Raw genomic sequence first — 60,214 nt, 5'->3', positions numbered from 1 at the left:
GCCCACACCTGTAAGGCCCGGTTTTAAGATGCTAAAACTGCTTAAGCCCACTAACTGCAGAAAAGCTATATGGGCCGAACTGCTTAATGCTATTCAGCCCATATACCTAGATAATATTAATCAGTAATATAATAGATTAAATTGGGCTTTAATGATGGGCTTTACAGATATTAATTGATTGGATCAATTCTATCCCTGCATGTGATGTATGTATGATGTGCAACGTTCATGAACCATAAGTACTTGGCCCATGCTGATACGATAATGGCTCTTGCGCACACCATGGCTGAATTCACATCATTGCCATGGTGTCCTTAAGATCATTGGATGATCCTCCCTTCATGGTGGGCCCCACACCTCCCCTAAAGAGGATCCGTGCGGAACCTAGCCGTTTAGGGCCAACCAAAATTTGGCTTTATGAAAGTCAGTGGGAGCCACTTTGGTTTGGCCTAAATTAAACTAGGGCGTACTAACTTTTGTTCCCTCCTAAAATATGAGTGCATGTGATAGGGAGATTCATATGATGAACTCTCTAAAGGCCTTCCATCATTAGCATGAAGATGGATCCTTTAGTAATAAGGAAACGCATCATAAAATTGGTCTATCCATTTGTTGTTGGATCTGTTGGAATGTTTCATAAGATGATGGGGGTGCATAAACCGATGTGGGAGAGGCCTATCCTAAAATGGAAGACTCTCTCACGGTACCTTGGCGTTCACGAATATGATAGGTAAGCACTCACTGGACAGAAAAGTTTAACCTAAAATGGCAATGAACTTTCCATGCACCCTATGTGATTTCCCACATTTCCAGAGACATAATTCGTAGTCTCCGTCACTAAGATAGGAGGGAAATCTCGGAGATGAATAAATGGAAATAGAACATAGATTAAAAGTCATATCTACGTAAATAACATGAATCAAATTAGGTTGTGGACTAATGTTTGCCTTTTATCAGAAATGGAAAACGGACAATTCGCTAAGTTGTTGGACGACAACAAACTTAAGGGCCCAAACTATGCTGACTGGTACCGTAATCTTATGCTGGTCCTGACCTCTGAAAAATTAGACAAAGTAGCTAAGAATCCTGCCCCGGAGCGTCCGGGTGATAGGGCTTCTGAGGCCCGAAGGAGGGACTACCAGGAATGGGAAGAGAAGAATTCCCTAGCCCGCTGCTACATCATTGCCTCCTTGGATAATCCGATACAGAGGCAGTTCGATCAGATTGAATTGTCGAATGACATATTGGATAGTCTAAGGACAATGTATGAGGAGCAGAATCATTCTACTCGTCAGAAGGTCCTGAAACAGTTCATGACCGTGCAGATGTCCAAGAACCAGCAGGCTCATGACCATTGTCTTCGGATGATGGGTTACATTAATGAACTTGAGACTCTTGGATCCGGGCTTGACCATGTCACGAAAGTAGACGCCATCCTGAATTCTCTGTTGCCTTCCTTCAATCAGTTCATCATGAACTATAACATGAACAAGCAGAATGTCAGCATTTAGGCTCTTGTTGAAACTAGCAAGTCAGGCAAGAAAAAGAGGAAGGCTAAGAAAAAGCCCTACAAGAAGGCCACCAAGTCCAAGAAGCAGAAGAAGGACAGAGCATCAGATGCTTGTCACTTCTACAAATAGACCGGCCACTGGAAGAGGAATTGTCCTCAATACCTGGAATCCAAGAAAGGTAGTCTCGAATCCTGTGTCATAAAAACCAATTTTTTGGTAACTTCTACTTCCTGGTGTATTGACTCTGGGGCTTCGACTCATGCGTGTAACTCACTGCAGGGGTTCAGGATAAGTAGAAGACTGAGTGACGAAGAACTCTTTACTTGGGGACTTCTGCAAGTGTTGCAGCTACAACTATAGGAACTGTAGAGTTAATTTTCAGAGAAGAAACTATTGTACTAAAAGATTGTCTTTATGTACAGAATTTGAGAAGAAATTTGATTTCTGTTTCAAAACTGTGTGTGGATGGATATTCTGTTCTTCTTAGTAATACGATTACTATCAAAAGAAATAACAAATTCCTCGCATACGGAGAACTTAAGAATGGTCTCTATGTTCTTCACCCTTCTCTGGAAACTAACATAGCTGAAACTACGTCGGATAACATCCCCAAGAAAATAACATGTGATACAGTTAATCCCACGTGCCTGTGGCATTACCGACTTGGCCATATTAATATAGATCATATCACAAGGTTGGTAAAGGATGGTCCTTTGGATTTTCTAACTATAGAAGATCTTCCCACTTGTGAACCTTGCCTCTAGGGTAAGATGATGAAACGGCCATTTAACGGTAAGCCTGAAAGATGTACAGGCACGCTTGACCTTATACATACTGATGTATGTGGTCTCATGAGTGTTAGGACACGTAACCAGCATGTTTATTTTATAACATTCATCGATGACTACTCTCGGTATGGTTACGTGTACCTAATGAGACACAAGTCTGAATCATTTGAAAAATTCAAAGAGTTCAGACAAGAGGTCAATAAACAGTTAGGGAGAGAAACTAAGACCCTTCGATCGGATCGAGGTGGCGAGTATCTCTCTGACGAATTCAGAGACTACTTAAAGATCAACGGGATAGTATCACAACTAGCTCCTCATGCTACGCCATAACTAAACGGTGTGTCAGAGAGGAGGAACCGGAATTTATTGGATATGGTCCGATCACTTCTCGTACACTCAGAGTTGCCCACATCTTTTTGGGGTTTCACATTGGAGACTGCGATATACGTGCTAAACCGGGTTCCAACCAAATCAGTTCCAAAAACTTCCTATGAGCTTTGGACTGGTAAGAAACCAAGTGTGAGACACTCGAAGATTTGGGGTTGCCTAGCACATGTTAAAAGAACGAGTGCGGACAAATTGGAATCCAAGACCAGCTGTTGCCTTTCGTAGTCTACCCCAAGGGCTCCGTGGGTTACCTATTCTATGACCCAGGAGAATAGAAAGTGTTCTGTAGCCGAAATGCCCATTTCTTGGAAGATTATTACATCCTGAACAATCATCGTCAGGAAATTGTTCTTGATGAGGAGAGCTCAGGGGTAGTGGGAGGTGTTCCACAAGTTCCAAGTAATGACCAACCTATAAAATCTACCCGGGTTTCTAGGCCTCTAGTTCGTTTCGGCTATGACCAGGATAGTTACCTGGTGAAAGCTACGACTAGTGAGGAGCATCCCGTGACTTATACGGAAGCTATGTTAGACATAGATTCCTTGAAGTGGGTAAATTTCATAAAAGCTAAGATGGACTCAATGGAGACCAATGGAGTCTGTACTCTGGTAGATCCGCCCCCTGGGGTAAAAGCAATTGGTTGCAAATGGATCTATAAGAGGAAGAAGGGCCTCGATGGTAAGATTGAGACCTACAAGGCTCATCTTGTGGCGAAAGGGTACACTCAGAAAGAAATAATCGATTATGAGGAAACCTTTTCACCAGTGGCCATGCTTAAATCCATTACGATCCTGCTAGCTGTAGCAGCATACCATGATTACGAGATTTGGCAAATGGATGTCAAAACTACGTTCCTGAATGGAGATCTTAATGAAGATATCTACATGCAGCAACCACAAGGTTTCATAGCTACAGGTCAATAACACATGGTATGTAAGTTAAATAGATCTATATATGGACTTAAGCAAACTTCTAGGAGTTGGAACATTTGGTTTGACTCTACTATCAAAAGGTTTGGCTTTGAGAAAAATCTGGATGAGCCCTGTGTTTACAGGAAATCCAGTGATGATAAGATTACATTTCTGGTTCTGTATGTAGACGACATTCTACTCATTAGGAATGATGTAGAAATGTTGACTACGGTGAAAGTGTGGCTTTCGCAGCAATTCTCCATGAAAGATCTTGGAGAAGCCTCCTATATATTGGGTCTTCGACTCTATAAAGATAGATTGAAAATGATAATAGGATTATCCCAATCTGCTTACATTGACAAAATAGTCAGAAGATACAGCATGGAGAACTCCAAGAAAGGAAATGTTCCTTTCAGGCATGGGGTCACTCTCTCCAAGGGCATGTCTCCCAAGACTCCCGAGGAAATTGAGGGCATGAAGGACGTTCCCTATGCCTTAGTCGTAGGGAGCATCATGTATGCCATGTTGTGCACTTGTCCTGACATCGCTCAGGCAATTAGTGTAGTAAGCAGATTCCAGGCCAACCTAGGGCAGGAACATTGGACTGTTATAAAGGACAAAAGAGTTTTGTCTAGCATTTGATGGTAGATCACTATAGATCCAGGGGTATACTGATACCGACTACCAGTCAGATCCAAATGGTAGAATGTCTACATCTGGTTATATCTTCACGATAGGATCGTGTGCTGTTTTGCTGAAAGTCAGCAAACAAAGGTCCTAAGTAGTAAGAATAAAAGTCCACAACCCAAGCCGAACACATTGCCGTAAGTGAGGCTGCCTTATGAATGAAGGTGTTCATTCTGGAATTTGGAATTCAGCACATCACCCATTCCACTGTTGTGTGACAACAGTGGATCTACGGGAGATTGATGTTAAAAGGTAGCATCAGCGGAGAATGTGGCAGACCCATTGACTATACCACTGACACAGAAAGTGTTTGAGAAACACGTGGAAAGTATGGGACTCCGGCTTATACCAGATTGGACCTAAGTGCAAGTGGGAGCTGTTAGACAGTGTATGCCCTTAGCTCCAATCATAATGATGTACATTATGACATTTATTGTAAATGAATAAAGTACATATTTGATTCATGTTATTATGGTGTGTTTCTGTGTAATACCCTTAAATTGGACACATATGAGACTCGTGTTAGTTTAGAATCTTCACATCCGTTGGATAGATCTGGGGAGATTTATCATGCCAAGGCTGACACTAATGTGCTGCCAAGTTAGTTGAAGTGGCTTGTCTCAGCTGCCAGGGTGAGACCTGAGGTACATAAAGTGTGGGTTTTCTTGAAACCCTAAACCGGACCAGAATTCCAGTATTGCCCTAGACCTTGGAGATAGATGGGCAAAACTGGAATGTTACACCTGACCCCTACACTCGATTATGATACTGCACTAGGTGTCGGATTGGGCTATCTTTGATATGCCAACAGTGAGATCCTTAGAGGGGGTAAAAAATTGGGTATGTTGGGACAGTCCGAGAATTCATCTGAGTGGGTGATCATAGAGACAGGATCAGCCCCTTTATCGGACAAAGGTAATGATCGGGGATGCACTCTCTCTGATGGAAACCAAAGCTACCGGCAACCAATTTCAATCGTTGAAATTTGTTTTGCAAAATATATTTATATAGAGATATACATATATATTATGGTTTCAAAATGTTTGCAAAAGGTTTTAATTCCTGGGATCCATGTGAGTAGAGAGTGCAACACTGTTCCTTGCAACCGAGAAAGGTCCTCTCTTGTCGGGCAATGTTTGATCATTATGGACTGAGAGGTTAAGTGTAAGACCATTGAGGGTAATACCTGATGGGCTAATCTTGCATCTGCCCACAGTCCTTGGGTTTTTATAAGGTGTCTTGACCTAGGGACCACTTAGTGTAAGTGTTGGGCCCATTAAGAGCCCATGGTGATGGGCTCAGGGATTCACTATTTCCTACAGTGAATTCAGCCAGGCCTTGTAACAGATGCTGGGCTGAACCCATGTGGCTGATGTGTAGATCAATGTTTGGGTCCCACGCCATACAAGGATACCCAACTAGGCAGCAGTTTGGAGGCTGAATGAGCACATGGACTTAATGGGCCTAAAGCCCAAATCGAATTGGTTTAATTAGACTAATTAAAGAGGGGTTGTTCTGGGATTTGGATCAACAGATAGGATAGGGAGTTATCTCTATCCACTCAGAGAGTCCATATCCAAATAATGATTTGGATTAGGAAACTCCTAATTAGATTAGGAGGGTTGATTTTAATTTGCAGATAAGATAAGAGTTTATCCTTATCTCTTAAAGAGAGTCCAGATCCAAACCCTAGTACAAACAATCAGATTGCAGATTCAAGGGAGAAGATAGCTCCAGTCAGACTGACGCTATCTTCTACTCTTGCCTCCTTCTATTGCTGCCGCCATAGCTAGTTCGATCTCTACCTGTAGAAGCAATCAAGAAGCATTCTTGATATCAGTTTTTGGTGAAAAACTGATCTAAAGTCGTGCTCACTCACCCTCCATCGAATTCTTACTGAAGAACCACCTATTGATTCTGCTCCACCCTACGCTGTGTCATCTTCAGTGGGAGCAGTCTTTAGCGTTTTCCTTGGGCGTGAACACCTTCGTTGGGAGTTACTGTTACTCCGTATCAGGTACATCCCTCTCCCACCTTTTGGTTTCAAATCTGGTCCGGTTTAGGTTCAAGATTGATTCTTGAAAATGCAATTTTTTAAAATGGAATGTGTCTCATATGGGAAAGAGAAATTTTTGAAATTTCGCCCTATCTACCTGCAGTGTTCGGCTATCCATATGATGGATCTCTCATCCCTTCAATTTTTATCCTCTCATACAAGACTTATCTCTAATACCTTAGATATGGGGTATTTTAGTATAGTGAAATTTCCCAAAGCCAACCACATTTATTCTTACTTTTATAGATAGTATAGATTTTAAAGAGAAGGCAAGAGAAAAGTCTTTTGTAAGAGAGGATTAAAATAAGAAGTAAAATGATATGATCCCCACTTTATCTGAGAGAATTAGGCTTAATTTGGAAGGAGTATAAATACAAATATGTACAATAAAATATTATAAAATAATACAAAATTAAAGGTTTTGCACTATATATTTGTATTTCTACTCCTTCCAAACTGAACCTTAGGCTGTGTTTGGTAGCAATGCAAATAAATTTGTACTGATGCAAAACCATGGCAGTGCAAATTATTTTAGTGTAAATTCTGACATATTTTTGTTTCAAATTTTAGCTTATTTTGTTTGACTGCGGTATAAATGAAGTAAATTAACACGTGAAGCAGAATAAAGTAAAATCCAAAACAAAATTAAACAAGAATTTGCATTTTTTAACATTTGCAGTCTCATGCATTTGTATTAGTGCAAATAAATTTGCACTGCAACCAAACACACCCTTAAGGTTGGAGGAAAGTGGTGTAAATTTTGCACGAGTTTTTTATATGAAAATTTTGCACAGCCATACAATTGGATAAAAATGCAAATTTTGAAACAAATAAGAGTAGGGATGGAAACTTTCCCCATCCCCCTAACAGGTACCCAATTTAGTGGGGCGGGGACGGATGGGGATTAATAGGGATCCCCGATGGAGTTGGGGATGGGGAAATTCTTTATTTATTTTACATAAATTTATTTTTTTTAAGTAATATTAACTAAAAAGTTTCAGGGATTCAAATTCCCACGAGGAACCCGTCCCCACCAGGAACTAGGGATGGAAGATAGCTTTTATCCCCCAATGTGGACTGGGGTCGGGGACGGAAAATATGATCCCCGCGCCCAAACCCATCCCATTCCTACGTAAGAGTACATATCATGGTTATAGGCAAACCCTTAAACTCAGCCTCTTAATTAGGTTTATTGTGTGGTTATTCAGATACTCTCATACTCTCAATGTCTGGCGTTGTAGCATCGTATATTGATAGCAGATAACTTGGGGCTCCGGTGGCAGTGGGCGAGCCAACGCATTCGCGAACCTATGCTTATGTTCGATGGGCACCCTGCCCTCATGCAAGCCGGTAAAAAGAACCTGTGTGCCCTACCTTAGGAGGGAGACCGAGCCTACCACCATCGCCCTTACCCGAGTCGGCTGTGGAAACAGTGTTGACTCGGCAGGGCACGCTGAAACGAAGCGACGCTGGCTCCATACCGGGAACAGGGAAGCAAGCCTTGGAACTTCGAGTTCTAGCGAGGAAGACCAGAGTGATAACTGAGTATTTCCCTCTTATTAAACGCAATTATGTTTCCAGATTTTTACCTCCCTTTCCCTCTCTGTCGCACTCCCTCCTCTTCCCGCTCCCTCCCAGCCCCTCTCAATCTCTTGACGGTTTCTCTGTTTTTTACAGCTTCTCTAACACTTGCTTTTGTATGTTTCCAGACTCAAAACAGGCATAGGGTGTTCGGCAATTGAGTTGAGATCAGCCCGTGATGGTAATATAATCATCCAAAGCTCTGGAGACAAAGGCCCACAACTAGAATCCCCCTCCATTCTGGTTCACTTTGCTAGTACTGATCCCTTTCTAAGTACCAACAGCCTCTGAATTCCCAAATTTCGACAGGAAAGGGAGCTCCATCTGCCATATAGCAGTCAGTTGCATCACAAAGAGGCAGATGTAGTTCATTTGGAGCTTTTGGGCCACCATCCATCTGGGAAGCTTCCTGGTTTGTCCAGGCAACCTATCCAGAAAGCCATTTTAATTTAAGTACAAATATAAGACACCTGCATTGGAAATGAAGGAATTGTTTCCTGCAAAGATAACAACCTTTGGGGTAGTTAGAGAGTGATGGAACAAAGTTATTGATAAAATTCCAAGTCCGATAATAGAAAGAGAACGTACTCCCCAAATGCGAAGGCATCCAGAGGCTTGCTCAATTAACATATCAAATGTACCTTACCAATCAAATCTTATATGACATCATGCAATAGTTTTAGAATTATGCTGATTTAAGCCCAAAAGTTAAAAAAAATATATAAAAATTAAAAAAAAAAAAAAAACGATAACCTGCATTGCTTTCCTCAATCTAGATCGTATCTTACACCTTGGATAGAGGCCACATGTTTTGATAACGATGGGCCTATAAGAACCCGCTAAACAATTCGATTAAAAAGACGGGCATCTGTTCAAGAGACATTCCAAAATCAACAAATTTTTGTTCTGGAAAAACTAGAAGCTAGATACAAAACATGAAAAATGATTTCAGTACCTATAGCTGTCTATAATGCTCATTATCCATTTTTATCAGTAAATTACAATGCAATTTTCATGGTCTCAGTTTCTAATTTGTCTGTTTCTGTATATGTTGTTTTAAACAGAGACATCAATGCACACAATTTGTAACATAACCATCAAGACTTAGTCTCTCCCTCCCTTTGCCATAGACTGCTCTGAGAGATACCTGCAGAAGGGAAGAAGACAACACTAGTCAGTATTCCAGTTCTCAGACTCTAAGAGAACCCATCAAGGTCAAAGGCTCTAAGAGAAATAGCTAAAGTTGCAGATCCTATTTGTAACACGGTAGGACTTCATCAGTTTCTGGTTCTGATTTTTACCAATTCCTGTTTTATTTTAATTTTTTTACCAAAATAACTGCATGAACTAGATTTTTACAGTTCATGCAGTTATTTAGCCTTGCTTAGAAAATTCCCCAAGCGCAGCAACATTCTGTATTGCATTATCCTAAACTCCTACTCATTTGGACGGAAAAACTTCAGCTGTTGGGAAAAAACAGTCTGGGCTGTTTTCCAACTTCCTGCACATTACATGTTACTTAACTCAGAGGTCATTGCTGGTGTTTTTGACTAAAAGGATATTGACTGCAAATTTTCTTTTAATCACACTAATTGCAGCTTTACATCTCCAGTTTGGTCATATTTCTTCAAGCTGTTCAAGGTGGACAGGTTCTCTATGTCAGATCCGGCTTAAATCTTTACTGGTTGGCCAAGAATCCAAGGTGGTATTAAAATGAAGATTTTATTCTGGGAGATCTGGAAGGAAAGAAACAGAAGAATCTTCGAGGAGAAAAAGGAAAGTATGGAGGAGGTGGTGGCTGTCATAAGTTCGACAGTTATTGGTTGTGTGCTTCTGCTTCCAGAGTTTCAAGGGCTGAAGAAAGAAGACATTGGTGCTGATTTCTGGACTCCTCTGAATTCATAAAAGGAGTGCTGATGTCTGTTTTGTTTTGTCTTTTGTGGTCTTGCATCGTCTCAATTGTATTCTGGAGGGGGCGACACCTTATCACCTAGTTATGTTGTACTTTTTTCTATTTAGCAATATTTTTTCTTTATTTATCTTCAAATAAAATGATAGTGTGTCATGTGGGCTCCCAAAATAACCCATGTTTTTTTCCAAAAAAAGTCAGCTTTTTCCATGTGGCCAATGCTGATCAATCAGATTCAAGCATGCTATATGCATTACAAAGACCTAAAAGAAGGAATGAAAAAGAGGATAATTGTTTTCTGAGAGAAGGTAGTATTTTTTTTTTTTTTGCTTCAAAATAATATTATAGCTGAAGAACTCAGACTGTTGATTAAAAGGAAATGTGGTTGGGTATATAATACATGACTTAAAATTTGATAGATAAGTGGTGACCTTCATCATATGTGCTAAAAACAAGCTGAGAATATCAACTCAGAGAACTGTATTTTATTGGAACAGTAGCATGTTATTGCCCTGGAAGTAACATTTTTCAGCATTCCATTGGTTATAACCGATTAGGGGTTTTCTGGATGACACATCCTGAGCAGATCATATGGGAAGAATGCAGTAGTCCAAAGGAGATCTACAAGCTCGCTGGCTGATCATCTCATGTGGCAGCACTCAGCCCTATAGTCCACTTCCATGTGACAAGAAGGGGTTTCCTATTATCACCATCTATAATTTCAAAACAAAATTATTTAGAAAAAAGTTCAATCATCATTCACATGTGGCTGTTATAGGGCCTGCATGACAAACAGAAAATGAGAACTGGCCAGTTAACATTCCAAGTGGCTAAAAGAGGAGATATACCACAAGAATTCATGCTGCCACCTCTGGACATTTTTTCTGGTATCATCTCATCTTTCTACCCACCCGGCCACCCCTCCAAAAAAAAGAAATAAATAAATAAAAGAATAGAAGAGGACGGAAAAGTCCTTACCTTGCCGTGTAAAAGCCTGCAGAATACCAAGCACTAAGAACTACACTAAGATCTGTCTCGGAGTTCATAGGTTGTACCACTGCACCATCTAATGAACTTGGACCTTCTTTCTTCTCTTTCTCTGTTTTCAAAAATAAAATAAAGGGAGGTTACATTGATGATGAAAGAATACTAAATCTATCCTTGTAGAATAGTGCAATGTTGCACCAGGATAGCATGGAATAAGACCACAGGGTATTTAACATCTGACAGAAAATTAGAGATCACACTTTAATATCCCATAAAGAAACATAAATTATTCATGTAATACAGAATTGATAAAGTTACAGGAAGAGAAATGAAAACTTTTTATGTTCCAACTTCCAAGGGACAAAAGATCAACACCCTTGCTCTTCACTGTCTTGCCAATAAGCTAGCAAGGGAGGTGTGTGTAGACCTTCAATATTAGGGCTCCCCTATCCTCATAAAGGATCCATTCTCGTATGGTTCATAGATTTTGCTGCCAATACAGACCCTTTTTTCCAACACCCATGTCCTTCTCAACTCACCTCCTCAACTCCTACACCATCACCAACCACAATCCCTCCCCCTCTCAGCCATCCTTACTACCACCTCTCCCATTCTCCTCCAACCAATAAGTCCTCCACTTTTTCCCCTCAGCTTCAACTGAAGCCCTGTTTCTGGAATTTGACTGCCATATCTTCCCATGAACTGGAGATTATAGGATCTTCTCACCCTCATGCAGATTGGATGGGCAGCATAATTTTCTTGCTACCAGATCTTGGATATACTATTGAGTTTAGTTTTCAAAGAATGTTAGTTGAGGAGGATTATTCTTGGTCAAGGTCAAGGATGGTCTGCAGAGTGGTGAAGGACCTTGAGAGAATTATCCATGCCGGAGGGAGGGAAAGACTATTTCCAGCACTTTCAACATCTCATTTCAGTAGATGCCTGGATTGGCTAATGAAGTGGCTTTTCCTTGCCTTTGTGCCTGTTGTCTTGTGTGCATTCAGCTTTGTTTAGGTGGTTTAATTATTTGTACTTTTTCCTGTTTGCTTTCCAATCACTTTTCTATTGGGAGACTCTTCACTATTTCTTTGTCTATGAACAAGAACGTGGAATGTTTTACATGTTTTATTAAACAATATACCACCAAGGCAAAACATTATTGTAGAGATGTAGAACATTAATGTGGTCCCCACTACTGTTTGTCTATTTATGTTACTTATGTTACTTAGTGGTAGTTGGTAGTTATTTTATGTTCTCTATTATTTCATAGCTTATGTAAGCAGTAGGGGTAATTCTGGTTTTTTACCCTATTTAAACTATTAATATAAATAGCTGAATAGGGCGACAATCTAAGTCATGACCCACACTCTTTTTTACTTTCTTCACTTCGTCTTCTCCTTCTTTTCTCCTCTTTCTTCTTCTTCTCTCATTCTCAAACTTTCTTTCTTGTTTATTGTACATTACAACTAGGACTGATTGCAGTCCTACTAGACAACTTGGTATCAGAGCCAACCTAGGGCTCCTCATGTGAGTCTAATCAGTCCGACTACATGAGAACTTCCTAGGGTAAGAAGTTTCAGCAGAGATAAGTCAATCGGCTGATTCTTGGAGATTGCTGGCAGAGTGCAGCAGATGCCCAAGGGATCATAGAGCCTTGGAGGGTGTCCAGTGATCAGGAAGAATCAGAAGGGAAGAAACTTCAAGATTAGGGTTCAGACTGTGGTTTGGAGGTGGCGGCCAGACTTTTCCGAGTGAGTTTGTGTTTGTTCTTGAGGTCAACCTCAATCAAAACCTTTTTTGAATAATCTGGAAGGTGCAGCTGGGAGTTTTCTATTTTTTTCTCCTGATTTTTTAGGGCTTTCTCTTGACCTACGCCCAGTTCTCAGTTTAAAACCCTAAGTTTATGACTGTTGCTAATTCTTGGGTAATAGTTAGACCTGTTACAGTATTTCAAATTGAGTAATATTGTTTTCTAGAAAACTATTAGACCTGTTCCAATATTTCTGGGTGGTTGCCGAACCTATTTCATCCTTCTAGGTCGACTGTTAGCAAGTTCTGGGTGCAATTACACCTGTTTCAGCACTAAAAAGGGGTTTTTTTGATCAATCTCTTGAAAGGGCTGGCAGGAATGGAGTTTAAGAATCAAGGGGAAAGTGTTTGGGGGGCTGGTGGTTCTGGTAACATGACTGAGAACACATTTAAGAATTCAGATTACCACTGTCAAATTTGATGGATCAAATTACTTGGAATGGGCTCAGTCAGCCATGATGGCTATTGGGGGTAGAGGAAAACTGAACTATTTGTTGGGGGATGTGAAGGAACCAACTAAGAAGGACCCAACCTATGCCAAATGGGTTCAAGAGAACTATTTGATTATGGCTTGGCTGTGCAACTCCATGCAGCCTCAGATCAGCCGAAACTACTTGTGGGCAAAACTGCTAAGGAGATTTGGGATATCATGAAAGAAACATACTCCCAACCACTTAATGTTGCTAGGGCCTATGAACTGAAATGTGAAGTGAACAACCTTAAGCAAGAGATAAGCCAGTCTTAATTTACTTCTCCACTTTGAAATCCTTGTGGCATGAAATTGACCACCTAGAGACAATTGAGTGGGAAAGTCAGAGGGATGCCCAAACTTACAGAAAACAAGTTGAAACCAATAGGGTATTTGAATTCCTAGTTGGTCTGAATTCTGATATTGTGAGACAACTCCTTACCAGAGAAAGTGTGACCTTGTCACAAGCCTACTCTTTAGTGCACAGTGAAGAAAGTAGGAGAAAGGTTATGCTGCAGCATCAGTCATTGGAATCAGCCTTAGCAACAGTGAAACCAAAGTTTGGGGGTGATAAGGAGAGGGATATGAAAAAGAAAGATGAGAGAGATCTAGTAATGTGAACATTGCAAGAAACTAAAGCATACTAAAGACACCTATTGGCAGTTACATCCACATCTAGTTCCAGCAAAGCTCAAAAACAAAAGGGTAAATGCCAATGTGGTTGTTACTACTGATGGTGCACCCTCATCTAGCACAAGAGTCACATCCCTAGACACCTTAGCTGTTGTCCAGGCTGCTCTAACTCAGTTGGAGAGTGAAGTTGGGAATTCAGCACCATTATCTCAGCCACTAGTCACAATATCTGCTACTCCCACTTCAGCATTTGCTCATTCAGGTATACGGGCTTCAGCATATCATGCCTCAGCCCCAGGTAACATTGAACCTTGTTGGATGATAGATTCAAGTGCATCCGACCACATGACTGGATAGTGTCTATTGTTGATGGCTCCCTTGTTCCCATTTCTGGCAAGGGAGACATTAAATTGTCTAATGCCATTTCTTTGTCCAATTTTACATGTTCCTAAACTTAGTATTAATTTGCTTTCAAAATTAGTAGCATCACTAAAACCCAAAATTGTTTTTTTTTTTATAATTGAAAGAAATTTATTAATCAGCAATGGAAAGTAATACAATGTCCCCAAGGAGAGGCACGAGCTGCAACATCTCCAAGCTACTTAAGTACTGATTTCCAAAATAATAACAACTTACAAAGTAGCACAAAAAAGATCTTCCCTGGAAACCCCCTGTTTGGCTAAAGAATCAGCCATAGTATTGGCAAACCTGCTAACACATTTTACCTCAACTCTCATATTGCTAGTTAACCACTTTACTTTTTTTATGAGATCTTTGTAGCCACAAATGGTAGTATATGGGTTTAGAAGCCACCTTGTTACCAGTTACCACCTGAGAATCCCCTTCAACTAGGAGATGTTCCACACCAAGCTGGTTAGCGATCTGAATTCCTTGTACTGCGGCTAGTATTTCTACCTTTATAGAGTCCCCCACTCCCACCGGTCCTGAGAATAAGGAAATTATGTTGCTACCCTTATTCCTCAAGACACCCCCTATACCTGAAGGCCCAGGGTTACCTTGGCTGCTTCCATCAAAATTCAACTTGATGACACCTTCTAGAGGCGGAACCCATTATGACAAACTTCTATTCTTTTTTGTCAAAGTATTAGCTATTACAAACCAATTCCTCCACAAGTCATCAAAGGAGAAATCATCAAATATATCCAAGGTTTTCAGCCAATGAATTGCTCTTGTTAGGATGCAATCATTCACTTCATCTAATCTTCTTTCCTTCTCTAAGAAGACTCTTGCATTCCTTTCCTCCCAAAGAGTCCATAAAGTGGCTGCCCTGACACATTTCCACATGAACTTGCCTCTTCTAGTGTGCCATACAAAACAAGATGGGTTTAATAACGAACTCAAATCAGATGGCAGAGACCACCTACCTCCAAATAAACAAAGGCTCCAACTCCATAAAGTTGTAGCAAAGGAGCATGATATCAGCAAATGGAAACAGTCATCATTCTTGGCCTTACACAAAGAACACCAATTCAAGGAGAGACAAAGAGAGGGTCTCTTTTTCTGCAAGTTTTCCAAGGTATTGCTTTTCCCATAGTAGACTTCCCAACAGAATACAGCAACTTTTGGGGGAATAGGTCGCACCCAGACTTCTTTGAAGGGGAACCCTTGGGAATTGGGGTTAGAACTGAGGGATTTTAGAAAGGAAGAACAAGTAAATGTACCTTTTGGAAGAGGAGTCCAAACTCTTTGATTAGAAGATGTGGGGTCCAAACAAACGGACTATAGTAAATGAATTAGCTCAATAACACAAGTCGATTCACCGTCCCTTAACCCTCTACGAAAACCGAACCAGTTTAAAGATGAGAATTAACGGATTCGAGAGAAAATTTGCAATTGGCTCATTTTTATGAAGGGAGAGGGAATAGAGCAAGGCGAATCGATCTTTGAGGGGTTGAGTACCCACCCAAATATCCTCCTAGAACCGAATAGCATCACCCGAACAAGCATCATACCTGATAAAACAGAAGAAGCGAGGGAGAATACCATGTATAGCCTTCCAAGGTGTTGTAAGGGTAGATCAACGAGATATCCTGGCATCCCAACCATTTCCTAAGAAGCCATGAATGCTTGCCACCACCTCATGCCATAATCTCTCTCTCTCTCTCTGGGCCATCTCCATAACCACTTCCCTAGGAGGGCTACATTCTTCAGCACTATGTTCCCTATCCCTAGACCCCCTTCTTCCTTTGGTTTATTAACTATCTCCCATCAAACCAGATGATCCTTTTTCACCTCTCCTGGTTCCCAAAGTCCCTCATTCTCTTCTCCAGTTTCTTAGCCTCCCTTGGAGGAATCCTAAACACTGAAAGGAAGTAGGTTGGAAGGTTGGCAAGCGTGGCCCTAATCAAAGTCACCCTACCCCCTATTGAGATGTCATTCTTTTTCCAAGCCGTCAAGCATTTATCAAATTTCTCCACAATAGGGGCCCAGAAACTACTTTCTTTAGGGTTAGCTCCTAAGGGTAGCCCTAAGTAGGTCAAAGGCCAAGAAGAGGTATTGTAACCTAAGCACTCTACAATGAATTCAATCTCCCTATCCTCCAAATTTACTCCAGCCACACAACTTTTACCAAAGTTTACCCTCAAGTTGGAGGCAATCTCAAAGGTTCTTATTAAATTCTTAAGGTACTCCACCTTGCTTAACTCATTCCCTTCGCAGAAAATAACAATATCATCAGCAAACTGAAGGTGAGTTACTGGAATGCCTCTCCGGCCCTTTATTTGGCCCTCCTCATCTGCTTTGGAGATCAATCTACTGAAAACATCAGCAACAAGTGTAAAGAGGAAAGGGGAAAATGGATCACCTTATCTTAAACCTCTACTGGCTGGAAAGAAGTCCTTAACCACTCCATTCACCAAGACTGAATAATGACATGACTTTAAACATCCTCTTATCCAATTACACCATTCATTCCCAAATCCACGTCTTCTTGACACCTCCAACAAGAAACTCCAATCCACTAAATCATAAGCCTTTTCCAAATCCAATTTGCAAACAAAGCCTTTTCTGCCCAATCTCCTCATCTCTTCCACACTCTCATTTGCAATGAAGATCTGATCTATAATTTGTCTATCCTGTACAAAGGATCCTTGTGCTTGGCTAATGAGGGAAGGGAGAACTGTTTTGATCCTCCTAGAGAGCACTTTTGCCAAAATCTTATAGATGCTCGTCACCAAGCTGATTGGCCGAAAATCTTTGGGATGTTTGGCATCAGTCTTTTTAGGAACTAAAGCTAGAAAGGTGGCATTGATTCTAGGACTCACAATATGTTTATCCTCAAATTCTCTAATGGCTCCAATTAAGTCTTCTTTGACTATGTCCCAACAGTCCTGATAAAATGCCATTGTAAATCCGTCTGGGCCCGATGCCTTAGCTCTGTCCATAGAGAAGACAGCTTGTTTAATTTCCTCTTCCTCAATCATTCTTTCTAGCCATCCCCTATCTGTCTGGTTCAAAGTTGGCCAATCTCCTCCCCCACTGTTAACCGATTCTCCAAGGGTCTTTGGAAGATTGATTTGAAGTGATCCACAATCCTACTAGCAATCTCCTCTTGAGAGGTTATCTCCACACCATCAATTTCAAGCTTTAGTATCAAATTTTTCCTTCTTCTCCCATTAGCCATAGCATGAAAGAATTTGGTATTCCCATCCCCTTCCTTGATCCACTTATGTATAGATTTTTGTCTCCACGATATCTCCTCCATCAACAAAACCTCCTCTAACTCCTTTTTTAATTTCCCTCTCAGTTCTCTGTCTTGCACATCCATTACCCCTTGGGATTCTTTTGCATCTAAGTCCTCAATCAAAATCATTAATCTAGCTTTTATTTTTCCTCTCAACCTTTTTAATTTTTTGTGGAATCTAACCCCATTCCATTTCACTTCCCTCATCTCTTCACTCCACCATTCCTTAGCCTTAGACAAAAAATCCGGATGTGTTAACCACATATTCTCAAATCTGAATGGTATAGGTCCCTCAACAAAACCTCCTCTAACTCCTTTTTTAATTTCCCTCTCAGTTCTCTATCTTGCACATCCATCACCCCTTGGGATTCTTTTGCATCTAAGTCCTCAATCAAAATCATTAATCTAGCTTTTACCTCCTCCACTCTTCCAAATTGATCCCTATTCCATTCTTTTATTTTTCCTCTCAACCTTTTTAATTGTTTATGGAATCTAACCCCATTCCATTTCACTTCCCTCATCTCTTCACTCCACCATTCCTTAACCATAGACAAAAAATCCAGATGTGTTAACCACATATTCTCAAATCTGAATGGTCTACCAAGAGGTTCTTGTCCTACTTCTATGGGGCAATGATCAGAGGTTATCCTAGGTAGAACCTTAGCCACCAAACCTTAGTTGGCCCATAAACATTTGTTAGCACCCAAATGAAGCCATCTTCCACCATCCTGAATTTTAGGGATACAGTGAAGTTTCCTATTAACTCCTCTATTGGTTCTACGAAGTCCTCCCTCCACAAAGTTACTATTCCCCCCGAAGCTCCCTACGACGGAGCTAAACACCATCTTACCCCTCTTACTTTCCAAATCTCTCTGACCCACCACCTATCCAGTTCAGCTACCTTTGTCTCCCGTAACATCACAACATCAAGTCTTTCTCTCCTAAGTAACTCCTTAATCGATCTCCTTTTCCTAGCACTGCCCAAACCCCTCACATTCCAATTGATTATCTTCATTAACCTTCATGAATTTAAAGATAGTATTTTCCTTCATTTATAAACCTTTTTCCTTTCCACTCTACCACTGAATTCGATATCCCCTTCAATGTCCATTATTAGTCTCTCTACTTGAGACTTTTTCTTCTTTTTCCTACCCACTGACTTCCTAGACAGCCCTTTATTTCCTATTTCCTGCCCCAATCTATTGGGGCTTGCATGTGATTCAGGGTTTTTTGGAATCACCTCTATCATTTCCTCTTTCTGTTTATATTCCTCCAACAGGGTACTAATCTTCTCCCAAATCAGTTCTAGTTCCTCATGTTTCCTCTCTACCAACCAAACTCCCTTCTCAGTTCGAATTCCAATATTAACATTTGTCACTTCCTTGCTGCCACTTGGTTGGTCTGGTTGAGATTCCAAGATATCTGTTGCAGGCACAGAACCCATATTAGTATCTAAAACCAAATGGACAGGCTTACTTGAAGGTAACAGAGGTGGTTGCACATGGACCAAATGTTGGGTATCAATTCTTGGAGTCAGGACCAGATCCATTCCCTTTTCCTGACTCAGTCGTGGAAGTGGACTAGGTTCACCCAATACTTTTACACCACCTACAATCAAAGATGCCTCACTAGTTTTTCCCTCTACGTGAATCCTTAGGTAAGGCTCCATATCTGATTCATGTCTCTGGCCCGATGTCCTAACTAGGTTGTGCAAATGGAGTAGACCCGTTTATTGGCGGGGATGTAATCTACCGGACCTCTTTAAGTGTTTCGAACTCCATCTGTTTTTTGTATGGAAGACCCGGGCTAGAAGATATCTGTTCGTCGTTGTTAAGACTCAACCTTCTTTGCCTTTTGACATTGCCAGAGTCTTGCAAGTCCATTTCCTCCTCTAGAAATAGGAGTTCAGTGTTTATACTACCCTCCTCCAAGATATCTTTTGGTTTTTGGAGGTCAATACTTCCCAGACTGATGGTTTCTCCAGATTTTGAATCCGAATCAGACAACTCTTCATCATTTGTCAACCTGTCCAATACTGAGTCAAATAACTCACTGCTCTTCACATACCTCGGGTTATGGCGCTCCTGCTCAAATCGAATCATCTTCTTCGAAGGTATACATTGTAAGCTGGAGACCTTTGCTGAGCTATTCGAGCGAAAGGAAGAGGAAGACGATGGTAGACCTTGTTTACTGTCTACTTGAGGTGCTTCCCCTGTCACGTGCTCCTTTAAGTCGTCAGCACCAACTTGAAACCTGGGTCAGTTGATTTTAGCCCACTTAACTTTTCGGGCCTACTGGGCCCAGGATAAAAAGCTGAAATTGGATTTGGGCCTGCTGGGTGGGCACCATACGGTTTAACAAGACCCCCGCCTGACCCGATGATTCACCTCCCTCATTCTGTACTGCACCCAAATCTTTCCCCTCATTTGAACCATTCAACATATTTTGCTTAGCGCCACAAGCAATTACCTGAGCAAAGGTAACGTTGGTTGTCACACCATTGCCTTGTTTAACACATCAGTCTTTTGGGTTGCATAAAAGTTATGTTTTCATTCTAGTGAAAATTCCTTCTCTTTTTTCCAACCAACTTCAAGCTGCCACGTAGCTTCAATTCCTCCACCTTTTCATCTTCCTCCTGCCTTGCTTCTCTCCAAAGGGTAGCTTCAATGGAGGACACTAACCACACTGGTAAGAACAAATCATCCACAGCTACAGTGACATTTTTTCTTGATCGATATGTTTTTCAGGATCTGGAGACAAGGAAGGTGATTGAGATTGGTCGTGAGACGAATGGAATCTACCTGCTTGGAGAGAGCTCACATGGGGAAAATAGTGAAGTTGGGAGGTCTTTTGTTTCTCAGTCTGTTAGTCAGGTTATGCTTTGGCATGATCGATTAGGTCATTTATCTTTTAGGTCTTTGAAGAGTTTGTTTCCTAGTTTGTTTGAGTCGGTCCAGATGTCTAATTTGAAATGTGAAAGTTGTGAGCTTGCAAAGCATTGTAGAACAACATATCCTTTGAGTAATAAAAGAAGTAGCATTCCTTTTGAAATTGTGCATACTGATGTTTGGGGACCTTATCACATCACTGCTATGGAGGGATACAAATATTTCTTGTTGTTTGTTGATGACTATAACCTGGATCTTTCATCAAATGGTTTTGACCCAATTTGGGGTCAAAATCAAAATTTTCAGACCCGATAATGTGAAAGAGTATTTTGCAAAACCATTGGCCTCATATTTCCTTGACCATGGAATTATCCATCAGAGAACATATTCCCATACACCTCAGCAAAATGGGGTTGCTAAAAGGAAGAATAGACACATATTGGAGGTGGCTAGAAGCATTATACTTAACTCCAATGTGCCTATACGTTTTAGGGGAGATGCTATTCATACAACTGTATATCTCATCAACCGAGTTCCTTCACAGGTTCTAGACATGAAAGTTCCATTCACCCTTTTATATCCTGATAAAGAATTGTTTACTATTCCCCTTAAAACCTTTGGATGTACTTGCTTTGTTCAGATTCTTGGACCTCATCATTCCAAATTTCATCCTAAAGCCTCAAAATGCATTTTCTTTGGTTATGCACAAACTCAAAAGGGATATTGTTGCTACAAACCTACTTCTGAGAGGTGGTTTGTTTCTATGGATGTTACTTTCTTTGAGGATGTAACCTATTATCCTATGGTTTCTTCTTAGGGGGAGAGTAGTGAGGTGAGGGCTCATTCATCAAAAATTCCATTACCTGTCCCAATCACTGAAAGGGAGTGTAGTGAGGAGAGTTGTCAGAAGTGCCAGGATTTGAGAGTATATCACAGGCGGTGGAGACAGGTCGATTTCGGTCATCAATAGTCTAGGCTAGCTCCAATTCCTTCTATGTATCCAGATCCAGGTACCACAGTTCCTTTATCTTCCATTGCAGATGAGATACCTTCCATTGTTGAGCCTTCACCTCCATTGGATGATCTTGACCTTCCCATTGCAGTCTGTAAAGGGAAACGTCGTTGTACCTCATCTACAACTCATTGTATTTCCCCGCTCTTGTCTTATGATCATTTGTCTCCATCCTACAAGTCTTTTTTGGCATCCATTGCCGCTATTCCCATTCCCAGAACAATGCAGGAAGCCTTGTCAATACCTAAGTGGAAGGATGCAATGAAGGTAAAAATGAATGCCCTTCTAAAGAACAATACATGGGAGTTATTTGATCAACCTAAAGGGAAGAAACCGGTTGGGTGTAGATGGGTGTTTATAGTGAAGCATAATGTTGATGATTCCATTGAAAGGGGGAGCCCACCATATGATCTTGGCCCTACCACACCTCCATATGATCTTGGCCCCTTTGGTTGGCCAGTTAGGCATGGAGGTAAATAAGCTTGGCACATTCAAAGGGGGCGCCCACCTACACCCAAACAGAGAAGTAAATCATACCCAAATAACTTTAACAAACTGACAAGAAATTAGTAAATGTATCCAAACCCACCAACAGATTTACAAAGAACACACCAGTGAGGAGACAAGCAAGTATTGGGTCTTTTCCTTTGGAGTAGATCCCCTGTATTAACTCTTTCCAGAAAGGCTCCCCAACAAAAACTCCCAACCTTTGGAGGTATAGGTCGACACCACATTTCTTTAACAAGGAAAGATAATCCAACAGGGGGAGAGGGTAACAATGCTTTGAAGAAAGTGGATTCCTCCTTAACACTTCTTGCTGTATATGTGGATGATATTGTGGTGACAGGGAGTGATATCCATGAGATTGACTCTCTTAAGCAACTCCTTCACCAAGAATTTGATGTCAAAGACTTGGGAGAGCTACGGTATTTCTTGGGTATTGAGGTAGCACGGTCTAAACATGGGATTTTTGTTTCCCAAAGGAAGTATGTTCATGATCTGTTGCAAGAAACTGGGAACCTAGGTGTTAAGCCTGCTAACACACCTATTGAACAAAAATCACAAGATCAGGGCAGAAGGTGGATTGTCTCTTGAAGATAAAGTTATGTTCCAACGGTTGGTTGGAAAACTTCTTTGTCTCACACAACCAGACATCTCTTATGCAGTCAATGTTGTTAGCCAGTATATGCATTCTCCTAGAACCACTCACCTACTTGTAGTTGAGAGGATATTGGCATATTTGAAGAGATGTCCAGGCAGAGATATACTCTTCAAAGATAATGGTCACATGAAAATAGAAATTTACACACATGCCGATTGGGCGGATATGTTGATGATAGGAGGTCTACCTCTAGGTATTGTGCCTTTGTAGGAGGAAATCTTGTTTCTTGGAGGAGTAAGAAACAAAATGTTGTTACTCGCTCCAGTGCTGAAGCTGAATATAGGTCCATGGCGAATGGTATGGCTGAAGTGTAATGGTTGAAATCCCTATTTGAGGAGCTAGGTATTTCTCATGAAAAGCCCCTAATGTTGTACTACAATAATCAGGCTGCTATTAACAGTGCTCCTAATCTAGTACAACATGACAGAATTAAGTAAATTGAAGTGGATCGACACTTTATCAGAGAGAGTTGCTTCCCAAGAAGTGTGTCTTCCATATATCACCTCCAACATGCAACTTGCAAATCTCTTCACTAAGGCAGTTTCAAAGAAAAAGTTAGAGGCAGATCTATGCAAGTTGGGAATGACTAATATCTATTCCCAACTTGAGAGGGAGTGTAGAGATGTAGAACATTAATGTGGTCCCCACTATTGTTTGTCAATTTATGCTACTTATGTTACTTAGTGGTAGTTAGTAGTTATTTTCTGTTTTCTATTATTTCTTAACTTATGTAAACAGTAGGGGCAATTTTGGTTATTTACCTTATTTAAACTATTAATATAAATAGCTGAGTGGGGCAACAATCCAAGTCATGACCCACACTCTTTTTGACTTTCTTCTCTTCGTCTTTTCCTTCTCTTCTCCTCTTACTTCTTCTTCTCTCATTCTCAAACTTTCTTTCTTGTTTATTGTACATTACAACTAGGACTGATTGTAGTCCTACTAGACAACCAAGCAAGTTCTCATTCAAAATTATAAAATTAAAAAATTAAACATCATGGATATAAGCCCACATCCAAAAAAATTATGATTACATATTAAACAGTCTTGAAATGTAGGGATGTAAGTTGGGTGGACTCAGGTTGAGCGCTAGTTAAAATTTGAAGAGGCCCAGCCCAACAGAGCCTGATGCACCCTTAATAAAGGTGCAATAATTAAAGCATGCAAAGTAGTGCATCTGTGGTTCATCTTGTTAAACTAACTGAATAGGTTTAAATCATACAATAATGGACATCTTTGATCAATCACTAGGTCATGCAAAGCATGGTTCAATACAAATATTAAGATTTAAGACAAAACAAAAAGAATCAAATATGATATTGCAAAAACACCAAGACTAATTGCAGCATAGACCACATTAACCAAAGGCATTAACCAAATAGCATCATGAACCAAAGGCAGCATAGACTAATTGCAGGAAACCCAAGGTACTAACAAGATAGACCACATTAACCAAAAGCATTATATGCAGCCTACATATACCAACCATGGACCATCAGGACTAAGGTGTCAATGTGCCATGTAGTGAAACTACAAAACAAATATTAGAAGTCCATATGCATAACCAAGAAGAATATATCTACATATTATAAATTTGCTAAGAATGCACCTGCCCACCTTCGGATGCGTTGTATGTGCTAGGATATTTCATCTTCATGGAAGATATTGCTCTTTCTGCAGCTGTCATTGCGGTTTTAACGACACCAATATCTTCAAGGGGGGATAGTTTTTTAGGGCCCAATGCACATGTGGCAGCACTAACATCAGCAGTGAATTTATTTTCACATGTTTCAGCTGAGGTACAAGTAGATGAAGGGCATGAAGCTGCCAAGCAATGACAAACATATGGACAACAAGATGAGAACCCTTGGTAGGATGCCTGGCATGCTGAGACTGGTTCTTGAGAAGTAGAAAAACAGTTAAACCACTGCCCACAGGGGCCGGATCCTTCACATGGATTTTGGTAATTCCAATAACCCAGTTGATGAAGTTTCTGTAGCACCTGTTGTCTCTGCCCCTCCAGCTCATAGTACTGGTTAAGCAAATGGGTATATTCAGATGCACCTTGTGAGTTTAGATTTCCCTCAGGAGTCGCATGGATGTTGGATTGCAGAACAGGTGAGCTTGCATGGTGATTTTTTTGGCTTGCAGGAAAATCATTAGCTTCTCCAACACCTATTGAACTGCTTGATGTGACATTGTTGTTATCATCCACCTCCAATTGCCTTTTCATAAAAGACAGCAAAAGGGCACAAAACTTAGTATTATGGTATAACTAAAATACAAAGACAGGAGAACTGGAAAAAAAAAAGTATCTGAAATTAAACCAACTATGAAAATTGAGTGAAAACAACCATAACAGAGAGGCTCTGGTTTTTTTTTTATCAGTAATAAGAAACTTTATTAATGATGTGAAACTTTAATTACAACAAGAGGGGGGAGGAGGTAAAATGTCTTAACTCCCCACCAATAGAGTACGATGGAGTAAAGTTAAAAATTAGCCCAAAATATAGATTCCCTATTCACCCCTTTCTTGGCTAACCCATCCGCAACTGAGTTAGCAGTCCTTTTCACCCAGCTGTATTGCATTACCATATCCCTACTCAGCCATTTGAATTTTTTCCTCTCATTGTTATACCTCCGTAAACCACTGTCTTCTTCTTTTAGCCATCTAATCACCACCTCCGAGTCACCTTCAAGAACCAAACATCTGATGTTCAAATCTTTCGCTCTTTGGATACCTTCCAGGGCAGCAAGAATCTCAGCCCTAAGAGAGCCTCCTTCTCCAATTGGGCCTGAGAACATGGCAAAAATAACCCCATCCTCATTCCCGAACACTCCCCCAATCCCAGAAGGCCTTGGATTCCTCAAGCAACTACCATCAAAATTCAGTTTTATGAACCCAGAGGAGGGAGGGGTCCAAGAAAGGCTATGAGTCCTCTTACATAGGGCAGAGGAAGCTATCTCTTTCCAATTTCTTACCAAATCAGCCACAGAATAACCTTAGAACAACTCCATAGTTTTCAGCCAGTGGACTACCCTTACAAGAATTATATTTAATAAATTTTCCAGGGTTCTTTCCTTATCTGAAAAGATTTGGGAGTTTCTTTCTTCCAATAAGGACCAACACACTGCTGCCCTAATGCTTCTCCACATAATCTTCCCTTTTTTCTTAAGCCATCTGAAAAAAGAAGAAGAGAACAAGCTTTGGACACTCCCAGGGGGGGTCCAAATACACCCAAAGAGGGATAAAGCTCACTCCCAAACTGTTTTAGCAACTGAGCAAGTAATCATGAGGTGATAAGCAGTTCCCCCATCAACTGTACTGTCTATACAGAGAGTACATCTATTAGGAAGTAAACAAGAATTGGGTCTCTTTCTTCTGAAGTAGGTCATTTGTGTTAATTCTTTCCAGGAAAGTTTCCCAACAAAAACTACTAACCCGAGGAGGAATGGGCTTACTCCAAATTTCTTTAATCGGAAAGGACAACCCAATAGGAACAGAAGGTTGAGCTAATGTCTCAAAAAATGAAGCACAGGAGAAAGTACCTGAGGAGGAAGGGGTTCAAAATCTGGTGTCCTCCTTATTAGTGTCCAAGAAGGCATTTTCAATGATGGCTAGCAGAGACATTATGCATCCCAAGTCTGTATCCCTAATTGCCCTTCTTAGGCCTAGGTTCCACCCAAAACCAAAAGAAGAAACAGAAGGACTTAAGAAGGACGAGATGGGTTTATGTTTCAAATCTGACAAAGCATACAAAGAAGGAAATTGGTCCATCAGTGGTGAGTCCCCAACCCAATGGTGTTCCCAAAATTTTATTTTATTACCAGAGTTAAGACCATACTTGATCCAATGGGAGAAAACTAGAAGCAAATCATGAATGGCTTTCCAAGGAGAGGGCATTTGTATCCCTTGCCATAATTCCAGGTTCCCAACCATTGTCTTCCAGCCCATGTATGCTAGCCACAATCTTTGTCCACAACCTATCTCTTTCCAATGGAAACCTCCATAACCACTTCCCCAACAATGCCATATTCCTTTTCTTGATATTCCCAATCCCAAGGCCTCCTAGATTTTTGCATCTGGTTACCACCTCCCAACGCACCCTATGGTCCTTCTTTTCCTCTCCTGGCTCCCACAAGAAATCCCTCATTAATTTTTCCAAAATGTTAGAAACCTTTGTGGGGATCTTAAATACTGACAGGAAGTAAACATGTAGGTTAGCAAGGGTAGACCTAATCAAAGTGACTCTCCCCCCTAAGGAAAGATAATTCTTCCTCCAAGAAGCAAGCCTTTTTTTCAAATCTCTCCAATACCAGGTTCCAAAAGCATTCCTTCTTAGGATTATCTTCTAAAGAGAGGCCTAAGTAAGTCAAAGGCCAGTTCGAGATCACACAACCTAATACACCTGCATATTCACTTAGCTCCCTCTCCTTCAAATTCACACCCACCATACTTCTCTTGTCAAAGTTCACCTTGAGGGTAGACATCCGCTCAAAGAGTTGTATTGCCAATTTTAAATTCCGGATCCAATTTATGTCTCCACCTTCCCAAAACAAGATTGTGTCATCTGCAAATTACAGATGTGTAAGTGGTACCTTCTCCCTTCCCACTCTCCATCCTTTTATTAAATTCCTCAAGTCCGCTCTATGGATCAATCTCCCAAGGACATCTACAATCAAAGTAAAAAGAAAAGGGGATAGTGGGTCTCTTTGTCTTATTCCTCTCGATGCAGGGAAGAAGTCCACCACAGTTCCATTCACCAAGATAGAATATCAGCAACTCCTAATACAGCCCCAAATCCATTTACACCAAGTATCTACAAATCCAAAGCCTTTCAACACTTCCAACAAAAAAGACCAATCAACCATGTCATAAGCCTTCTCCAGGTCCAATTTGCAAACCACTCCCTTCTTCTTGGACTTCCTAAAGCTCTCCAGACTCTCATTTGTAATCAAAATTTGATCGGTGATCTGTCTATCATTCACAAAAGCTCCTTGGTTGGGTGCAATAATGGTAGGAAGAACTTTCTTTAACCTTAGAGACAACACTTCTGCAATTAATTTATACAAAGTGTTCACCAAACTAATAGGTCTAAAGTCCCTTAGTTGTGATGCCTCTCTCTTCTTTGGTACCAAAGCAATGAATGTGGAGTTCAACCCCGGATTAAGTACTCCCCTTCTGTGGAACTCCTCAAAAACTGACCCAAGATCCTTCTCCACAATATCCCAACAATCCTAATAAAAAGCCATTGTGAAACCGTCTGGACTGCAGCTTTTGTCCTATCCATAGAAAAGGATGCTTCCTTAATCTCCTCCATCTCAAATTTCTTTTCTAACCACTCTATGTTTTCTGCACTTAGAATCAGCCATTCCAAACCCTCCAACCAAATCCTTTCATTTAAGGGTCTTCTAAAAATAGATTTTGAATGATTTACAAAGGCCTCTGCTATTTCTACCGGGTGGGATATGCCTGCTCCTCCTACTTCCAATTTTGAGATGAAGTTCTTCTTTCTCCTACCATTTGCCATTGAATGGAAATATTTGGTGTTTCTATCCCCCTCCTTTAACCATTTACACCTAGATTTTTGTCATGTCATCAGTAAATACTAGTTCAACTTAAGCCTAACATACGTCAATTTCTCTAAAAACTAATCATCCTTAAGTTATAGTAGAAATTTGATGAAATAAAAACTGTAAGAAAAGAGGAAGAAAAGAAGAAGTTTTTGGGAGAAGAGAGAAGAAGAGAAAGAATGAAGAAAGGAAGAGAAAGTAATCAGATCTGGCTGCCCTCTTCCATTAGTATTTATACTTAAAATAAAAACAGTGTACAATGACTGATATGCCCTTATAGGGCGGCTGATACCAAAAAAATCTCAATAAAAACATTAAAAACTCTACTCTAAAAGCTTCCAAATAGTGTGCTGTGGTCCCCACTCACTAACTAAACAAATAATAACTAAAATCAATTAACAAAAACCACGAAATCCTCAACAGTCACTAAAACATATCAAAGGAGGAACCAATGGTTGCACCTAGATTTTGAAGCTGATGGGTTTCTATTTTAATTTTTAAAACCAGCAGTTATTTTCATTCTATTTTTTAAGTTTACAATTAGTAGTTTCCTGTTTTGTTAAGGAAACTAATAATTTAAGTCAAAAACTATTCTGCCAAGTCTCTATTCTTAGGAGTTTTGGGTCTGATTAGGAATCAGCTGCCATTTTAGTAATTGTCAAATTTCTTTTTCAGTCAAAGCTTTAAGGAGTTTTATATATACATGTGAATCTGTCCGGAACAGTTGAATTGAATGAGTTAATTTTTGTTTCTATAATAGCCACTCTTTTTTCCTCTTGAAACCAGTGTTAGAGAAACATGTGGTTTTCTTCTTTTCTCTTATTTCCCTACAGTTAATTGCTACTAAAGAAAACCAGCAACCATTCTCTGGATTCTTCCCTAGATTTAAAGCTACTTGGCTAGATTTTTGAAGCAAGACTAGCCACCAACCTTGCTTTCCACCAAACCAGTCCTACACTAACCACCCAATGAACAGCCACTACAATCAAAGTTCATAAGAGATTCACTACGGAGCTCCATTCAAAAGTAGAAATAATTACAGCTGGATCATATCATGCTATTTGATACCATTCTGACTTAGGAATTGACAAAGATACTCCAACTCCTTAATCCTTGGAAATATTACTTACAGAAATCAAATTAATCACCTCTTTATGGGGCAGCCACTTTGCACCTCTAAGGGTCCCAACCAGGGGTGAGAAAGCAGGATTCTTCATTCAGGAATCACCAATTGAGCACTACATAAACTTTAAAAAGCTTATGGAGGACTACTTTATCAGGATAGGGGCACCTCCAAGGCTCCTATCACCGCCCCCCAACATATATGAAGGGTGTCTTCCAAACTTTGGGGACAGGGGACATGGCTCAAAAATTCCTTAAATAGCATAATCCATTATCCCTGTCCCCCTCCCCTGCCTCTATCCCAAGTCCCAGCATTTCTTTCCTCAAAAACTCCTTAAATAGCATAATCCATAATGCATGTTTACTTTACATCCATTCCCAGATGGGTACAGTTGCCTTTCAATTTCTAGTTTTCTACATTGTAGCCAGTATCTAAAATCACACAACCCATTGTCCAAACCGACTTGACAAAGATTTTATTCTCATAAACAAACATGACATGTATATGCACCACTTCCACCAATATCAATTCTCATCTCAAATGCTAAAGAGGCATCCATGCCTAAAGAACTCCACATTCAATCCACATAACCCTAGAAATAAGATAAAGTGCATCAAAGTCTCTTTTTATGTGTTAGATCACAGTTGTTCATTTTCTTATGTCTTCCTGCAAAAGTCCCACAACTTGATGACTCTCCATTTCCCAAAATCCTGGAGAAAGGCACAGGCCACAGGGATGGGTATCCCATAGCTCATGACAAGATCCAACTCTAGAGATACCCACTCCCTGTACAAAATATAGGAAAACCTTTTTTTTGGAAATGGGTGAAGTATTTTATTGCATTAGACTATAGGAAAACTTACACCCAATTTGGGAATTAGATGCAAAAACAAACTTCGTTGTCTCCTAACTATACCATATGCTAATGAGTTGGCAGATTTAGGAATCAATAAAACATTAAAAAAAACAGAAGTTGAGTGTGGAAACAAAAGATATTTCCTTTCTTATCGTGACAGAGATACCAACTGCTACTGGACAGCCCCCCACCCTCATACAACCTATAACAATATGGGCATAACCCTCTATTTCTTGTAGTCCCATAAAGACCAAGAATCCAAGTCATTAGATCAATGACAAAAGTTTTTCTCTTAGAGAATTCCCTGGGCCAACTGGTCCTGAATAACTTGGAATTGTTACACCTAAACAATCTTCAAAAGTGCATCCAGTAACTGAAGGACATGAGTTTCAAAGTGAGCATCCATCAGAGTTTAACTTGACAGAATTTTCCCCTTAATGGGATACTGAATGCTTGAGCCATCACACTCTCAGCTCCATATTGCTCATTGATAATCTTATGTAAACTTGAGTTACAACTGATATTATATATTCAAACCTAAACTCTCCTCCCATCCAACTCTCTGTTTTGAATGGTAGAATTTCTCAAATAAGAAAAGAAATAAAGAATCTTAAACATAATTATCCGATACCCTAAAAACCCAGGCTCTTCTGAAATTGGAGGGGTTATAAGAGATAAGGAAGGGAATGTAGTGGCACTCTCTACTCAGGTTTGCCTTCCTGTGGAGAGCGGTGGCTTGGGAATAAGGAAGTTGAAGGTTTTTGACTCCTCTCTTCTCAGCAACTGGCTTTGGAGGTTTGGTGTTGAGAGGAATGCTTGGTGGAGGACCTTAATTGCATCCAAATATGGGGTAGACTGGAGTAATTGGAAATCTTTGGATCTTTTTCAGAGCTGGAGGTGTTCCCTTTGGAAAGGAATTATGAAATCCTTTCCGGTTTTTTCTGGTGGCCTAGCTCTCAAGATTGGTAGGGAAGATAGGTTGAAGTTTTGGAAGGACTCCTGGTGTTTAGAAATCCCTCTTGCTGAAGCCTTTCCTCTGCTCTTTCAATGTGCCTTCATCCTGAGGCCTCAGTTGCTGATTCTTATGATGTGATTGGGGACTCAATCTCCTGGTGCCCCCTCTTTAGACAATATCTTTTTGATTGGGAAATGGACCAGCTGTTGGCCTTCTGCAACTGTTACAGAGGCAACCTATCTCTGTTAATCTGGAGGATGAATGGAGGTGGAAATGGAGTGGTGATGGTGTTTTTACTGTTAAATCCTTGGCCTCTCAAATCTGAGTAGAACAAACATATCTGATTTCCCAAGTAAGCAAGTGCGAATCCTGTCTGCCCATCTAAGCATAATTTTCTGGTTTGGGTGATGGCACTAAATAAGTGTTTGTCGAGGGTTAACTTGGTTAGGAGAGGGGTACAGATTTCAGATTGCGGTGGCCTATGTGGGATCTTGCCAGACAGTTGATCGCCTTGGCATCTATTGTTCGATCTCTGCAAGAGTTTGGGAGCATTTTCTCAAGGTGGCTGGGGTTTGCTGGATTATGCCTGGTTCTGTCAGGAACCTTTTATACTGCTGGAAGTTACCTGGTCTGAACAAAAAGGGTAATCTAATCTGGAGAACTATTCCTGCAGCTGTTTTAGTGACCTTATGAACTGAGAGAAACAACAGGATTTTCTACAACAAAGCAAGAAATCCAGAGGACTTAATTCAGGAAGCAGTGTCTAAACCTCCTTCTTGGATGTCTGTTACCCCTGAATTTAAATCTCAGAACCTGTTTCAACTGCTTTGTACTCAGTTTATTTGGAGTCTGTACCGTAATGTGTCTTCTTCCTGTGTGAGGGGCTCCAGGAAGTTTTGTATCATTTTCGTCTTTCATCAATAAAATTTTTACCTTACCTTCTTGAACAAAAAAAAAAACAGCTGCATGGAATTCTACAAGGTGTTCAGATTGCAAAAGAGACGAACTTGGAGAATTTGGTGGTTGAAGGTAGGGGTGCTCACGGTTCGATTAACCAAATCATGAGCTAAGTTTTGAAACCAAACCAGTATTGCCGGTTAACTGATTGATCAGTTCGATTTTTTACCAGTTTGGTTTGTCAGTTTCTCATTTTTTATATTGCAAATATCATAAAAATATATAAATATATAATATAATATATTATAAATAATATATAAATATACACCTCTCAATTCAGTTAACTGTCGATTTTTTGTTGCGACACAAATAAAGGGAATACAAGTGTACAAGAAAAGGCCACGCCAACCTTTAAAGAATGTAACTAGCAGCCAACCACTAGAACAAACTAAATAACAAACTAGACAAGTGGACTGGACAAGTGGAGAGGCTGGTATAACAGAATTGTAACAGCAGTATATAAATAAGGAAAGGAAGTTAGGAGGGGATTATCGATTTGGGAATACAATCTCTCTCTCTCTCTCTCTCTCTCTCTCTCATTCAGGAGGCAAGCTCCCTCGAAAGAGTCCCTGAGTTAGGCAGTCCCTAACAAGTTGGTATCAGAGCCAAGATGCCAAGCACAAGGTCATCTGCAATGGAGAACAGAGTCGACAACATGGAAGGAGAAATGCAAAGAATATCGGCTGACGTCAAAGAAATCAAAGAAAGCTTTGCATCCTTGCTTGAACGACTGGCACAGGCACCACCTGCGCCGAATCAGGAAGAGCGCAGTGACACCAATCATCGAAGTGGATCAAGAACAGCAAGAATCGAGTTTCCCATCTTCGCAGGGGGAGATCTCACATCCTGGCTTCTGCGAACAGAAAGATACTTCGGTTACCACGACACACAAGGACCTGATCGTGTTCCATTAGCTTCTGCACACCTGGAAGGAGAGGCGATCGTCTGGTACCAGTGGTACCGGCGACGGCACCCAAGAGCCACACGGGTAGACTTCACCGACGCCTTAACCATGCGATTTGGAGTTGCGGCTTTTGAGAACTATGATGAAAGCCTCGCTAAGCTACGACAAACCGGCTCCGTCCAAGATTATCAGATGGCGTTCGAAAGATTAGCTGTGCGCATGCAAGGCTGGCCAGAAAACGCGCTTGTCAACAGTTTTGATGGTGGACTCAGGAAAGAATTGCGGCTGGAGGTAAAAGCCATGCAGCCCACCACCATTCTTGAAGAAGCAGCATTAGCTCGACTACATGAAGACAAACTGAATCGGGCAAGAAGGACTAATCAACCTTTGGGAGCTGCGATCAGACCAGGTATACCGAACCCAAAACTAGGTATCTTGGGTAAACCGGAGCCCAGATCAGGAGTAGGAATAACAGGCAAGGAGGCCAACTCTGGTTCAGGCCCCAGCTCATCCAAGAGGTTAACCTGGGCTAAGATGCAAGCCCGACGGGAAAAGGGCCTTTGTTATGCATGTGGAGACAAATTCGGGACGGGCCATCGCTGTAAGATCCCTCAAGTTTTCTTCCTTCAACCTGAAACCGAATATGTCGAGCAATCAACAGACATTGAAGAGCCAATGGACAACCAAGAATGGGGGCAATGGACAAAGGAATACCTGGAAGTATCCCTGCAAGCCTTGACCGGTCTTGCTTCTTCTCAAACTATGAGAGTAACCGGACTGGTACAAGGGTGCCATGTGCCGGTTCTGATAGATAGGGGCAGCACCCTCAATTTCATTACCCAAACATTGGTCAGACAACTAGGAATTCCGGTCCAACCATGTACAGTCTTCCGGGTGCACGTAACTAATGGGAGCAACCTGGTGTGCGACAGTACGTGCACAGAATTAAAGATGAAGATACAAGGACATGAGTTCGAGGTAGATCTACACCCCCTGGAAATCAGTGGAGCAGATGTAGTTCTCAGAGTCCAATGGTTAAGGCAACTAGGGCCGGTGATATGTGATTGGGCCCGTCTCACCATGGATTTTCAAGTGGGCAGCTCACAGGTGCATATTCAAGGGCAGCTGTCCAAGGGTCCAGGACCTATTAGTCTCGCCTCCCTAAGGAAACAAGCAGCAGACCCAGCCCACATCGTTTTAATGAAGATAGACTCCCACGGGAACGGCCCCATTCTAGCCCAAGGAAGCAAATCCGAAGAAGGCCGCACACAACTACAGCAACTACTTCAGAAGTTCTCAGTGATCTTCCAAGAACCTAAGGAACTACCACCGAAATGTGCCCATGATCATTGCATTCCATTGCTGCCCGGAACTGCACCCACAAATGTAAGACCCTATCGTTACCCCTATTTTCAGAAACTAGAGATTGAGAGGCAAGTGCAAAATATGCTTGACAGGAAAATTATACAACCCAGCCAAAGCCCATTCTCCTCGCCAGTATTGCTTGTGAAAAAGAAGGATGGGACATGGTGGTTTTGTATAGATTATAGAGCTCTAAACAACATTACTGTGAAGGATCGATTTCCCATACCGGTAATCGATGAACTACTAGATGAACTCGGCAGGGCCACCATATTCTCTAAACTAGACTTGAGATCGGGATATCATCAAATTCGGGTCCATGAGGGAGACATCCACAAGACTGCCTTTCGTACACAAAGGGCATTATGAATTTCTGGTTATGCTGTTTGGGTTGACCAATGCGCCAGCTATGTTCCAAGCCCTTATGAATGACATATTTCAACCCCATTTGCGCAAATTTATACTCGTTTTTTTTTATGATATACTTGTATATAGCGCTACATGGGACGACCACCTAGTACATCTACAAATCACCTTGGAACTGCTAAGGACTCATAAACTTCTTGCAAAGGAGTCAAAATGCACATTTGGGCAGACACAAGTACACTATTTAGGGCATGTGGTCGAAAACGGCATTGTAGCAGCAAACCCGAAAAAGATCTCAAGCATGATAAATTGGCCCCGACCTCAAAATGTTAAGGAGTTACGAGGCTTCTTGGGTTTAACAGGGTACTACCGGCGATTCATTAGAGGGTATGGACTGATTGCTGCCCCCTTGACAAGTTTACTTAAGAAGAATGGGTTCTACTGGACTAGAGAGGCCCAACAAGCCTTCGAGACACTCAAAACAACTATCTCATCCCCACCGACGCTCGCACTTCCAGACTTCTCAAAGGACTTCATCATTGAACGTGATGCGTCAAGCCAAGGAGTTGGTGTAGTCCTCATGTAAGAAGAAAGGCCACTAGCGTTTTTCAGCAAAGCAATGATAGCACAGAAATGGGCCAAATCAGTATACGAACATGAACTGATAGCAATTGTTCTCATAGTTCAGAGGTGGCGGCCCTACCTTCTAGGAAGGAGGTTCATCATACGAACTGACCACCAGAGCCTGAAATTTCTGTTGGAGCAGTCCGTACTATCCCCGGAACAGCAGCGATGGATAGCCAAATTACTTGGCTACGATTATGTCATTAAATACAAGGCAGGGCACACTAACAAGGTGGCGGATGCACTGTCACGCCAGCCACAACTATTTCCATTACTTCTCACGGGCCCAACATGTTCCATCATGGGTCAGCTAAGGGAAGAAGCTGAAAGGCACCCACAACTGAGCAAGTTGCGTTCACAAGTCCAAGAGGACCCTACTAGCCACCCAGGGTACACAGTGGAGAATAACTTGCTGCTGTATAAACGCCGAATGGTGATACCACAGGATTCAGCCCATATTCAGCAGCTTCTGGAAGTGTTCCACTCATCCCCAACAGGAGGACACTCAGAGATCCTGCGCACTTACAAGAGACTAGCCACCCAATTCCACTGGAAAGGCATGCGAAATTCGGTCCAAAAATTCATAGTCGAATGCATCATTTGCCAGAAAAATAAGGCGGATACCCAGTCTCCAGTAGGACTGCTACAACCACTCCCAATTCCTACACAAGTGTGGGCAGATATATCCATGGACTTTATAACGGGGCTCCCCCTTTCCTATGGCAAGTCCGTCATTCTCGTAGTGGTTGATAGATTCACCAAATACTGCCATTTTCTCCCTCTGTCCCACCCCTTTACAGCCTCCATGGTAGCTGAGATTTTTACTAAGGAGGTGGCACGACTGCATGGTACCCCTAACTCTATTGTCTCAGACCGCGACCCTATTTTTATGAGTCATTTCTGGGCAGAACTTTTTTGACTACAGGGAGTGAAACTCTTCAAATCTACCAACTACCACCCTCAACAGATGGGCAGACTGAGGTGGTCAACCGGAGTTTGGAAACCTATCTAAAGTGCTATGCAAGGGATAGGCCACGTTAGTGGCTCAAGTGGCTTCATTGGGCAGAATGGTGGTACAATACCACGTATCATAGTGCAGCAGGAATGACTCCCTTCCGGGCTCTATATGGATGGGACCCACCTCCCCTACTCCCATATGAAAAAGGGTCTACAGCAGTAGCAGCAGTAGAAGACCAACTCCTCCAGCGAGATAGGGTGTTACAAGATCTCAAATCCCACCTCCATCGAGCCCAACAATGGATGGCAGACTCATACAACATAAGGCATAGGCCTATCCAGCACCAGATTGGAGAGCAAGTCTTCCTTAAATTACAACCATACAAGCAAGTTTTAGTAGCAGGCCACCGATGGAACAAACTGAGTCCTAGGTACTTCGGCCCATTTTGGATTGTGGAACGCATTGGGTCGGTGGCATACAGGCTTGACCTCCCAGCAACATCAAAATTACACCCTGTATTCCATGTATCCCTATTGAAGAAATGGCTAAAAACAGGAGCAATAACAACAACCACCCTCCCATCATTCTCAGAAGATGGCCAAGTTCAAACTGAGCCCACTCAGATAACAGATTTCAGGTGGATACGTAAAGGGAATCACATCGAACCAAAGGCATTGGTGGTATGGTCAGGTCTCCCAATTGAGGATGCAACTTGGGAACCTTACTTGGATTTACAGAATAGACATCTTGACCTTGAGGACAAGGTCACTTTCAAGGGAGGAGGGACTGTTGAGACACAAATAAAGGGAATACAAGTGTACAAGAAAAGGCCACGCCAACCTTTAAAGAATGTAACTAACAGCCAACCACTAGAACAAACTAAATAGCAAACTAGACAAGTGGACTGGACAAGTGGAGAGGCTGGTATAACAGAATTGTAACAGCAGTATATAAATAAGGAAAGGAAGTTAGGAGGGGATTATCGATTTGGGAATACAATCTCTCTCTCTCTCTCTCATTCAGGAGGCAGGCTCCCTCGAAAGAGTCCCTGAGTTAGGCAGTCCCTAACATTTTTCTTTTAGGTTAACCAAAAACCAAACCAGTACCACCGGTTTTTGCAAAACACCGAACCAATCAGGTCAGCTAATCAGATTTTTCAGTTCGGTTTTTGTTGAGCACCCCTAGTTGAAAGGGACTCGAAGCGGATTCAGTGATATGGTGTTATAGCGACAAAATGAAGAAGTTCAATTGGGTATCAAGAAATATGAATCTGGTTATACAATGGGTGGGGAGGGAGGCAAATGCATTGGCTGGTTCCTTAGCTAAGCAGGGGGTACTTAGGGATCAGTTCTACTGGGCTCAATTGTAATTTTTTGTTGTACCTTCTTTTAGAGTGATTGCACCTTGTGCCTCTCCCTGGGATGCTTTTACCAATGCTTATCTATATTGATTTATTTCAATGAATTTTTACTTATAAAAGAAACACTGGATGGTAGATGCTTCATTAGCCAAATTATGTAATTCTTTCCCCACATTTACAGAAAAAAAAATGCAAAGTTGGAACAGTAAAAACAAGCTGAACATGTACCATTATGACACAATTATTTCAAGCTGCTGAAGATGTGAAAACCCAAAGTAATATGTATTAGCTCGTATCCACCTCCCAGTTTCGTGTGATTTCCAAGAACTTTTAGAGTTTAGACCCTTTTATTTCTTCTAGAAAATTTGAGAAATTTAAGTTAGACAAAAGGAAAAAAAGATTAATTTACTAACCTTGCAGCATCACAACAGTCATCAGTAATAACAGGTGCATCATCCATATTGCCATTTATGACTTTTTCACTCTCAATTGAACTTTCTTGGTACCCTTTCTTATGCATGATCTGTCAACCAAAAACAAAGTTACTGATCCGAGCAATCAAAACTAAGAAATTTCAAGGAAAAACTAAAACAAGAATTCAGAAAGGTATGGATGGCCAACTCAAGATCAGTATTGCATGGAGACAAACACAAGAATCAAGATATGACACACATGTCTGGGAGTCTGACTTGGTATTTCGCAAAAAGGAAAAAAAAAAAGATCCATGGAGAAATCCATAGAAAAGTATAAATTATTAAAAGAGTCCATTATTTTTTTGAATTTTAACACTATATACCTATAAAAAAGATTTGGAACCTTTTCTTTATAACTTAGTAACGGTTCCTGGAACAAAAGTGTCATTCATTTTGGACATTAGTTATTCATTTATGTCTATAAGCAAGTAGACAGAGAAAAGTGTTAATGTTGAAGGTTCCATCAAGAATCTACAGAATGTCCCAATCTCACATGTCTTTGACATGGACACTTCATCCGCTAGTCCATGCAACAGTGCTCAAAAGCACTGATTCAAAGAATAGTTTATGGAGAAAAATTCTGTATATTTGAACAATAAACAAAAAAAGATAAGATCTATAACATGAAAATGGACTTCATTTTGGTTTAGGAAAAACGTTCTTCTTCAATCTTACATTAAGATTAGAAGTACTAGCAGACCCATGTCATCGAGATATTGGGAACCAATTTCAGAATCAACATTTTAAAGCAAGGAATAGCAAAATTCAAGCTGCAAACCCACTTAATATAGCAGCTAATAAACAAAATAACTGGAGCATAAAGTAACAAACCAACGAGATAGAGAAGCATGAACTTTGTCATCACCCTTCTTTTGGACATTATCACAAAAATGTTATGAGGAACCGGATTAAAATTCATTGCATATGAACCCAGCTTAACAAAATCCAACCAAAAACAGTCTTTCTCCATGCATATGTGTATAGATTTATATTGGCTGTCTATCAACGTTGATTAATTTCATGCTTCCATGCACGAGTCACGTGTACGAGAAAAATATCAATTGCTCGTATGAACTCTTCAAAGAAAACCAGAAGAAGAAGAGGAATGAAGGTACCCACTAAATATTAACCGGAGAAATTTGAAGCTTTCACCAGTACGGAAAGATTAAACGCACATGTTATGATAGAGTGAACGAAATGTACCTTGTATTTCGTAATGGCGTTATTGAAAGCGTTAATGAGAGCAGAGTCATCCCAAATATCACTTTCCTTGCTCATTTCGTCTCCCGCAGATTTCGAAAGATTTCCCGCTGGCACGATGGAGCTTCAACAGCGGCGAGCAACGCAGACGATGACCTAACTGGTCTCACAAGTCATGACTCACAACAGAAGCGATTTAGGTTCAGTGAACGCGACTTACAAACGCTGAAGGCTAGAGTCGGTGTTTGTAACAAATATCGTTTTCTAAGGGCGTTTTTTCAGAAAACGGTGAGCAATATGTATGGTGTTATTTTCAAAAAAAAAAAGAGGTTTTTTCGGATTTTCCATTTGCCATAGCGCCATGGGCTGTGTCGTCCTCCCCGGTAGAAATTTTGGGAGTCGGCCGGCACAGCCCACGTGGGCCTGTGCCGTGCCTGGGCCAGACCAGGCTGCAAGTCGTGTCGTGGTTTTGGGTTGTGCTAGGCTGGGACACAGGGCAGGCCCGAACCGGGCTGCACTATTTTTTTTTCTTTTTTTTTTTATTTTTTTTGAAAATTTTGATTTCTTTTCTAAGTAAACTTATAAAACTAAAATATTTAACTTCGGGAATTGGGAACTATTTAAAAAATTAAGAAATGAGAAATCTAAGTTATTTAACACGTAAATGAAAAAAAAAATATTTAACCAAAATGAAATAAGAATGATGGAATAATAAATTGGAAGAAAAATAAGAATTTTATTACATTTAAATTTGAATGGTTACAAATTAGTGAATTACAAATACAATGATTAGATCATTGCATACTTGGATGAATAAAATATAAAAATGGAATAAATTAATAAAACATAAAAATACAATATGGTTACAAATTGAAAATACAAAATTACATTGTTAAAAATTCAAAAAATATATCAAATAAATTAAAAAAATAAAAAAATTTTAATAATTTTAAAAAAATAAAAAATTCTATACAAGTACTCAAATTCATGAATCATCATTCATGACTTTCATCATCTACTTCGGGTGAAATGTCCGGTGTTGTATTATGCCCTCCATTGTCTTGTAATCTATCTTCTGCATCACGCCAACCCTTGAAGCAGACGTACATCTCTATACTCTCATCGTTCATGTAGCTTCTTTTGTCATCCAACACCCTAATACCTGCACTAAAACAAGACTCCGATGGGATTGTAGACACTGGAGGGATTAGTAGATCACGTGCCATGGCAGCGAGAACTGGATAATTTTTTGAGTGTTCACTTCACCAGGCTAAAATACCAAAATTATTTGATACTTCACCTAAGTTATAAAATTTTGCTTGTAAATAAAAATTAAGTTCAGTAAATGAACTTGTTGTAGATCTAGCAGATTTCTGCCTTCTATTTATTAAATAAAAAAGTTTTTCTCTTCTACTATTGGGCACAAGCCTACAACTTTAAATTCATACAAACTGTATATTTCAAATAATAAATTATTAATTTATTCTTTTTTATTTCTGATATCAATATTCATATTTTCACAATATCTTTCAAATAAAATATCTAAACCATCTTTCCTAATCCTAGGGTCTAATATTGTAGCTAAACAATAAAGGGGAGAAATGTTCTCCCAATATTTTTTAAATTTACTTTCTATAATTTCAACAATACATTGAAATTGTGGATTATTTCTATATTTAGCAAAGCAATCACTAATTACCATTAGTTGATATGGTAAATTACAACTAGTTGGATAATAAATTCCAAATAATTCATTTGTTGTATCATAAAAATGTTTTAAAAAATCTCTTATGCAGGCTGCCATTTCCTAGTCTTTCTCAAATATCATATCATTAGGCATTTTAAATTATAAAAAACAGAAAGAATTTGTTTATGAGATATATAACTTTCTAACATAGCATAGGTAGAATACCACCTATGCTTTACATCTAATATAAAATGTTTATATTTTAAACAATAATTTTGGCATAAATATTTAAATTATTGTTTTCTTGCCCCTGAACTTTATATATATATATATATATATACAATTTCTAATTTTTGAAATATGAGTAGAAATAATATTCAAGGCATCTTGAATACATAAATTTAAGATGTGACATGCACATTTAATATGAAATAATTTACCATTTAAGCATGGTTTTAATTGAGATTTAAAATATTCATTGTAAAATCACTAACCATTCAAGCCTAGTAAAACTTAAAATTCTTTTATTCAAAAGCCAATTTTTACTAATGAAATGACTGGTAACACAAATATAACTAATATTAAATTTGGATGTCTAAACATCCGAATTATTGCAACTTTAGAATTAAGATTTGCTAACAAAGAAATTAAATTTTGTTTTTATATGAATAGAAATTTTTTAAAGCATCAGTTTTTATAGTATTCCTAGTAACTTTTTTATAGTGTGGGTTTACAAAACTACACAACCATTTTTCTAGCTTTGGTTCTTCAGTTAATATAAATGGTTGTACTGCATGTACAATATACTTAGCAAGTTCTTATCTCATTTTTTCTTGTGAATATCTAAAAGTACCAAAACTAGTCCCCATCCCAATCTGTGTTTAGGTTGTTTCCCTCCCTTCATCTTCCTTTCGCTCATGTGTGAGCAGATGTCTACTCAAAAAACCCAGACCACCCTTGCTACAATAACTAAAGTCTTTCCTACATTTTTTGCAAACGCCCATTTTTCCCTTCCCATCAATATCCTCTACTTTGAAAACTTTTCAAACCAGGCTACTCAACTTAGAAGCCCTCCTTTTTCCCCTATTATCACTACTACCGAGGGTGAAAGTTTCACTTCCATCGACATCAATTGCATCAACGATTGAATGTCATCCATGGTGAACATGGTGGAGAATCGGTTTTTAGAAGAGCTGACCATTTTCTTTAATTCTAAAAATATAAAAACTAATCTAATTCGACTTACCTGGATTGCCGGTTCAAAATTCCAACTTGATTTCAATAGTTGAAGCCTTTCAACATCCAAGCCTCCCGAATTGAGAAAGTTGAGCTAGTTGAGCAAGCCTTCTTCTTGTTGAAAGTCGAAACTTTGATAAAGTTGAGACTGGAGAATTGGAGAATGCAAAATCAGACAATCAACTAATCAGAATTTCTCATATTGCAGATAATTGAGAATGTACGAGTATGAGAGAGATAGAAGAGATTAAGATAATTGTTAAATTGGTGTGATGAGAATGGTGGAGGATAGGGCTATTTATAGGAATTTAACATAATTCAATTGCCCAAAATACCCAAAAAACTAGATGTTATTTAGTTCTTGGGAGGGGTATTTTGATCATTGTAAAGTTACTTATAACTTTACCCAAAATGCCCCCTGAAGCTACTTAATCTGAGGTAGTGCACAAACTGAGGAGAGCAACCAGATAGTCCTTGCTGGCAGAACAGGGCCAAGCTATAAGGATGAGGTCGCGCTTCAAGACGTGTAATCAATAAAGGAGAAGTTAGAGGCCGGGGAGTTATCCCCGGGTAAGTACTCTGACATTCAAGTTAGTAAGAGGTGGTGGATGGTCAGGCCGAGCTATAAGGATGCTAGTCTGAGCTAAGTAGCAGTACGGATTTCAGAAGTTGGATCCCCTACCTTGAGCATGAAAGAGTGGTAGGATCCATCTAATAGACGCCAATAAGGTTGCGGAATGGGTGGGCGAATTTCAAAAATTTTCCTACCTTCTTCCAACTGGGAATCATATTCCCTAAATTTAAAATACTATATTCAAGGATCCTACTTGAACCATAATCGAACCAGATCTGAACCAAAAAGCAAAAGGGAAGAATATACCTGATCCGGAGAAACAGTATCTCCCAAAGTTGGTGTTCACGCCCAAAGAAGAAACCAAGATCCGCTCCTACTGAAGATGACACAGCTGTAGATGGAACGGAACCAGCAAGGTGCGTCCTACACATTGGATCCTTCGCAAGAATCCTCTAAAAACACTGAACACTGAATCTATCTCAGTCTTTTCTGCAAGACTGATGTCAAGAACTAATTTCTTGACTCCCTATTGCTGCAAAGATCAGATCTTGCAAGAGGGAAATGGTGGCGGCTAGAGAAGAACTCCTGGGACGAAGATGGTTGAACGGCTTCTCTTCTCCCTGGAGTTTGTATGAAATCTAATCTCTGTTTTGCAGGATAATTTCTTGCACCACAAACCCTTGGTTCGAAATCTGATATATTTATCTTAGGGTTTCTCCTCTTTTTCTTCTTGATTAAGAAACCTCATGTTTTTGGAGTTATCCCAATCCAAATCAGTATTTGGATATGGGATTATCTTAATCCTATCTGCAGATTAAGTTAGCTTACTCCTGATCTTATCAGAAGGTTACCAGATTCAAATCTGTTTTGAATTTGGTCTCCCAGAGTGGATAAGGTTAAAGGTCCTATCCTTTTACTAACATTAATCTCAGATTCGCCCCATAGATGGGTGATCATATCAGCCCAGCTCGAAATGGGCTTTTGGCCCATTAAGTGTTCAGTGTTTAACTACTCTTCAATCTGCTGCCCAGTTGGGCTTCTTTGTATGGCGTGGGACCCAAGCATTGATCTACACACCAGCCACATGGGTTCGGCCCAGCCTTTATTACAAGGCCCAGCCAAATTCACTGAAAAACTCAGTAAACCCCTGAGCCCATCACATGGATCCTATGGGCCCAACACTTACATTAAGTGGTCTCTGGGCTAAACCATCTTATAAAAACCCAGGGACTGTGGACAGGTGCAAGATTAGCCCATCAGGTACTATAAATGGTCTTACACTTAACCTCTCAGCCCTTAATGATCAAGCACTGCCCGACAATAGAGGACCTCTCCCTCGGCTGCAAGGAACAGTGTCGCACAGAGCATGGAGTACATCAAATCGGATTGAAGCTAAGGGCATACAAAACTGTCTAATAGAGCATGGAGTACCTTTTTATAGCCAAAGATTTGTGTTCTGGTCGGATTGGGCTTCCGGGGTTGTCGGGAAGAAGTTAGCCATCGAGGTATTCGAGATAGAGTCCCATTCCCTAGCGGAGTTGTCTTCCTTACTCCTCTTTATCCATAGTTGTCATCATCGATGTAACGTGTAGTTGACGTGGCTGAGAGGATAAGATGGGGGGGACACAATAATAGCATAGCTCGGCCGAGTTATGTCGACGTGGTCGGGCGATGCTTGGCGGCCACATGTCTCTCAGGGCCAGCTCAGCCATGACCCAAATACCACTCCCCCAGTTTTGAAGTTGAGGAATGAAGTAGTTCATTTCGTTCTTCGGCTAAGGAACTCCAAGTTGAGAACTAGGCAATATGAAATGTGGCCAAAGAATCTTCCCATCGTCGGCTACAGAACTCTAAGAGCTCAAACATCGAAATCCGAGCACCACTCCCCCAGTTCTAGAGCCGAGGAGGGGGAGTGCTCGGTCTGAAGTGTTGCACGGTTGCGTAGCTCGGCAAAGCGCCGAGGTGTCGAACTGAGCTTCAAGGTCCATCCTCCTGGTGGAGCCGAGGAACGACTCTGATTCCTAGTGGAAGTTGAGCTTTGGTGTCGTGGTCATTGTGATGCTCGGCCATGGTGTGCTAAGCTTTGGAGTTGGATCCGAATTTTGGAATTGAGGCCACTGTGATGCTCGACCGTGATGTGCGAGCTTCCAAAATCGGGGCTTAGCTCGGTCGGGTGCCGAGAAAAGGCTTTTTGCTGCGGATGGGAGGCCAAGCTTCGGAGTTGAAGTCACTGTGATGCTCGACCGTGATGTGTCGAGCTTCCGAAGTCGGGGCTTAGCTCAGTCGAAAGCCGAGGAAATGCTTTTTGCTACCGGTGGAAGGCCGAGCTTTGGAGTTAAGGTCGTTGTGATGCTCGGCCATGACCTGTCGAGCTTCGAAGTTGAGGGCCTCCAGGTGCCGAGCTATTGTGATGCTCGGTTGTGGTTTGCCGAGCTTTGAAGTTGGGGGCCTCGCAGGTGCTGAGCTATTGTGATGCTCGGTTATGGTGTGCCGAGTTATGATATTAGGGACTATGCTCTTTGGTTAAGGAACTTGTATTTGAAATTTCGGGATCCGAGCGCCACTCCCCCAGTTCTGAAGTCAAAGAGTGGGATGCTCAACTGGGGCAAAGTGAGGCTTCCTATGCTGTTGGGCATCCCGAGGAAGCCAGAGGAATTGGTTGACCTAGTAGGCTTGGGCAAACCTTGAGCACCTATGTTGGTGGTTGGACCACTACTACAGGGTGGACTAGAGCAATTAATGCCCTAGTTGTTGCTTGTTAAGGTCGTCGCTTCGATTCCCGAGGCTTTGTGCATGCGATAACAATTGCGTCGATTGGTCTTCTCGAGGTTTGTCAGGAAGGCGCTTGATCCTCACCGTAGATCTGGCGTTGATTCGCGTTCTTGTGGGCTATAAGAAGGGGTGGACGGGCATTTCCCCTTTGCCATTTGTGAGAGGAGTTGCTTGGATAGCTCGGCAGGGTGTTGTCAGCATTGCTCGACACTTTGTTTTTATTCCTCAGCTTCAAGCTCGGTAAAATGTCTTCCTCATCTTCTCTTTCTTCTTCCGCTTCTAGCTCTTCTGGTTCTAGTGGGTCCGATTATGAGTCCGAGGTTAGGGCTTTTGAGTATGCCGAGGTTGGTCCCTCTAGGGTAGAAGCCGAGCTTCCGTTGTGGGCTGGTCGCCGGTTTGGGACCACACCCTGCGTGTTGAACCTCGAGGACATGGCTCGAATCCAAGCTATGTACAACATCCCCAAGGACTTCCGAACGAGGTGCCTGCAGCACGGTGAGATGGCAACCGATGCTTGGCCCGATGAACTTTGTGTGTACGAGAACAGTCTGGAAGTCAGGCTGAGGTTTCCTCTTAATGAAGGGGTTGCCAAGGTACTTGCATGGTACCGACGAGTACTGCCGGTGCAGCTGATGCTGAACTCCTTTAGGTTTTTGGTCGGCCTTCTGTCCTACTGGGCCATCCGTGATATCGAGTTGACCCTGGGTATGGTGAGCTTCCTTCTTCAGCTCAAACCTCACCAGCAAAGCTATTACTACTTCTCAACTAGGAAGAACGTCAAAGTGCTGGTCGGGGCCCCTTCCTTTGTAAAGCACTGGAAGGAGACTTTCTTCTTTGTCCACTATCCTAGGGGCCTCCCCTTCCTAGCCGTGCTACAAGAGCCGAGAACGAGAGTGCCCCAACCTCAATGGTTTAGGCTTATTTGGGAGGAAAGGTCGGCTCTAAGCATGATCCACGAGATAGATGTAGCTGTGTACACATGCTCGGAGATGCTGATGCTCGGCGGGCTGATGCGTAGGGTGGCTAGTCCATCATTTTTTTTTGCTTTATTTGCCCATACTTTCTTTGCTTCTTTGATCTTGTGCTTACTGCCGTGCTTCCACGGTGCAGGTGTAGAAATGACAAGTGAAGAGGAGATCATACGTCGGATGAAGGAGAATCGCTAGAGGCAAAACTGGGTTGGCGCGACACCGTAGGTCCATCCTGAGGTAGTTCCTCCTCCGAGGTCTTCCGAGAGGGCGCCTCATCGACAAAAGAGAGCTCGATGGCGGGGGAACGATGACAAGAACGTCGTGGTCATGGAACCCGGGGAAGCTTGCCATGCGGCTTTCCCTTCGTAGGTTGAGGTGGGGAGCAATAGCTCGAACATCCATATACCGTGCTGGACAGTTTGTAGTTAGGACGGGCTAGAGACCCTCGGAGTTCCCGAGTAGCTGCTCCGTGGGATGATGACGACCTACATCACTGAAGAGGCTGGGAGTATTGGAAGCAGCACATTAGAGTGCTCACTTATTTGGGTTGCAGCTCAGGTAAGCTCGTACTTGTCTTTGTTGTTTTGAGCACGCTTCTCCGTACTAACGATGCTCCTTGTGTCTGTATAACTCATCCTCGACTATTGCCATGGTTGATCGTCTTCGTCAATTGCAACGATTGTATGAGAAAGAGCATAACGAGTACCTTCAGGTGAAGGCCCAATTGGTCGAGCTTCAGGCAGCAGGGGAGCAGCCCGCCGCATTAGAGAAAGCGGTGGCCGAGTAAGTGGACCTGGTCCACGGCCTGAACCATGAGGATGGAGATGACGAGGCCACCAACTTCCCTTCCGCAAATTGAACTGTTGTGGGCTCCTTTATCTTTTTTCTTTTTGTAGCTCCTGTAATGGCTCAGTATGCCGAGCTTTCACCTGTTGTACTCGCAATTTAACTTAATGAAATTTTCAGGTTCTAAACTTGTGTACAACCAATTTTTTTGTTCCTCGGCCTTGCCTTGGTCGAGGTTTGGGTTGGCCGAGATCTTCAGCCTCTGACTGGTGAAGCAGGAGTGCATTTTGAGCTCTCGTCTTTGGGATACTCAGTTTTCGGTCTCGGGAACCTTTGGGGCCCTTCGAGGGCTAGCCGTTGCTCGACTAGCTCTGGCCGACTTAGTCGGTAGGTGAGGGGAGTTTGATTGACCGTCCTTAGGTCCTGATGGGTGGGGCGTTCTTCTCTGCTTTAGGCTTAGGCCGTTTAGAGGTCAACCGAGTCAGGTTGGTCAACAATACACTGTCAAGCTATGCGTTCTGCGCTCGAGCCATTCGGAGGTCAGCTGAGTCAGGTGAGTCGGCAATATGCTACCAAGCTATGCGTTCTGGGTTCAGGCCATTCAGAGGTCAGTCGAATCAATGAGTTATACCGAGCTACACGTGTGGTCACATAGCGTGATCGTATAGCTCGGTCATGTAGCTTGGTCATGTAGCTCGATCACGTAGCGCGGTTGCATAGTGCGATGCTCGTGCGGTAGTGTGCATGCATGTGGTTTGTCGGGCACTCAACACTTTATTTGAACAAGGTGCACTTTATTATTATCGAATTATTGATAGTACATCTGAAGGTTTCTTGTGTTCCAACTCCTCAATATTGGTTGGCCATCCAGGTCTTCAAGCCTGTAGGTACCCGGATCAAGAACCTTGGTGACTCTATATGGCCCTTCACAGTTTGGTCCGAGCTTTCCTTCCCCAGGCGCGGGCACTATGACTTTGCGGAGGATGATGTCACCTGTCCGAGCTTTCCTTCCCCAGTTTGGTGTCATAGTATTTTGTCATCCTCTATTGTTGTGCTACCATCCTGACATGTGCTCGGTTCCGTGCTTCCTCGATCATGTCTAACTCTGCGCAGAGGTCCTCGTCATTCTGGTTTTCATCGAAGAGCTTGATCTAGGGGGTTAGAGAGCCAATCTCTACAGGTACCATGGCTTCAGCTTCGTAGGTCAGCCTGAAGGGTGTCTTACCGATGGCTGTTGGCAGAGTAGTCCTGTATGCCCAGAGTATGCTCGGCAGTTCCTCGGCCCACCTCCCCTTGGCCTGGTCTAACCAAGTTTCCAGGCCGTGCAATAAGGTTTGATTGGTTACCTTGGTCTGCCCATTGCTTTGGGGTCGGTGTACAAGGGTGGTTCGATGGTCGATCTTCAGGTCGGAGTAGAGGGCCTCGAACTTTCGATCGGTGAACCGTCCCGTTGTCTATGTTGAGGATGTGCGGAATACCGAATCGGCAGACAATACTTTGCCAAAAAAAGTTCCAAGCATTGTGCGTAGCAATGCATGCCAGAGCTTCGGCTTCCACCCATTTGGTGAAGTAGCCTACTGCCACCAGGAGGAAATTTTTCTAAGCAACAGCAGTGGGGAAGGGGCCGAGGATGTCCATCCCCCACTGTGCGAACGACCATGGGCTGGTGATCGGCTTCAGGGGGACTACAGGCTAGTGATGGAGATTGGAGTGTCGTTGACAACTGTCGCATTTCCAAACTAACTGTGTTGCATATTGCTTCATCGTCGGCTAGAAATAGCCTTGCTGGAGTGCCTTGTGTGCCAGGGTGTGTGCGCCAGAATGGTCCCCACAGATACCTTCGTGGATCTCCTTGAGGACATAGTCTACCTTGGATGGGGAGAGGCATTTCAGGTAGAGGAGAGTGTGTGAGTGACGGTAGAGCTGACCTTGGATAATGTAGTACCGAACTGACTTGTGCTGGAGTCTCTTCGCTTCTGTTCGATCTTTTGGAAGTGTTCCTTCTTGAAGGTACTATACGATGCGGTCCATCCAAGATGGGTCATGCTGTACAGGGAGGATGAGGAGAGCTATCGTTGTAATGCTCGACTGGGCCAGTGTGCCCAACCATGCTATCTTCTCGAAGTCAATTTTCGGAGAGTTGGATAACTTGGATAGCGTATCAGCTCGTATGTTCTCGGCTCGAGGAATTTGCTGGATGTCGAAGTGCTCAAGTTGGTGGATGAGCTCTTGCACCTTTTGTAGATAGTTTTCCATTGTAGGCGGTTGTGCCTCAAACTATCCATGGATTTGGTTGACTACCAACTGAGAATCACTAAAGGCTTCTATTCTCCGAGCTCCTAGGTCTAGGGCGAGGTGTAGTCCTGTGATCAAGGCCTCATACTCAGCCTCACTGTTGGATGCTTTAAACTCGAACTTGAGAGCATGTTCTAACACCGTGTCATCTGGGCCGAGGAGAATGAGGTCGTTCCCGCTGCCTTGTTGGTTGGATGGTCCATCCACATGCAAGGTCCATACTTGCGATGGTGAGGTAGGATCCTCGGCAGAGAATGTGCATTCAACAATGAAGTCGGCCGGGGTGCGTATTCGATGTCGAGCTCACTCAACTCTACGCTCCATTTGATCAAGCGGCCAGATGCTTCCGGCCTTTGGAGGACTTGTTTGAGTGGCTGGTCGGTGAGCACTCGAATACTATGGGCCTAAAAGTATGGCCTGAGTTTTCTGGCTGGGGTGACCAGAGCCAGAGCCATTTTCTCCAAGTTGGAGTACCGAGTTTCTACGCCATTGAGGACTTTGCTAGTGTAGTAGATCGCCCTCTGTACCCAATTTTTCACCTTGACTAGCATCGAGCTAACGACCTCATCCCCGGATGAGAGGTAGGGCAATAGTTCATCCCTTGGGCTCGACTTGGTGAGGAGAGGCGGCGAGCTTAGGTACTGCTTTAATTCTTGAAATGACCATTCACATTTCTCGGTCCATTGGAAGTCCTTCGATCGCTTGAGGGATTTGAAAAACGGCAGACACTGATCCACGGATTTGGACATGAAGCTGCTAAGGGCGGCTACCCTACCGGTGAATCGTTGCACATCTTTGTGAGTTTGGGGCGATTGCATGTCGAGGATGGCCTATATTTTCTCTCGATTTTCCTCAATCCTCCTTTGTCACCATGAACCCTAGGAATTTACCGGAACCGATCCTGAAAGCACATTTGGTCGGGTTCAGATTCATCTTATACTTCCTGAGGGTACCGAAGACTTCTTTAAGGTCGGCAAGGTGGTGCTCGGCCTTTTTGCTCTTCTCTAGCATGTCGTCGACGTATGCTTCTATGTTTCAGCCAAGCTGATCCTTGAACACCTCATTCACCAACCATTGCTAAGTGGCACCGACGCTCTTGAGGTCGAAGGACCTTACTTTGTAGCAATATAAGCCGGGTCAATGATGAATGTTGTTTTCTCCTAGTTATCGGGATGCATTCGGATCTGATTATACCTTGAGAAGGCATCCATAAAGCTCAGGAGTTCATGGCACACCGTTGCGTCGACGAGTTGGTCGATCATTGGTAGAGGAAACCTATCTTTGGAGCAGGCTTTGTTTACGTTGGTGAAGTCGGTGCATATCCTCCACTTCCCATTGGCTTTCTTCACAATTACCACGTTGGTCAACCGATCGGGGTATTTGACTTCCCGAATGAAGTCAACGTCGAGTAACTTTTGCACTTCGTCTGCGATCACTTGCCACCGTTCTGTTGCGAAGCTCCTCTTCTTCTACTTGATAGGTTGGTATCGGGGGTCGGCGTTCTAATGGTGCATGATGACTTCGGGGTCGATCCCCAGCATATCTACCACCGACCAGGAGAATACATCGGTGTGGTCCTTCAGCAGCAACATAAGATCTTCCTGAAGGCGGTCATCTAGGAGAGAGTCAACCAGGACCGCCCTCTCGGGGTCTTCATCATTAAGCGGCACCTGAGTGAGGTCTTCAATAGGTTGGTCACGTTGTGCTCTCACCACATCCCTTAGATCATAAGCTTCTGCCATTAATGTTTCTACGGTCGGGTGTGGTCCTCAATAGAAAAGCAAGTAGCACCATCGTGCAGTTCTTTGGTCCCTACATGCTACCCCTATGCCATAATCGGTGGGGAACTTCATGGCGAGGTGGAATGTGAAGACCATAGCCTGTAGAGCATTAAGGGTCGGCCTATCGAGGATGGCGTTGTACGAAGAATGAAGTCTACCATGGTCATCGTAGTAATGTCACCATCTCCGATCAGTAGGGGAAGGGTTATTCTCCCAATAGGCAGGAGGGACTCTCCAGAAAAGCCCATTAGGGGAGTGTTGACGGGGTGAGGCGCTCTTTGTTGATGTCGGGCTTATCAAATGTGTCCTCGAAGAGTACATCGACGGAGCTACCCATGTTAACCAGGATTTGTCTTATCTCAAAGTTAGTCACCTCGGCTGTGATTACCAAGGCGTCATCATGCGGGGTCTGAAGCCCCCAGAGGTCATCATTGGTGAATGTGATAGATTGGTCGTGCTTCTTCTTATTCCCCCGGTTATCGATCTTGCACAATCGCACATACTTCTTGCACCCCAAGCTACTCTTCCCTCCTATGGCAATTCCACCTGATATGACGCGGATCACACCAACAGGGGAGCTCGAGTAGGTGGTTGAGCATCCTCCGTGCATTGTTCCTCCTGTGCTGGTTTCTCGCTCTTGTTGATGAACCCATCGAGGTATTTGTGCCTGATTAGGTATTCAATGTGGTTGTGGAGGTCGAAGCAGTTCTCCGTCGTGGCCATGATCTCTATAGAACTCGCAATACTTGTCGCGTCTCCTTTTGTTGCTTTGTGTTTTCATCTTCTTGGGCCAACGAACGTAGTTGCAGTCACAGATTTGAATTAGGACTTCAGACCACGGCATATTGAGCGGCGTGAAGTTCTGGTAGATCGGTGGGGGTGTTCGTTGTCTATGGTCGGGTCGGCAGTCTTGTCTCTTATGGTCCCGATCTGATCTTCCTGACTTTCGCTCCTTAGTATCTCTCCTCCTCTTGTCGAGCCTCTCTTCCTCGTCCCGCAGTTGTGTTTGTGCTTGTTCTGTGTCTATATACTTCTGCACATGGTTCATCAGCGTAGCCAAGGTTTGCGGAGGGTTCTTGGAGATGGAGAAGTTGAATGGGGATGGGTAGAGGCTGGGTTGAATAGCAATGATAACCACGAACTGGTTCATGTTCTTGACCTGTAGTGTTTCCTTGTTGAATCTCACCAGGTAGTCCCTGAGAGACTCATTTTTCCTCTGTCGCACCTGCATGAGGCTAGTCGAGGTCTTCCAATGCTTTTGACTCGCTGTGAGTTGTGCACTAAACTGAGTTTCCAACTGCTCCCACGACGCTATTGAGCGCTGGTGTGTCCAAAAGAGCGTCGTTAAACAGTTTGGAACACCAGTTTAAACATTTATAATTTGTACCATTTCTCAAACAACTACTAACGTAGTAAATGGGTGAGAACGGGTCGTATCCACAAGGAAGCAAGTGAAAATATAATATATACTTAAATCCGGACAAGAGAATACAATTGGGAATTGCAAAAAATAATAAAATAAAATTTATTAATGCTGAAATTAAAAATTCAAAAATTAAACAAGACAATAACTAAAATTCAGAAATTAACAGAGTACTAAAATTAACAAAAGAAATAAATAAAAATGATCCAGAGTTCAGATCCGGTGGCGGTAGCTATAGATCAGCCAATTAGCTTACAGGAACCCCTCCTGACAAGAATTGGGCGTCCTTCCTTTCTACAACCCTCGAACCCCTCAAGACACCTTAGCCTAGAACTGGACGAAATCCGATATGCAAAATAGAGAAACAAATAAGAATTAAATCTAAAAGATTGCAAAAATAAAAATAACGGAAAAGAAAAGAATGGTTTATCAGATCTAGTGGCGGTAATTGCAGAATGGTTAAACAGTTTGCAGAAACCCCTCCTGACAAGATTTGGGCGTCCTCCCCTTCTACAACCCTTGGACTCCTCAAGAAACCTTAGCCTTATTAACTGGGTGAATTGACCAACCCCTTCTACAGGGCCCCTGGGTTCTTTTTATAGAGAATGATGGACACAACTGGGAATAGAGAAAAAGAGGGGGGTGGCAGCTGGGTTTTAGCAAAAATATGGGTGCCCTAAGGTTTAGAATGAAGGGTTAGGATGATTCTAGGGTGATCCTAAGGCTGAGAAGAAAAGGAGAAAACACCTAATATTATGTAAGGCTGAGATTAATTGGCTAAAGGCTGAATGGTGAAGGTTAGAAGTTAGGTGGCTCATAGGGTTTGAATGCTAAAAAGAGAATGCCCTAGAATGGATGGTGGAGATTAGAAGGGATGGAATGTGAGCATTTAACAATTAGGGGCGGCTAGGGTTTGTTAAGAATGAAAAGAATGGGTTAAAAGGCGCCTTAGGGTTTGCTAAGGCGTGGGGAGCATGCTAATACAGTAGGAGGGGTGCCAAACTGGGTTTAGCAGATAGGAGGCGTCCTCCTACTTTTAGTTTTTCACAAAAACACCCTTCTCTCAGTTGGACTTCACTCAAGCTTCCCAAAATCTCCATTTTAGCCATGAAAACTTCCTAGTTTCTCCAGAATTTGCAAAGAGACCCTCAGAGGTCACAACAATGAATTTAACTGGGAAAATGGCATACTTTGACTATTCTAAGATCGAAAGTACCCCTGAAATGATGTCCTTAAGGCATCAAAATGTAGAGTTATCAAGCGTGGAGGCAGAGAGGAATACCAGGTTAGGGCTGGACCTATAAGGGTGGCTACCAGGGTTTTGCACATCAAGCCCTCGGAATATCCGTGCAACATTAACTGAGCCTTTAACGCCTCGATATGGTCGACGGGATCAGTGTTTTCGTCGTACTTATCAAGCTAAGGTGCCCGCCATCCTGTGGGAGGTACCTCGTCCACAATCTCCTGGGTGAAGGGGGTTCCTTGGAAGTGGGCGCAGCTGGTTGCGCGGGCTGATCTACAATCGGTGTTGTGCTTCTCTACCTTTTCCAAGCACTGTCGGAGTTCTCGAATATCGTTATCCTTATGGTCTGGGACTGTAGTGTCCGTTGCCCTTTCCTTCTTGGGGCGCACGATGCGGTCTTTTACGGAGCTAGACTTGGCAATGGAGACCACGTGAGGTGGCATTCGTTTGCCGAGCCTTTCCTTGGTGGGGATCCGTGTGGTTTGGTGCGTCCTACTATGAGAGCGGGCGGAGGGGGCCGACCTTCTTGTTGTATATTGCTTTTCTTGGTTGGACCGCGCTACACCCTTGTCTGCTTGACGTGCTTTGAGGTCCTCGAGGCGAGGATCATCCTTCGTACGCGTCTGGGCATAAGGGGGGACAGTCTTGCTGGGCGGTGCCGCAGATCTTAGGTTCTGCATCATTTCGAATATCTTATCGACCTTTTCTTGCATTGCTCGGAACTGCACAGGATCAACCATAGCTGGAGGTTGTGGAATTTCTTGATGCGGAGGGCTGCGGTGCCGAGACTCTCGAGATGGGGATCGGCCTATTGATGGTTCGGGCTGGTTCTTGGGCATCTGGATCATTTTCTTGATTACACGGTGAGGAAGAAAAGATTTTCGGGAAAAGCTTTTGTGTGTTTCCCACAAACAATGCCAATCTAATGCTGCTCAATGTGAAATGGTGCACGAACTGAGGAGAGCAACCAGATAGTCCTTGTTGGCATGGTAGGGCCAAGCGACAAGGGCGAGGCCGCGCTACAAGACCTGTAATCAAGAAAGGAGAAGTCAGAGGCCCGAGGAGTTATCCCTGGGTAAGTACTCCGACGCTCAAGTCTGTAAGAAGTGGTGGATGGTCGGGCCGAGCTATAAGGATGCTGGTCTAAGCTAAGTAACAATATGGGTTTCAGAAGTTGGATCCCCTACCTTGAGCATAGAGTACCTTTTTATAGCTAAAGATATGTGTCCTAGTCGGATTGGGCTTCTGGGGTTGTCGGGATGAGGTTAACCGCCGAGGTATTCGGGATGGAGTCCTACTCCCCAACGAAGTTGTCTTCCTTACTCCTCTTTATCCGTAGTTGTGCTCATCCATGTGACGTGTAGTTGACGTGGCTGAAAGGATAAGATGGGGGCCACAATAATAGCGTAGCTTGGCCGAGATAGGATGACATGGTCGGGCAATGGCTGGGTGGCTACGTGTCTCTTAGGACTAGCTCAACCATGACTCGAACACCCCTCTAAACTAGTTGTTATATTAGCCATTAGAGGGCATTTATGTCATTTTTTCAACCCCCATAAGCAAAATACACAAATACCCCCTAATATGGCTATTTATAGCTGTTGGGGGGTATTTCTGTAAACCCCCCCAAAAAGCTGAAACTGGGGGGCCCAATGGCTATATTCCTTGGCGGGTCGTGCTTCGTGTCGTGTCGTGCCCGTCCATAGGCCTCAAACCCTCGGCCTAGCACAGCATGGACCTTCGTGTCAGGCCTAGCACGGCCCGTAGGCCTTCGTGCCGTGCTAGGTCGCCCGATTTACACCTCTAGAGAAAATGATAAAAAGGGTACTTTCTTTTACCACACCAGTACGAGACCAGATCTGCTTTTCACACATGACTTATTATTTAGGGAGAATGATGGTTCAGCCCAGGGTCAAAATTTGGGCCTATCCGTACTTCTCCGTATTATTTACAAGAGATGTTCCCAATGCATGGTGGGATGTGCATCTAAGGTTGTTATGCGATGCTCTATATAAGGAGCAGATCCCAACATTAGAGACCGGATTTGCTCCTCACACATGGCGCCTTACATTGACCTCATAGTCTCATAGGCACATTCTACCATGCATTGGGAACATCTCCTGTACTTATGTGTTATTATTTACGAGAGATGTCTCCAATGCACGATGGGATGTGTCTGTGAGGTTGTTGTGAGGACCAATCCAGAAAGCATATTAACAAGTAAACCCCTATTAACAATGTGTGGGCTTTTACGTGGCAGCTTCTCACTTTGCAATGTGCGCTCGACTGAGACAGCCAAATAACTGCACCGTTAGTGAAAAGAACTAAATATTAACTGAATTTTGCGAGTACATTAAAAAAAGAAAAAAAGTCTATTTTTTATTCTGAATCTAAGCACAGTATTGTAAACAAAGAAGTGAATGAGTACACCGGTATCAAAAGTTAGATTTTAATCTTTTTGATGGGTAGGTTTGGGGCAATATTTTAAAAACCGACTCAAAAGTCGAACCTTTTTTGCATCCAGGTTGTAGGTCATTGGTTCGGCCGTCTAGGTTGAACAAATCCGACTATCCCATATATATATATATATATGTGTGTGTGTGTGTGTGTTTGTGTGTATAAATATATATTTTATCAACAAATAGTGTATAATTATGTTTTAAATATGTTATGTGTATTTTTATATTTAATTTATGTTTTTTTTAATTCAATTTTTAGTTTTTTATTTATAAGAATAATAAAAATTGTAATTTGAGGCAAAAAAGGGGGCTTTTTATTTTTTTCATGAAAATAGTGGGGTAAGGCGCCTATGACATCTTGGGACTCGTAGATCTCAAAAAGTTACCAAATAAAAAAAAAATCACTCCAATCGAATGGAGTGCAAAGTTATGACCTCTGGAAGTTTGCATGCATTGAATGTGCAACCCACAACCCGATGATTGGGTCAAATGGATCAATGATTGAACTAACTGGGTCGAACATCTTTTGACCAAGTCAACGATTTTGACCGCCTGACAGGTTTTGACTGAATCGGACCTAGAATCCTAGTCAAGTAATGGTTTGAATAATTCAACCGACCAGATCAACATCAAATTGAAAACACTTGTTTAGGGTATCTTAAGGGCGAGTGTCAGAAAAAACTTCTAAATGCTTACTCAGCTTAATCATAGTATGTGCCTACCTGATCGAACTGCCCTTTTTTATATATCAGAAGGGGGGAAAAGCAGTAGCAGAGCCCGGGCGGTAGTCCCACACTAAAAATGAAAAATCTTCCAATCTTATCCTAGTAATCCAACAGTTGGTTTGCTTCTTGGTAAATGTGCTTGACAATTTTTTTATATCTTCCATACTTTTTAGGCCATACTCTATGATATTGATTGTGCTCCAAAGTGGGGTCATTTTCCCTTTAATACAATTAATGGTGAGAAGAGACTATTCTTAAGGACAACACTACTAAATCTTGAGTATAGTAGCTTCCACCGTGGAAACCCAGCAACATCCATCCTATAGCAGTTTCGCCTCCCACTTTGCAAGATGCATAGTTGACTTGATTGAATCTTGGAAAAGACCATTTAAAATAATTGATTTTTTTTTCTAGTTAAGCTGGGAATGAGAGTTGATTTTAGTATTTTGATATTTTATAAGTTCAATTGCTACGCCTTTCAATAAGCTTGGCCAAATCCACCTATTTCTTTTAAAAAAAGCTTTGTTTCTTTGGATCCAAATGTTCGATATTATGTATGATCTTTTCTCTCAAAAACTTTTCGCCTTTGAAGATTCAACAATTCTTTTCAGCCAACCAATAATGTTTTTATCATATTTCGGGTCTAATGAGAATTGATCAATAAGTTTCTATACTTGTCTAACCAATCTGCATTGAGCAAAAAGATGAAGGGAACCTTCTAGTTCCTAACCACACATCAAGCATGTTGGATCTAAGGCTCATCCTCTTTCAACTAAGATTTTCTTTGAAAGGATTTTGTCCATCATGAAGTGACAAAAGAGAAGTTTTGACTTTCCGTTGACTATAATCAAGTTGCATATTTAAGCAATGGTGGCAGTCTTACCCTAAGGTTAGGGGTGGCAACGAGCCGAGTTTTTCATGAGCTGCTCGAATTCAGCTCAGCTCGGTTTCAATCGAGCTTGAATTTGAGCCCAATTCATTAGCTCGATTATTAAACAAGTCAAGTTTGAGCATATTAGAGCTCGGCTCGTGATCCAATTCGAATATATCTATATATATTTAATATTTAATATATATATATAATAAAATTATAGAAAATAATATATATAATAAAAATATTATAATTCTTAATTTTTTAAATATCAAATAAAAAATATTTTTATATATAATTTTTCTGGTTTTATAAAATATTTTTTTCTCAAAATTGAGCTCGAGCCGAGCCGAGCTCGAACTTATGAATTTTTTACTTGAGCTCGAGCTCGAGCCTTGTAAAACAGTCTCCAGCCGAGCTCGAGCCTGGTACTATTCGACTCGGTTCGATTCGACTCGAATCCACCCTACCTAATGCTATGTTTTGGTTTGAAAGAAAAGGTAGGGAAAGGAAGGGAAATTCATACAAGGTTTGCAAAGGTTTCTATACCTTTCCTTTCCTTTCCCTACTTTTTCCTTTAAACCAAACACAACCTAAAGGTCCAAAAGGGAATGGCATGATTGCAATGTCAGTGATTTTCAAAGAATGAGGGAGAGAACCATTCCCATAATGAGAGGATGAGAGAGGAAATCTGGGTTTCTCCCATCCATAATGGGTTTATGGACATGCTGTCTTGTTAACGGGTCCCCATATAGGTATGAGGTCTCACTTATAGTGTTTTGGGCTTTTATATTCTAGAACTCTTTTTTTTTTTTTTTGCTTATTTTGCCCTTAAATTATCAATCCAACACTTAATTAATGCACACGCCTTTAATTGATATTATATGGAATGTTTTTAAGTGTTACTATTTTAGAAAAGTTCTTTTCCATATCATATCGGGTGAGATGGACCAATCAACATTCCACTTCTTTGTTTCAGTCAATACCGGTTATCCCAGATAACCAGTTTCAAAAACAACCATTTAAATCGTATTTAAAAAAAAATTCATTTCAAGATAAGAAAGACGTTAACGTCTTCACCGTTAAACGCCACTCAGAAGCCGCTCCGGCAGATGGGGGGTGCACGATGGCTGGGAAAGCTCACTTCCAACGGTGAAGAATGGTTGTTTCGGATGTTTAGTACAGGGAGCCTCTGACAATCTAAGGGACGAAACGGCTAGTACAGGGGGCCTCTGACAATCAAAGACGGTCGGGAGCAAGAGGTAAGCAGTCGTATGTGATCGAGAAACAGTGATTTGATTTCTGGATATGATCTCTCTCTTCAATGCTTGTTCGAGTTTTCAGAAGTTTTTTGTTTTCGCGTCTGACGGTAACTAAACAGAGAATAGAAGAAAGATGCCTGGTACTGAGCAGGAGGTGTGCATTAACGGCCACTCTTCCCCTTCTTCGTTGCTTTCCAAGCAAAACAAAACGGCATGACTAAGAAGTTCCCCTCCGACTCTGTTGTTAACCTTGACTAGCAAGTTTCCAATTCGAAGCCTGTGCATTATTTGCTTCCATCATTTTCAATTACAGTTGAAGTTGGGTTTTTGATATGTAGATTGTCCCAGGCTACAGTTATTTCATATTCTCGGATTGAACCAAAAATGTCCAAGCCATATTGGCAGAAGATGGGGGACAAGTGCACAGTGGTGATCTCCGTCTGTCAATCGCTAAGCTACGTCTCCGACATTACAAACTTGTGCTGGTTTCTGGAGTCAGAATTAGCGGAAGAGATCAGACGCTTGCATCATTTGGTGGCCAACACTGAAACAGAAGGTTGTTACATCGTGGTTGGTACCGGTTCAACACAACTCTTTCAGGTAGCGCTCTATGCATTATCATCTCCTGATTCAGCAGAGCCGATCAACGTCGTTTCAGCCGTTCCATACTATTCGGTGAGTTTTCTCACAATCTCACTCTATACATTAGCTGTGAATTAACGACGTGTATCATTTGTTTCTAGATAACTAGCAGACTTGTTTGCACGAGAATGACCCATCCGATGATATTGTTGTTGAGATGTGAATAAGCCATTAGAATTGTTCAATACTTAGTTACAATTCTTCTTCTTCAGCATTGTTTATCTTGGGACCTCATTAGACGTTAGTGACCGTGTCTCATGCTCCCTCTCTGTTTCCATACAG

At 41.9% G+C, this 60,214-nt stretch overlaps 1 protein-coding gene and 1 long non-coding RNA gene across 4 annotated transcripts; one reads left to right on the top strand and one right to left on the bottom strand.

Moving 5' to 3' along the window:
- Window positions 1–7,249: 7,249 nt before the first annotated feature.
- LOC104588831 (uncharacterized) lies at window positions 7,250–10,040 on the top strand. The gene is made up of 4 exons (XR_733851.3): window positions 7,250–7,885; window positions 8,050–8,102; window positions 8,986–9,187; window positions 9,520–10,040. It is a non-coding gene; the product is annotated as an uncharacterized LOC104588831 (long non-coding RNA).
- LOC104588832 (uncharacterized) lies at window positions 8,650–39,486 on the bottom strand. 3 transcript variants are annotated; one of them, XM_010246945.3, is made up of 5 exons: window positions 39,209–39,485; window positions 37,946–38,055; window positions 24,111–24,718; window positions 10,809–10,929; window positions 8,650–9,068 (listed from the first exon to the last, which is right to left on the bottom strand). In XM_010246945.3, the coding sequence occupies exons 1-5, from the start codon at window positions 39,281–39,283 to the stop codon at window positions 9,026–9,028; spliced, it is 957 nt and encodes a 318-aa protein (XP_010245247.1). In that variant the 5' UTR covers window positions 39,284–39,485; the 3' UTR covers window positions 8,650–9,025. The 3 variants fall into 3 exon arrangements, with proteins under 3 accessions (XP_010245247.1, XP_010245248.1, XP_010245249.1); XM_010246946.3 differs by lacking the exon at window positions 8,650–9,068 and adding an exon at window positions 10,184–10,543; XM_010246947.3 differs by lacking the exon at window positions 8,650–9,068 and having other exon boundaries at window positions 24,103–24,718; window positions 39,209–39,486.
- Between the last annotated feature and the right edge of the window lie 20,728 nt (window positions 39,487–60,214).

This window comes from Nelumbo nucifera, chromosome 1 (genome assembly GCF_055504915.1).
Source record: "Nelumbo nucifera cultivar China Antique chromosome 1, China Antique-T2T, whole genome shotgun sequence".
NCBI classification, from domain to species: Eukaryota; Viridiplantae; Streptophyta; class Magnoliopsida; order Proteales; family Nelumbonaceae; genus Nelumbo; species Nelumbo nucifera.
This window is presented reverse-complemented; position numbering and strand designations above follow the sequence as displayed.

Coding starts and splice junctions, on each gene's coding strand:
- LOC104588832 (XM_010246945.3), bottom strand. CDS start 39,283: ATGAGCAAGGAAAGTGATATTTGGGATGACTCTGCTCTCATTAACGCT. Junction 38,056..39,208: donor ACGCCATTACGAAATACAAG/GTACATTTCGTT, acceptor TTTGGTTGACAG/ATCATGCATAAGAAAGGGTA. Junction 24,719..37,945: donor GACTGTTGTGATGCTGCAAG/GTTAGTAAATTA, acceptor TTTTATGAAAAG/GCAATTGGAGGTGGATGATA.